At 44.4% G+C, this 71,058-nt stretch overlaps 3 protein-coding genes across 4 annotated transcripts; 1 reads left to right on the plus strand and 2 right to left on the minus strand.

The window, feature by feature from the left end:
• Positions 1 to 3,441: 3,441 nt before the first annotated feature.
• On the minus strand, positions 3,442 to 40,408 carry recql4 (RecQ helicase-like 4). The gene is made up of 24 exons (XM_063185725.1): positions 40,021 to 40,408; positions 39,855 to 39,888; positions 39,648 to 39,751; positions 39,396 to 39,545; positions 37,555 to 39,017; positions 36,085 to 36,184; positions 34,737 to 34,896; positions 25,689 to 25,820; positions 20,895 to 21,059; positions 19,732 to 19,824; positions 19,028 to 19,164; positions 18,096 to 18,179; positions 16,887 to 17,075; positions 15,505 to 15,687; positions 14,550 to 14,745; positions 12,351 to 12,628; positions 10,780 to 10,917; positions 9,365 to 9,827; positions 8,600 to 8,729; positions 8,029 to 8,189; positions 6,201 to 6,390; positions 5,753 to 5,921; positions 3,934 to 4,042; positions 3,442 to 3,692 (listed from the first exon to the last, which is right to left on the minus strand). Exons 1-24 carry the CDS (start codon positions 40,105 to 40,107, stop codon positions 3,571 to 3,573), a joined length of 5,037 nt encoding a protein of 1,678 aa, XP_063041795.1. The 5' UTR covers positions 40,108 to 40,408; the 3' UTR covers positions 3,442 to 3,570.
• Positions 40,409 to 40,729: 321 nt separating this feature from the next.
• hgh1 (HGH1 homolog (S. cerevisiae)) lies at positions 40,730 to 48,553 on the plus strand. 2 transcript variants are annotated; one of them, XM_063185728.1, is made up of 7 exons: positions 40,730 to 40,794; positions 41,418 to 42,009; positions 42,534 to 42,634; positions 43,186 to 43,284; positions 44,841 to 44,932; positions 46,311 to 46,433; positions 47,852 to 48,553. In XM_063185728.1, exons 2-7 carry the CDS (start codon positions 41,465 to 41,467, stop codon positions 48,050 to 48,052), a joined length of 1,161 nt encoding a protein of 386 aa, XP_063041798.1. In that variant the 5' UTR covers positions 40,730 to 40,794; positions 41,418 to 41,464; the 3' UTR covers positions 48,053 to 48,553. The 2 variants fall into 2 exon arrangements, with proteins under 2 accessions (XP_063041798.1, XP_063041797.1); XM_063185727.1 differs by having other exon boundaries at positions 40,730 to 40,789.
• Positions 48,554 to 48,807: 254 nt separating this feature from the next.
• Positions 48,808 to 60,349, minus strand: LOC134436478 (testis-specific serine/threonine-protein kinase 5-like). Its single transcript, XM_063185726.1, has 8 exons — positions 60,024 to 60,349; positions 59,563 to 59,670; positions 57,750 to 57,952; positions 56,226 to 56,281; positions 55,517 to 55,649; positions 54,487 to 54,602; positions 50,898 to 51,086; positions 48,808 to 49,561 (listed from the first exon to the last, which is right to left on the minus strand). Exons 1-8 carry the CDS (start codon positions 60,222 to 60,224, stop codon positions 48,978 to 48,980), a joined length of 1,590 nt encoding a protein of 529 aa, XP_063041796.1. The 5' UTR covers positions 60,225 to 60,349; the 3' UTR covers positions 48,808 to 48,977.
• Between the last annotated feature and the right edge of the window lie 10,709 nt (positions 60,350 to 71,058).

Here is a 71,058-nt window from a genome sequence, read left to right on the forward strand (position 1 = left end):
TACGCAAAGAAGAGAGGCCGTGATCTAAGCACAGCTCCGCAGCAGAGAGAATAAATACCCAGAGAACAGCAAGCAGAATGGGGAGACATTAGAAATACTTAACAAGACGCTTATAGACAAATAGGGCCAACTCCATTGCGGGTTTTCAATGATTTTCTAATTCCAGCTGGAGCAAATAGCCTTAGAGTTTACACTTATTTGGCTTTTAACTCTTTCCTAGGCACATACATGTATGGATGGACATACATAGGCTAATAACAATTTCTTCAATTTTGACATTTCAAAAATCTTGAATAATAATGGCCCCAAATTGTTTCAGTCTGACCTTTATTCGCCGCCAGCTTTGATTATTCATCAAGTAGGCAGTTGTCAGATATTTGTGTATCTTGCATCAAATGCATTTCTGTGTGTTGCTATTAAGGCCTATATTTGTTCAATCGTGTGCCTTTTGTCTACAACTAAGAGCAGGTCTACATTTTATTCATAGAACAAGTAGACAATAGTTGTAGGCTATGTGGGGTTTTTTTTCTATTGTGACCCCCACCCCCCCCCCCGGTAATTTGGTGTGTTGATGCAGCCACTACATGACGAGAGTTGGCTCATTTGTAAGAAATGGCTCTCACAAAAAAAAGGGGGTCTGCATTTGTGTGGTCTGTATGTGCCCTCTGTCGACTAAAAAAAGGTAGAAGTGCTCCCTCTATCGGTTCAGTTGGGTCCTAGCTGCCAAGTGCCTGGATAACAAAAAAAAAGTGGTGGATGGTGGTGCTTGTCATTTCAAGAAGCATGTTTACCGTCATTGGCGTGTCTGTTTCATTTTAATACAATTTAGTCAAGACACAACATTACAAACGCTATGGCTAGTAATAAACTTATATTTAGTACAGGTCAGGTGTAGCCTACTTGGTAGGATATAGGTCAGCTTCAATGGTTACAAAGTGAAATTCGTCAAATCGCTGTGGCGCGCGCGCGCTCTGTCAGTCTCCCGTACCATTACTGTACTCAGGGCTGCTGACAGCTTTGGCTGGGCCCAGGACAAAGACATGTGAAAGGCCCCCAAACCCAATCACTACAATGTAATGAGGATCCAATTTTGGGGCCCCTTTCTCCCTGGACCCTGGACAAGTGACCACCACTATCCCATGCGTTTTATCAGCTGACAGGTGAAATATGTTAATCACCACCGAGCATCTACAACACAGATATAGTCATGCTCAACTATACGTCATTGCATTTTATTGGTAAATGGGAAGCGCTTAGATATGCCTGCGCAAAAATCATCTGACGGTCACCAATGTTTTGATAACGTTCGATAACGTCTGGGTCGCAGATACGCAACAATAAAATCATGTCCCACGTTCCAAACAAAACTGCTCGGTTCCTTCACGAGAAACAGAACTTCTCAGCCCTGAAAGTCACGGCTTGTGGAAAATTTGGAAAGATGCGGAGGAGTCCATCCTCCAGTAGACGTGAGGTAAGCCGTGAAGCAGCAACTTCACTTCGAAACTGGTCATTGCAGCGTCTTCATTGTTGATTTATTTCACTGAATATTTTACACGCAACTGAATTTGACTGGGCGATTCTCTTATTAGGAAGGAGCTGTTGGTAATAATCCAAAGCGAGAGAGGGGTCGCTCTAGGATTAGACGCCGTCAGGTCAGTTTCCAAATAGGCCTAATTGTATTTTTTTAATTTGGCCTACTCAAAAAGCTGTTGGTAATAATCCAAAGCGAGAGAGGGGTCGCTCTAGGATTAGACGCCGTCAGGTCAGTTTCCAAATAGGCCTAATTGTATTTTTTTTAATTTGGCCTACTCAAAAACCTAAAAATATTGCAAATTATCCATAACAATCACTCGCATCTACATTCACGTGTTCTTCAGACCATTCACGTCACAGAAAACGCAAGACTGAGCAAGTTAAAACTCTATGGACCAGACATCCGGAGATCCAGGGAGGACGTTCTACTGGAGATGCCGGTTCAAGTGGTTCTCCTGTCGGCCTTGAGTTTACAAGACAGCAACGAAGCCACGACTGAGACGGCAAGAAGATATACCGTGGCATAAGCTTCTCAGCGCCGAGCAGGCCTACAACGGATTAGAGTTATTCTTCATTAAATTTTAATTGAATTCTAATTCTATTGAATTCTAATCAATCATGGTGTGCAAGTTCTGCTCACATTCAATACATCAGCGGTCAGCGAAGTTTATATAGAGCTCTAGGTCCTGTAAAGATGCACTGTGTAGGCCAGAGTAAGTATCGCAACCTACAGATTTCAGCACCACGCACGTGGACAGCTCCGGACACACCGATGAAGGTGTACGGCTGTACGCTCGCGCGTGAACAGCTCCCCAAGAGTAACTTGGTGTCGGAGTGGCGGTATGAAAAAGTGTGGAGGTGTGTCGGAATGGCGGTTGCCCCACATCGCAACTATGCTGCTCATTGAAACTGTGCCGTCTATTGCACCCATTTCGTCTTTTCATGAATATTTAGGCTACTGATGATGAGTCATGATGAACTAATATGTATTACTAATACGAGCAAAGTAGCTTACATAGTGTTTTTTATCAACACTTTTTAAAAAATTGTTTTTAAATATTATGTTTAATTGTTAATTACCATGTGTGCACTCATATATGTACGACAGTGAAGAGAGGTGCGAGGAGGACAGAGGGGGTGCATTAGTATCATTCACTATTAATAGCCCAGCATTTCTAGATGACCCTGTCTGCAGTAGATGATCAAACTAACAAACAAACAAACTTTGATAAGGTCAAAAGGACTGCATGCACAGATAGACACCCCCATTTTATGCTTAAAGGGACACTGTGCAGGAAATGTTCAAAAAGGTACTGCAACTATGCTGCTCATTGAAACCGGGCTGCCTATTGCCAAATTTGATCTTTACATGTAAGTTTACTAAGTCATAAACAAATGTTTCCTAGTATGATCCAAGTAGTCATTTTTGCAGCTAAAAATGGCTATTTTTGGAAATTCAAAATGGTGGACCATGGAGAAGATCCCCATTTTCATGTATGAAAAGTGCAATTTTTCCAGTCATAACGAATACTTACAGTTTGATGGTGGGGGTACGTATTCATGAAAAAGGTAACATTAGTGAATGGGCAGCATGAATTCTTCAAATAAACAACTTAAAATCTCACACAGTGTCCCTTTAAGCAAGCATAAAATGGGGGTGTCTATCTGCGCACACACACACAAAATGCATGAACAGCACCTTCAACATTGGAATGGACACATGTTGTGCTACGCTTTCAACTATTCCAATGAATCACAAATACCTGTACAAAGTCAACTGCAATTCGAAGAAACAAACAGTTCATACAAAAACATTTTTTTAATTATTTATTTTCAAAAAATAGAAAACGTAAAAAAGTCATTCTTTCCTATATAAAACAAACACATGTGCATGCGCGCGCGCACACACACACACACACACACACACACACACACACACACACACACACACACACACAGTCCAGTGAGAAGCTCACAAAATGCAAAAGGGTGACTCAAAAGTGCCACATGCAGCACAGCTCAGCTCATCCCATGTCATCACTTGGTCCTTATTATTTCTTGTGTGGCAAGACGGATGATTTCATTGAAATCGAACTGAATGTATTTCCTCCAGAAACGGCGGTCCCTGCCAAAGATCTGGGCAGGATAGCAGGGGCTCCCTTTAAAGTAGAAAGAATAAAAGGAGAAAAAGAAGAGGAATAAAAAAATATATATATTAAAAGCAATTAAATTAAAGATACCATCAAAAAACGGAGACGTCCCGTCTACAGAATTATGGCACATGGCAGTTACCGTAGTCAGGCAGTCAGGGGACGGAAAATATCACTTTTGAGAAACAAAACAGACACACCATATCAAAAAGTTTTTTTTTTTCTTCGATTTTCCACCAAAGGGGCTTACCAATTCCATGGAATATCCGTGCCACTGCCCGCCCGGAGAACTTCTCGTCACTGCGGCTGGCCAGGAACCCTCGGACGTCGGCACGGATCTGGCCCTCCCAATCCTTCATCTGACGACAGACACACACACACACGGAAAGATTAGTGCTCAATAATCATTCCCCCCTTTTTTGACATTCAAGATCCAAGATTTCTTATATGACAGCATCTCATTATAGTGCAGTATGAGAGAATGAAAAAAAACAATTCTCAAAAAATAAATGTGTGTATTAGAGAGAGAGAGAGAGAGAGAGAGAGAGAGAGAGAGAGAGAGAGAGAGTGTGTGTGTGTGTGTGTGTGTGTGTGTGTGTCAGACATGGAAAGAGATCAGTGCTCAATTTCCCTTTTTTGACATGTTTCATTTGCCACGTTTTCTCCGTCACATTGAGAAGCCTGTTTTTAATTAGCAAATTATAGCTTTCAAGGCCACCTTGCCATTCTCAGTCTTTCATCTGACGAAAGATGAAGAAAGATTAATACCGCTTTTCTGTTTTCTTTTGGCATCACATTTGCCACATTTTCCCCGTCATACTGGGCTTTCTGCGTTGAAGTAATTAATCACAGTTTTAAGACATTTATGGTCATTTTTGGTAAGACATGCTCACATTAAGGCATGCCACTTCCTCTCTCTCTCACTCACTCACAGACACACACACACTTAAATACCCAGTACTTCTATTTGGATCTGAACACATAGAAGTGATGGTAGATCCATCCAAACACTGTTGGAAATACTCTGCAGTTTGGCAGGTGTGACTGGTCACACACAGTTAGGCTACATCCATCCATCCATCCATCCATCAATGGATTCGAGAGAATCCAATACAGTTTTGAATTGTCTCAGCCTCATGTTCCCATGGCAATGGCATTTTGGGTACCCCAAAACAATATTTTTTAACAGATTCCAGTGTGGAAAAATCTGGCAACATTACCGTTGCCAAGCCGTCTGGACCAATAGAATGGATATAACAGTTACGTCAGAACCATTGGAGTACAACAAACAGCAGGCTCGCACACATCATTCATAACAACACCAGCGTCCACGGTGGACCATAGAGTAGCAGTTGGAGCAGTGCTGCAGTCACTACTAAGTTTATTTTACAATAATTAGTCACAACTAAGTTTATTTTACATTACATTACACTTAACAGACCTTTTTGTCCAAACTGACTTACAGTTGTTTAGGTACAGGATATTGGTTACAGGCCCTGGAGCAATTTGGGGTTACATGCCTTGCTCAAGGGGCACTTCAACCATGGATGGAAGTGCTGGTAAGGGTGGGATTGCCAGAGCTCTAACAATTGAGCCATGGCTGCCCCTGCATTAGTGAAGCGAAATCTACTGGTGTTACACCAACTATGAAAGCAGCAGAGACGCTATTCTATTTTAAACCCACATGTAACTAGACAACCAGTAGAAGAAGGGATGTATGCACATGTGCCATACTTCTTCCATTGTTCTGGTGTATCTGTTCGGATTGTCTTACAGCGCACATAGAGGTGTGGCATGTGCATTGCAAGGTTTTCAGCAAGCATTGCCTTGCCAGTGTGGACGCGATCTATTTTTTTGCCCGGTAAAAGAAAATCTTGTTGCCTTTCGTGTGGCTGTTGTGTGGATGTAGTCTTAGTCAGTCAGTAATTAATCAGGCCAGCACTCCTATCTGTGACATCTGACTCCAGATGGACAAACAACCCATTATGGCAGATTGAGCGGAACCTCAACAGACTATTTACGTTTGATTTGAAACACATGCACACACGCACACACGCGTGCACGCCAACCTTGAGTTTGATGAGCGAGTCCTCGTCTTCATCCTGGTCCTGTTGGTACTCCTTGCTGAGGTCCAGGTCCCTCCTCTTGTCAAAGTACTCGCTCAGTAGCTCCTTCAGCCGCAGGCTCCTCTCCTCATCCAGCTCCTCGAGACAGTAGCTGCAGCTCCGGTACGCAACACTAGGGGGACACAGAGAGCCTTGAGTTTAGACAATACAATACAAGACATATTTTCAGTGTCATAAAAAAGGCCTGGAGCTGGAGGAGCTGTTGCTTTATAAAGGATTTGAGTAATAAATAAATCATGAAGGACCTATAGAAGGCTGCTGCTATAAATATGTTATAACATGTTAATAACCTTAGAAAGGCTTTAAAGCAAAGTTTGCGCTAAGAGGCGCTGCTTATGAACATGTTATAACGCATCTAATGTTTATAAACACGTTATAACGTGTTACTAACCTGCGGAAGGCTTTGAAGCAGGCCTTGAGTTGGTAGAGCTGGGTCCTCTCCTGGGCCTGCACACGGCCGTGGAGGAAGGCACACACCCGGTCCATCTCGTCGGGCGTCAGGTCGCCATAGGAACGGAAGTAGAAGGACAGGTGGCTGAACTCCACGTGGACGCCGCTCCGGCCTGAACCACCGAAGAACCCTGGGGAAAAGCAAAGCAGCGGAAAAAAGGAAAAATATTACTGGTTATTACTAGCCTCGCGCGCTATCCTACGTACTTCCGCCAAGAGACATGGCTCCGCACTATGTCTGGTAACTGTTTTCTCTGGAGCGATGTTGACCGATAGGATTTGGCCGGTGTTCTGACAAACGGTCCTACATTGTAATTTTATCCTACGGTAGGATGTTCTGTCAAACATGTCTGTTAAACGGTCCTACATCGCCAAAGATAGACGTCAGACATTTTTGTTCAACAACTGTCAACAACAAATGTCCTTCCCGCTTCCTGCTATTGCATCAGATAAACAACCCCCAGACCATGAATACGAAATGAAATGGTAGTATTATGGGATGGTCAGGACCAGACTAGGTTAAAACATGCTTGCACTTACACCGCATTTCACATTATTACGCAAATGACATTTTTTGCCGTTTTCCTAAATAATCAATAGAAATGACAGTCGTCATTATTTTCAAGTAATCGGCCATTAGAGTACAATTCAAAAGTTTTTGAATGAACCTTCCAATGATAACGGTATTTTTTTAAATAACAAAAAACTTAAAATGCCCAAAATGCTCTGTTCCAAATTATTACGCAAAACAGTTTTGTAGTGTTGTAATACAAATTTCTTTCTTTTTTTTCCCATTTACATCAAAACAGTTGGCATTTGGTACCTTCTAAATTACATTTCGATGTTCAAAACTTGGTCATAAGCTGTAACTGGAATGCTGCGTTTAACATTGAAGTCAATGGCAGGGCATTGCATGGGAGTTATGGAAGCCTAGATATCCTTGATGCTTTGCTCTCAGCTGTTTTTGTTTGTTTGGTCTGGTGACCCTCACTTCACTCTTCAATATACCCGTAGATTTCCATGCCACGTGTAGGTGCTTTGGAGGTGATGACATTCTAACTCACCAGACATAGCATCCCATTCATTTTCAATGGGGTTTTATGTCTGGTGCGTTAGAATGTCATCACCTCAAAAGCACCTAAACGTGGCATGGAAATCTACGGGTATATTGAAGAGTGAAGTGTGGGTCACCAGACCAAACAAACAAAAACAGCTGAGAGCAAAGCATCAAGGATATCTGGGCTTCCATAACTCCCATGCAATGCCCTACCATTGACTTCAATGTTAATCGCAGCATTCCAGTTACTAAGACAAAGAGCTTATCACCAAGTATTGAACATTGAAATGTAATTTAGAAGGTACCAAATTCCAACTGTTTTGAGGTAAATGGGAAAAAAAGAAAGAAATTTGGATTACAACACTACAAAACTATTTTGCGTAATAATGTGGAACAGAGCATTTAAAGTTTTTTATTATTTAAAAAAATACCGTTAACATTGGAAGGTTCATTCAAAAACTTTTAAATTGTACTCTAATGGCTGATGACTTGAAAATTATGACGACTGTCATTTGTATTGATTATTTGGGGAAACAGCGAAAAATGTCATTTGCATAATAATGTGGAATGCGGTGTATATCGGTGAGTGTGCTGGTTTTGTTTGGGCAATGAAACACCCACACCCACACCCACACCCACCCACACACCCACACCCACACCCACACCCACCCACACACCCACACCCACATACACACAAACACACACACCCTACCTGAGCCCCACTGTAGTTGCCTGAGTCCCCTCTTGACCAGGTGCAGTTGCCATCCCATAGTGTCCGCCAGCTCCACCACGTCGAACTCCAGAGAGCTGCAGGACTCCACACGCTCCCCGGCCATCCTCTTACGCGCCAGGGCCACCGCCACAGGGGGACAGCTGCTCAACACACACACGCACAAGCACACACATGCACACAAACACACGGTCCATCAACAAACACCAAGGACAGTAGGAAAGACACACACACACGCATGCACGCGGGCGCGCGCACACACACACACACACACACACACACACACACACACACACACACACACACACACACACACACACACACACACACACACACACACACACACACACACACACACACACACACACACACACACACACACACACACACACACACACACACAACCATGTTCTTGACACACCATGCTCCAGGCTCTTCTATTAGATGATTTACCTCTTAACTTAACCTTAACTTATCCTGAACCAGCTTTGTAGTACAGTATATGCCCCATGGAAACTTAGACACGGCAACCCATACACACACGGCTAATTACATTTTGGTGAGCTTGCGCAGCTGTTGCGATCCTCCGTAGCACTGCAGGTCGCAGACGGAGAGGGTGGGGTGCAGTAGCTCCACCCACTGCTGAGGATGCAGCTCCAGGTAGCACAGCAATGTCTCCACACCTTAACACAAGCACAACACAAGTGTCAACACCTCAAATTCCCTCACTGTGTTGCATGGCCTTAAAGGGGCTCCAGGTAGGATTAAAAGTTTAATTAATCACTGTCCCGAGTCAGCCGATGGTTATGTGAATCATTAGTAAGTGAACGATGACTCTCGCGACCACTTCCACGGTCCAAATGCAACTTTTTGACAGAGCGGTCCGAACGTGTGTCGTGGGAAACACTTTTCATACGAAAAATGGCATTCCGTGATGAAAAACATTCTCACAGCGAGTTTATTTGAACAGCATTTTTTCATTACGGTGTAAATTTTGATACAGGCATGCCACAGGCACCGCAGAAACAACGTTATCCTACCTTGTGCCCCTTTAAAGGAAATACATGTCAGCAACACTGTTCTATGCTTCCAAATATGTGATTGCACAACATTCTGGATGCTCAGTCCTTCATCAAGTGCACAATATCCTTAAATGGCTGTCAAATTCTATGTTATTTTAACTATTTTGACAATTTTAATATTTTCATCAGTCTTCACAGGATGGCTTACAAGCTAAGGTTGGTGTGACGTAAAACTAACCAAAGTATTTTTTTTGGTCTCCAATACAGTACTAATAGTAGTGCCGCGGTCTACTCACCTTCTTCTGTGATGTCCAGGTTCTCCACTACGTCCTGCATTGGAATGGCCCTCTCATGGGTGTGACACACTCTCTGTGTGACTACAAAGTCTTTTTCCACCATCTCCTCCTCCTCCTCCTCCTCCTCCTCCTCCATGTCACCTCCAGGTGTCTTAACCATGCCCTCCCTGTCATCATCTGCTTGAGAGGAAGAGGTCTGTTGATGGGGTTGTGGGTTCTCGGTCGGATTTAGCGAGTGCTTCTGCTCCTCACTGCTGGTGATGGTGGTGGAGGTCTGCTCCTCACTGCTGGTGATGGTGGTGGAGGTGGAGGTCTGCTCAGGTGTCTCCATGGCATCCATCTTAACAGCTGTGCTTTGGTCTGACGTGGTCACCTCTGATGGCTGCTGCTGTGCTTGGCTGTCGTGAACGCCCTCACACGCATCCATCAGCTCCATCATCTCCTCGTCATCTACTTCCATAGCCTGTGCAAAACAAAAACAAAACGTGGATATTAAGATTCAAGATTTCTCGGGGGCGCCTGTGGCACAACGCATTTGGGCTTGCATACTCATGGGGACCCTGGTTCGAGTCCGGCCGGGGTTGTTATCCAGCCCTACCTCATGTCTCTCTTCTGCTCATTTCCTGTCTCCTCTCACACTGTCCTGTCATTATAAAGGCACACAAAAAAAGATTCAAGGTTTCTCAATTCTCAAGATCGACATTTCATGTAGAAGAATTTGTCCCAGGAAAGCTATTTAAGAAAGTGCACACGTTTCGGCTGATCCCATGCTCAGTGCATCCTTTTTGTTGGATGGGATATCTGAAATGTTTGCACTGTTGTGAAGAGCACGGCAGGTGATGCGAGACCATTAAAACCCCTCTTTTTTGTTCCATTTCTTGTCTATTTCCGCACTGCTGGGCGGTCATCCAAAGCTCATAGACCCGTGGTAACCATCGTTTGTTTTACACAGAATACGAGTCTCAGTGGCTGTTGAATAGAAAGGCACAAGCATAGGCCCCATCTTGATTTACACCCTAGTGGATAAGCTGCCTCATAACACAATAGACATAACAGAGATACACAACAATGACAGTACAGATATATAGCATACTTACACGTCATACATTCCTCCTTACATACACTACCTAGCAACATATAAAGCAGCAGCAATAGTTTTTCAAATGTTAAAAATGTCTCAAATGGTTGCAGTGATTCCCCAACTTCCGGAGAAAGGCACTTCTGAATTTGCTACACAATCCTACATGAACTATGACTGCACTAGGATGTTTTTTAAGGAGCATAACTTCCCAATATAATGTGTGGCAGCAGGGAAACTGAAAAGTACTTAGTGTGTCTTTAATAGGTTGAATTAGTAGCCAGACAATGAAATCTTCTTTCCTAGAGTGCTTGAAAACATATGGTGACCAACAGACCTTAGCCATTTCCTGGTGCTTCTCGTGAATCTGTCTGCACTTGCATGATGGGAAGACCTTCTGGACGAGCTTCTTGACGGTGATGTAGTCCACAGTGTCTGAGTAGATGTGTCTCCGCAACTCGTGCAGATCCCCGCCCTGTAGAAGGACGCGTAAACAACAAGCAATCCAGTGGTCAGGGGGCTATAAGAAGCTGGTTCAGTAGTAATCCCGGTTAAGTTAACCTTGTGGTAGAGGTGAACTATCGAATAGAAGAGCCTGGAGTCTTGATTTTCGTAACTAAATGGTGCCTGCAGGTATATCTATTAGCAGGTATTAGCACCACTTCCTGTCCATTAACTGAGTCTGGTTTATGAGTAGAGGTGCAAAACGCACACCAGAAAAAGAGGTGCTAGCAACCAGTAAAACACTTGCAGGAGGAGAGAAGTGCAGCACACTCCCTAGTTGTATAAACAAGTTTTCAATGTGACAACGTTTCGGCCTGTCAGCCTTCCTCAGGTCACGTGTGGAAGGCCGACAGGCTGAAACGTTGTCACATTAAAAACGTGTTTATAAAACTTGGGAGTGTGCGGCACTCCTCTCCTCCTGTAACTAAGCCTGGTTTATCACTTAACCTTGTTGTTGGTATACCCCCCTGGTGTTTTAAAATGTTGCAACAAACAAGAATTTGATTTACATATTTCACATGTTGAAAAAGGCAATATAATAATAGCACATGAGACGTGAAAATAACTGAGTCAATGAGACACCAGTTAAACACGAGTAGATTAAACAGCATCTATTTTGAATACTTTTTTAAAAAAAAACAACATGACATGAGTTGACATCAACACTTGAAAGCCTGTGTTGGTATAGGTAACCTCTTGAATTTTTTTGTTTGCACATAAACCCAGAAATGCAATTACAAGTGAAGAGCTCAGATGCAAAATCCTCTCTTTTGATGAGTTTACAAAAACAAGCAGTATTTCTATACATTTAGTAAACCTCAAAAAACAGTCCATCTAATTCTGTTTGGGTTTGATTTGCTGTACATGATAGTAACTTTTAATGGGCTTTTTGATTGTGATCCCTTGGTGAAAATGCCATTTAAAAATGAAATTGATTTGAAGGCAATACAAAGAGTTTTGGAATGGCTTTTTTTAAAGGGTTTTCCATCTGAACACCAAACAAACTAACCGCTTAGTGCAGAGCCTATGTTATAACCTTACTGTCACCAAAATTGTGAAGGCTATGTCTTAACTATGTTACGTAGCCTCTTACTGCAGCTGGGGTCGCCGGCGACCCTATTAACTTGCTGAAAAATGCTTTACTACATCATAACAACATTACTATGGCATTACAGAGAGCCATAGTGCTGCGCTAAGGGGTTAGGGCTCCCGGTACTGTCATAGCATGTTATGATGCAGTTGAGTATTTTCAGCAAATAGTGAATAGGTGTGAAATGCCTGGTGATTGGATACTCCAAAGAGTTCACCAAAGAGTATCCAATCACTGGGCATTTCACGTCCTAGCAAGGCTAGAACACTTGACATTGAGAAACAGTGTATGCTATGATTCCTTGGCACACCGACCTCGGGGTCCAGGAAGAGGTGGCAGTGCGCGGGCTCCCCGTCCCTGCCCGCTCGGCCGATCTCCTGCACATAGCTCTCGAAGCTCTTGGGCATGTTGTAGTGCACGATGCCCCGCACGTCCGACTTGTCTAGGCCCATACCGAACGCCACCGTGGCCACCACCACACGTAGCTCGCCGCACATGAAGTTGTTCTGCACGCGCCGACGCTCCGACGCCGACATGCCCGCGTGGTACGCCTCCGCAATCCATTTGAGGGGCTTGCGGATCTTCTTCCTGGCTGAGCACGGGAAGAACCAGAGGGAACATATATGATGCATCAGGGGTTCGCAAACTATTCCAAATTGGGGCCCACATGAAATTTTCATAAATCTTCCACCCTCCTCTGGCCCAATTAACTCAAATAAATTGCCAACAGCCACCCACCCACACACACACGCATACACAAGTTTTGATTTATAGAAAATGATTTTCAATGATCCCACTTGGAATACTTTCAAGGCCCACCAGGCCCACAGTTTGAGAATCACTGTGATGTACAGTATATCACGAAAGTGAATACACCCCTCACAGTTTTGCAGAGTTTTGAGTATATCTTTTCATAGGAAAGCATTACAGAAATGTAACTTTGACACAATGATTAGTGACCTTTTAGCAACATATTTAACCGCTTAAATTTCTTGTTCACTCAGAAAAAAACAAAATACAGCCATTAATGTTTGAACATGTACTCACAAAAGTGAGTACACCCCAGATTAAAATCCGGTAGAGAAGGGGCTATGTTGGCTCGAATCGTCTCGAAATGAAACGAAATGAAAAGGGATGACAAGGGAGGTCATCAGTGTGCGTTTCAACCTTTCTTTGCATTGAACTTTTAAATTTTGAGTCTGCATCTGGCTTAAATAGATTGGTGTGAGATTTGAATGCAATCCTATGGAGAATATCATGATCTGCTTCAGTAGTCACAGTGCATGTTGACATGCATGTTTCTTTTAGGTGTATTTCAGATTGCCAATGTTGACAGCATTCATGCATCCCCAAACCATGTCAGTCCCACTACCATGCTTGGCTTATGAGAGGATACACCTTTTTTGTAAAACTCACTTGTTTACCACCACACATGCTTGACACCATCTAAAGCAAATTTGTTTATCTTGGTCTCTTCAGACCACACGACATGGTTCCAGTGATCCATATCCTTGGTCTGTTCATCTCTCTTGAGACCAAGATAAACAAATTTGCTTTAGATGGTGTCAAGCATGTGTGGTGGTAAACAAGTGAGTTTTACAAAAAAGGTGTATCCTCTCATAAGCCAAGCATGGTAGTGGGACTGACATGGTTTGGGGATGCATGAATGCTGTCAACATTGGCAATCTGAAATACACCTAAAAGAAACATACATGTCAACATGCACTGTGACTACTGAAGCAGATCATGATATTCTCCATAGGATTGCATTCAAATCTCACACCAATCTATTTAAGCCAGATGCAGACTCAAAATGTAAAAGTTCAATGCAAAGAAAGGTTGAAACGCACACTGATGACCTCCCTTGTCATCCCTTTTCATTTCGAGACGATTCGAGCCAACACGGCCCCTTCTCTACCGGATTTTAATCTGGGGTGTACTCACTTTTGTGAGTACATGTTCAAACATTAATGACTGTATTTTGTTTTTTTCTGAGTGAACAAGAAATTTAAGCGGTTAAATATGTTGTTAAAAGGTCACTAATCATTGTGTCAAAGTGAAATTTCTGCAATGCTTTTCTGTGAAAAGATATACTCAAAAATCTGCAAAACTGTGAGGGGTGTATTCACTTTCGTGATATACTGTATGACGCAAAAGGGAAAAAAAGTCCACTTGGAGCAGGAATGTGTTGCTCCCTCTTGTTTTACTTAGACCATGTAAAAACGTGAAAATTAGAGTAGTTCTTCCCAGGTAATTTACTTGCTTATCTAGAAAGGTCCAGTACCTAGAATCCTGCTTCCCATCCAACCCATTAACAATATGAAGTTCAGAGCAGACATCAGAGCCAGAGGTGCATCCCGTATGCATCAACTGTTACAATTTATGTCACCCATGTATTGCTCAATGAACAAAAGATGATTGCTGGATTAATTAACTAATAGAGTACACACACGCACGCACACACACACGCCCACATACAGGGACACACACAAAGGAAGACCATGGCTTTGTACCCAGAGCTTTCTTCTTCTTGCCCACTGGGTTGTCGTCGTCCTCTTTGCGGGGCACGGCCGACTCCTTGACCGTCACCCCCTGCAGGCAGGTGCGCAGTAGTGCGGAGATGCGCGTGGTCTCCTCTCGCCTGGTGCAGTACACAATGATGGAGTCCAGAGCACCAAACCGCTCCCCCTTCAACAGACACACCAGGGCCTATGGAGAAGAGAAGAGAAGAGAAGAGAAGAGAAGAGAAGAGAAGAGAAGAGAAGAGAAGAGAAGAGAAGAGAAGAGAAGAGAAGAGAAGAGAAGAGAAGAGGAGAGAAGAGGAGAGAAGAGGAGAGAAGAGAAGAGGAGAGGAGAGGAGAGGAGAGGAGGAGGGTGGGTGGGAGTGAGGGTGAATGAGAGGAGAGGAGGAGGGAAGGATGGGGGACAATCCTTCATCAATCCTATGGCACATTTTTAGTCCCATATATGTCAACTAGCCGAGAGTATGAGGAGGTTTTATTATCCAAATGTTATCCATCCAAAAAATCAACATGTCTCATAATGTTAGTGTCATAACAACCACATTGCTGAAATTATCTTTTTGTGAGATGTGTGAGTATTGCAGCCAGGGCTCTAAATAAACTTTTAATAAGCCAAAATGGCTTGAAGTTGTTAATCTTACTAGCCAAACAAGCACTCACTATTGGGTCAAAGTGGCTGCCAAGCTTTCTTTTCTACAAGCCAAACTGAAATTTCACCAACATTTGGGCTTACATTGCCCATGGGGACCCCATTTCGAGTCCAGCCGGGGTCATTTCCCGGCCCTGCCCCATCTCTCTCTCCCAATCATTTCCTGTCTACTCTCACACTGTCCTGTAATAATAAAGGCCAAAAAGCCCCCAAAAAATACTTTTAAAAAAAAGAAATTTCACCACATCTGGCCAGTTGGTGGGTAATTCAGAGGCCTGGGGGTGCAGCGTAGCGTACCTGGTCCTTGTCCCGGTCCATGGAGACGGAGAGCTGGAGGTTGTGTGGCACGGCGGCCGAGCGCACGGCGATGCCCTCCTGGTCGCTGATGTTCAGGTGGTGGGCGATGTCCAGCGCGGTGGAGAGGGTGGCCGTGGCCGTCAGACCCAGCAGACAACGCACACCCAGACGGTCACGCAGCACCTACACGGAACAAAGACGATTGTCATGGTTAGAGAGAGAGAGAGAGAGAGAGAGAGAGAGAGAGAGAGAGAGAGAGAGAGAGAGAGAGACCGAGAGAGAGAGAGAGAGAGAGAGAGAGAGAGAGAGAGAGAGAGAGAGAGAGAGAGAGAGAGAGAGAGATTGTGTGCCAAAACAAATGAATGAGGTAGTCGAGACGGGAAAGGGAGACAGAGAGAGAGAGAGAGAGAGAGAGAGCAAGGCCAGGTCAGGCCAGACCAGCCCAGGGACAAAGACATTGTTTTTCTAAATTCCATTTTTGGCGTAATGGTCCAAAAATGCCACGTTAGAGGGGTGTGGTGCGCTCCCTCCTCCCTTTAATAGGTCTCCAACCTCAGCTAAAACAACACCACATAAGCAGCATGGTAAAAACTGGACTACAATTGAAGCCGGCGTCATACCTGTGACATAACAGTGTCATAATGGTGTCAAAACGGTGTCATCATGACACAGTCATCATAAACATGTCAATTTCAAAAGTTTTATGGTCATGAAAATTTGACATTGTTAGGGCTGTCTTTAACATAACCGAATTTCACTTAATGACAAAGGTCATAAAATGTTTATGACACTGACATGTTTATGATACATGTATGACTGCGTTATGACACTGTTATGGGTACTGTTATGTTAAGTATGACGCTGTTGTCAAATTAAGTGTTACCGAGGATTGTCATGGTTAAAAACAACGGTTGCCATTGGAGGTATTATAAAAAGGCTCCATACAGAAGATTTGTTATTTGAAAGTGCCTGAAAAATAAATATGTAGCTAAAGGATTTTTAAATATTTGCTGCGATACATCCGATTTATTGTTGTGAGAATGCTTGTCCCAATGTGCAACTCCCCTATGCAGAAAGTACAAAGGGGATATTGATGGAAATGCAAATCAAAACTACTATTTTATTTTGAAAACACATTGGTTCTGGCCTCTGGTGTGCACGTACACATATGCATATTTCAAAACTCTGGTTTTTAAAATATTACATTCAGGGAGCTAAAATGCGCCTGTCACCATGGAGGTTTTATTTGTATCCACAAGTCATATTCACACGTAAACGGATGATAGATAGATAGATAGATACATAGCATTTAAAAATATCTATCTATTTAAAAATATCCGCTCTTAAAATATCAGCACCTTAATGTCTTAATTCAGCCTCACCTTGCAGAGTCTGAGGTAGCAGGGTCTGAAGTTGTGGGACCACTCCGAGACGCAGTGGGCCTCGTCAATACAGGCGAAGGCCACCGGGGGGAGCTGGTCAGCAGGGGGCAGGCAGCCGGAGCCGGAGTGGCCCCCGCCCACCAGGGCCTCGGGGGACAGCAGCAGCACATGCACCTGGCCCGCCTTCACCTGAAACACACAGTTGCTCAGCTGTTCAGTCAACGCAAAACATACACAACACCTGGCCTGCCTTCACCTGAAACACACAGTTGCTCAGATGTTCAGTCAACACGGCTCTACCGTGACTGCAACGGTAGGGCACTGGGCTCCTACATCGGCGACCTGGGTTCAATTACGCCTCGAGTGCGCCCATCTCTCTCTCTCTCTCCCCACTTGTTTCCTGTCCAATTTCTCACTGTCCCATCATAAATAAACTAATTAAAAAAAGACCAAAAAATATTTTCTTTAGAAAGATATTCAGTCAACACAAAACAATACACCACATCTGAAACATGCAGTAGCTCAGATGTTTAGTCAGTAACAAAACAATACACAACACCTGTCTTGCCTTCACTTGCAACACACAGTCCGTCAAATGCTCAGACAAAAAACGTTTGGAGGTTGGGGTGCCCATCATATCCACAAAAACAATAATCCAGGTGCCAGGCAAAAAATGGTAGACGGCATTTCGATTCACAGACCAGTGCTCTTCCCCCATCCTCCTCCATGATTGAAAACGAAAGTGAAAGCCCATTGGGAAACTCCAACTCCCATTGTCATTGTGACACAGCACTCCACAGCACACAAGTGAACACTGCACACTGCACACAACAAAATTGCATTTATGCCTCACCCGTGCAAGGGGGCAGCCCTCAGTGGCACCCCATGGGGAGCAGTGCAGTGGGACGGTACCATGCTCAGGGTACCTCAGTCATGGAGGAGGATGGGGGAGAGCACTGGTTGATTACTCCCCCCACCAACCTGGCGGGTCGGGAGTCGAACCGGCAACCTCTGGGATGCAAGTCTGACGCCCTAACCGCTCACCCATGACTGCCCTTGAGGTAACACACTGATGATGGCTTGATAGCCGAAACGCGTTTGCTTTTGGACATGGTGGTAATTTATTAATAAATAATGAGACTTAGTTTGTGAGTGCGGATTTTTCTTCTTTCAGCTTTCTGATATTCGGAAGAGTGAAAGAGTACCCACCTTCTCTATAGCTGCCTCTCTCTGCTTCATGCTCATGTTGGAGTGAATGGCTGCAGCCTTAAGATTGGGAGGCAGACCTGAGAGCTGCAAAAATTGGGAAAACAAACATGTAAGCAAAATATTTAATATACTCCTTTGGTTATAATATACATGCATTCTGTTCAAAAGTCACCATGCAAATCAAATATCTCTGACAATCACACACACACAGACGCACAGATGGACGATTGGACCGTGCATAATCAAGTCTAATCATGGGGGTGGGAAATGAGACCGACAATGTACTTGGAATTTTAGATTTAGAAAAATGACAATAGCATTATATGGCTTTAAGGTGCACTATGTAGGATGGTGGCCAGAGAAGGTATTGCAACTAATATGCTGCTCATTAAATTCTGGAAAGAAACTGCTAAAACTATTACACAGTGCACCTTTACATTTAATTGAAATCCAATCATGAAAAGGGTGTGGGAGCATTATGGGGTTCGCATGAACACATTGGCCCAGGAACTTAAGCCTCACCCCTATACCCGATTATACTGCCTGGGCTAGGCCAGAACTGGGCCAAACCAAGAACTGTTGTCTGGGTAATGGTCCCTCCTTAACTGCCAGGGTTCACCAGCAAGCCCTGGTTCAACAGGCCATGGCTACCATTCTAATTGGCCGACAGTATAAACGCACCAGGACCTCTAGTCCTTGGCTTTAATTCCTGGGTTTAAGTTCCTGGGCCAATGACCCGCAGTATAAACAGGGCTAATGACTCAAGCATATCCAATGATCCATGAGGGAAACCGGAGGAGAGACCATATTAGATGTAGATTTTTAGATTTAAATGAATTTGTCATTATAAACGCATTACCGGTATATGGAGGTGGGTGGTGCATATCGGGGCTCTTGCCAAACAGACAGTATATGTAACGACACAAGCATACCTGATCGTCCATGAGGGAGACCAGAGGAGAGACCACCAGCGTGATACAATTGGACCTCTGGGCGTAGAGGTAAGCCGGGAGCTGGTAGCACAGGGACTTGCCCATCCCCGTGGAGAGCACCACCAGGGTGGACTGGCCTGAAACATTAGAGAAACATAAAGTGAATAAATCAACCATGAACACTAGGCCAGCTCATGACTGCACACACACCATGGACAAACTCCCTATACGTAAAGGTCCATTGCAGGAAAAGGGTAGCAATCAGAGGCAAGAACCTAAACCTATGTTTTTATGAGCAACTCTAGTATGTAAGAATCACGTATTAATCGCATATGAATCACGATTCCTGATTCTCCATACCATGACCACATTCCCCCTTACGTAAAAATAAAGCCCAGTTAGGGGGAACGGCTAGCAATCGAGATAGCGAAACTTGAGACAGAGCTAATACCTTTAGATGAGCAACACAGGGATTCATAATTCTCCTCACACCATGAACAAACTCCCAATGCACACTACGGAACAAATAAAGCCCCATTACAGGAAAAGAGTAGCAATGTGAGAGAGAGAGAGAGAGAGCGAGAGAGAGAGAGAGAGAGCGAGAGAGAGAGAGAGAGAGAGAGAGAGAGAGAGAGAACCAGAGAGAGAGAAAGAGAAAGAGAGAGACCCTAGAGTAGAAGTTGAGCCGGTAGTAATATGTTTACCAGATAGGATTCGCATTATGGCCACCTCCTGGCCCGGCCTGAAGGATTTGTATCCAAAGTCTCTTAGGGCCGAGAAGACTTCCTCTGGCGCAGCTGAGAAGAGGAGAGAAGAGAAAAGAAGAGAAGAGACGAGAAGCGAAGAGAAGAGAAGAGAAGAGAGAAGAGAACAGAGGAGAAGAGAAGAGACGGGAAGAGAAGAGAAGAGAAGAGAAGAGAAGAGAAGAGAAGAGAAGAGAAGAGAAGAGAAGAGACGGGAAGAGAAGAGAAGAGACGGGAAGAGAAGAGAAGAGAAGAGAAGAGAAGAGAAGAGAAGAGAAGAGAAGAGAAGAGAAGAGAAGAGAAGAGAAGAGAAGAGAAGAGAAGAGAAGAGAATGGATCTAGGTCTCAATATGAAACTTCAGAAGTCTACCAGAAGTCTACTGTGGAGATGGATCGACAGTCTCAATACACATTCACAAGTCTACTGTGGGGATGTGCTTACGCCATTTCATTACATTTATATTAGATAAACAGATGGGCTACATTAAATTTAAATTAATAAATAAAAAAATGCATATATTGCAGATATTACACAAACTAAATATCAAATTGCCGTCACATGTATTAATCCATTTAATCCATTTTAGCATAAAGCACCTGCAAAAAAGCCTGCTAAATGTCTCAGCCCTTTTTGGGAAAAGGTGCCCTCAGCCTAAAAAAACTAAATATTTCAGCCTCCGAAGCAATTAAAAACATGAAATGAGTTGTATCCTCATCTTCCATTGGAATGTGTTCATTCAGCTCTTACATACCCACATTTTTAATAAACAATCTAAAATCTCATGGGCCTGAATTCTGCGTCTATGTCGCTCCAGACGCCTAGGTCAATGCAGTGTATACAGTATATCAATGGGTTAAATAAAATAAGAAATTCCATGCAAAATTGTTGAAAAAGGTATATGCCTGATGAAGATCCAGGGTGATCGAAACGTTGCTTTTTAAATAATAAAGTGTATTTTTTGGAGCTTATCGGCAGTGTGCAGACCTACCTTTTTCAACTGTCTGACTTTTTTGTCTGGCAACTGCAACAAGTGTTTTTGAATGTGCACACCCTACCCAAAACTATTACATATTCAATGGCAAATCTCTTCACACAATAATGTCCTGATAAACCCGTGCCATACCTCTGACTTTGCCTTCGTCGTTGAGGCCGTAGAGGGGCTCCATTGGGGGTGGGGGCGGTGGCTTCTCGTAGTCCGGTCTGATGACGTTCAATAGGGTCTCTTCCTGCTTACCCTGGCCTTCGTCCCCATCCTCCTCTTCCTCCTTCACACTTGGTGCTGCTACCACTGTGGGTAAGGACACGTAACGGATACGTAACAACATTCGTTAAGAGATTCACATTCACCTTTCAGGCGTTTGGCAGAATTGGTCAGCCAATGATATAGAAAAGGGTAGACACGTTCAGCATAAAAAACATTAAAAAAATTCAAGGCTTGAAAAGCCCCCCCAAAAATGTTTTTAATACATTAAGTGAGTTGGGAGAGAGAGACGGAAAAGGGCCGGCAAAGGACCAGGCCGGGGAATCGAACCCCGGTCGGCCGCATAGCAGACGAGCGCCCTACCGTTAGCACCATGGTAGGGCCATTGACATTGTTTTTGAGTTCAAGCAACCAGTTTATTATTTATTATGCAGAAGAGTGCCTCGGCCTCTTCCATGTTTTTTTGTGCTCACCGACTTGTTCTTTGTCAAACAGAACCTTCAAATGACCACCTTTTTATACTATCTGACCGCCATAGCCCAACAGCCCTTTGGTTTCTGCTTTTGACAGACACTGTGTATTCAACTACACCGCATTCCACATTATTATGCAAATGACATTTTTCGCTGTTTCCCCAAATAATCAATACAAATGACAGTCGTCATAATTTTCAAGTCATCAGCCATTAGAGTACAATTTAAAAGTTTTTGAATGAACCTTCCAATGATAACGGTATTTTTTAAAATAATAAAAAACTTTAAATGCTCTGTTCCACATTATTACGCAAAATAGTTTTGTAGTGTTGTAATCCAAATTTCTTTCTTTTTTTCCCATTTACCTCAAAACAGTTGGAATTTGGTACCTTCTAAATTACATTTCAATGTTTAATACTTGGTGATAAGCTCTTTGTCTTAGTAACTGGAATGCTGCGATTAACATTGAAGTCAATGGTAGGGCATTGCATGGGAGTTATGGAAGCCCAGATATCCTTGATGCTTTGCTCTCAGCTGTTTTTGTTTGTTTGGTCTGGTGACCCACACTTCACTCTTCAATATACCCGTAGATTTCCATGCCACGTTTAGGTGCTTTTGAGGTGATGACATTCTAACGCACCAGACATAAAACCCCATTGAAAATGAATGGGATGCTATGTCTGGTGAGTTAGAATGTCATCACCTCCAAAGCACCTACACGTGGCATGGAAATCTACGGGTATATTGAAGAGTGAAGTGTGGGTCACCAGACCAAACAAACAAAAACAGCTGAGAGCAAAGCATCAAGGATATCTAGGCTTCCATAACTCCCATGCAATGCCCTGCCATTGACTTCAATGTTAAACGCATCATTCCAGTTACAGCTTATGACCAAGTTTTGAACATCGAAATGTAATTTAGAAGGTACCAAATGCCAACTGTTTTGATGTAAATGGGAAAAAAAGAAAGAAATTTGTATTACAACACTACAAAGCTGTTTTGCGTAATAATTTGGAACAGAGCATTTTGGGCATTTTAAGTTTTTTGTTATTTAAAAAAATACCGTTATCATTGGAAGGTTCATTCAAAAACTTTTGAATTGTACTCTAATGGCCGATTACTTGAAAATTATGACGACTGTCATTTCTATTGATTATTTAGGAAAACGGCAAAAAATGTCATTTGCGTAATAATGTGAAATGCGGTGTATATTCCATGACATCAACATTGGCCACGTTCACGCCGTTTATTCATTCACATCTTGGCCCCATCGTAACGGTGTAAACTAAGAATAATGGATGGTTCACGTGTGGGCGATATAGTTTTCAAGATCTTGTCAAGTCAACACTCGGGAGGCTAACAATGCACGTTTCGAATGACAGGCAGCCGCCGAGAGAAAGAGAAGGAGGGGGGGAATAATATGCTCTCTCTTCCTGCACTGCGTAGTTCATAAAAACTCTCCTTTTCCAAAACCACAGCATTTCCTCCAGACATCATAAGCCGCCGAGCCACACGAGCCATCCAGAAACCTCACTCGCTCGCACTCGGACACGCATTAACTTAACACATTGAAATCCTATATACAGATGGCCGCATTTGCATATATTGCGTTATGACATCCGGTCGGTCGGCGTGGAGCGTTATTTCGATCAGGGGCCCTCTGTGCAGTGTCAGTGTATGAAAGCAGCAACAGCGTTGGTGCGGATGGATGCTGCTTTGTGGTGGAGGTGGCGGGTGGGAGTTGGCCTTGTAGGCTACCCAGATACGGACTATTTGCATACATTGCGTTATAACATCCGGTGGACGTGAAGAGTTATTTCGAACAGGGGCCCTCTGTGCCTCGTCAGTGTGTGGCAGTAGCAGCATTGCTAGTGATGGAGAGATGGGGGGGCTGGGTGGAAGATCGCTGGTGGATGGGTTGAGATTGAGACTCCGACACGCATTCACTTAACACTCGAAATTCTACAGATGGCCCCATTTGCATAAAATGTGTTACAATTTCCGACGGCACGAAAAAAGTATTTCACCAACAACAACAGTGGTTGAGCTGCTTTGTGGTGGGTGAATGGTAGAGTTTGAAATGGGGGGGTGGGGGGTGGACGGGGTGCTCGCATGAGCACTTTGACCCTCTGGCACGGGGGCCGTACGACATGACATCATGGCCAGACAGCGGCAGGGCTGGTAAGCTCATCTAGCCCTCCGACCCAACCGCAGGTCCTAATGCGGTCTTGGCTTTGGCCCTAGAGGCTCTGGGCTCTCTCTCTCTGGTCTGGGTCCACCACGCGTTCTCTTTCCTTCTTTCTTTCTCTCTCTCTCGCTTTCTCTGTGGAATCGCTTCTGGTCTGGTCTGCTCTGCTCTGCGCAGGCTGGACATCGTCCGCATGTGGAGTTGAGATTTCCAAAATCACTGTGAAAATGAACCTCAGAGAGAGGAGAGAGAAGAGAGAGAGAGAGAGAGAGAGAGAGAGAGAGAGAGAGAGAGAAAGAGAGAGGAAAGAGAGGGAGGAGAGAGAGAGATCGAGCAGAGAGAGAGAGGAGAGAGTGCCCTCTGGGGATTGGTGGTCTGTACGCAGCGTCTGCAGCGGGATCGGGAGCAAGAGCAGTAAGGCAACCACTGCCCCCGACGCGTCAATCTGCGCTACCTGTAGATCTGCGCTACCCGTCAACCTGAGTTGCAAGTCATTACAAGGCACTACTTTCTGTGGGTTTGGATTTGGGCTACTGTACGTTAGCCCCCTTTTGGTAGCTCATCTCGACAGAACACCAGTGTCGCGTCAATATAAGTAACCCATCAAGCTGGAATCCTAAGCCATTACGGCAGACTAGCTACACAGCTACACTAGCTACCCTAATTATGTGTTAGTGATTTGGGCAATGTTAACAGCCTATCGGTAGCGCATCTTGATAAGGATAGATAGATAGCCTTTATTGTATTGAAAAGCAGCCCATTTTGACAGAATTCCCCTTCTATTTGACCAACGGCCAACATCACCACCAAAATTCCGCACCCCCCCTCCTCTCCTCTCCACTCCACTCCACTCCATTCCACTCCTCTAGTCCGTCGTACGTCAACTGATGCAAGGTCTCGGCCGAGACCTTAAATACCCAAAAAAGGTCTAAAGAGCTGGTCGGACTTATGTGGTTTGATCCTGCACTGATCAGGTCCCTTCACGTCATTCGCACAGACTTGTCTTTCACGTTCTCCACCACCCCTCACCCCCACCCCACACACAGACACACACGGACAAACACCCATGGACACACACACGCGCGTGCAGACACAAGCGCGCAGACACACGCGCTCAGACACACACGCGCTCAGACACACACGCGCTCAGACACACACGCGCACACACACACACATATACACACACACACATATACACACACACACAAATACACACGTACGCACGCAGACACACACACACACACACACACACACTCCTCTGTTTGAAGGGCCTTGACGTTTCCAGTCGGCTTGGCCTGCGTGTCGGCACGAGCCAAGGCAAGGCAGTCGGGCAAAAGCAGCCACCATCGACATCCATTATTTCAAACTCAGACCTATAAACTTTCCGGCGATAAACCGCCGCCAACGGACCAAGCGGCTGCCAAGACAGTTGGGGGGGGAGAGAGACTTTACCCGCCTCTCCGCGAAAGACAGACAGACAGCAGAGAGAAACCAGAAAGGTCAACACATATTGTAGGAGGAAAAGGGCCACAGGCATGATGTGGATCACATTAACCCAGCAGAATAGCAACAGCGAGCCGTTCGCTATATGCGTGTACATGTGTGTGTGTGTGTGTGTGTGTGTGTGTGTATGGGTGAGTTTGAAAGGGGGTCATAGACCACCACACCACAGAAGCTAACTTTTTAGAACATACCATAGAAGACAGAATTAATCAATGTTAAAAAAAGTCTGTGTGTGTACATGTAGTGTGTGTGTACATGTAGTGTGTGTGTACATGTAGTGTGTGTGTACATGTAGTGTGTGTGTGTGTGTGTGTGTGTGTGTGTGTGTGTGTGTGTGTGTGTGTGTGTGTGTGTGTGTGTGTGTGTGTGTGTGTGCATATATGCATGCACGTGTGGGTCTGGGTGACGTAGGGTGGTTTGGGCTGGAGACAGAGTTCAACCACAAATGTACACTCTTCAGAACAAGCCCACGAGACAAAAACCAGATAGCCGTTTCTCTTTCTCTGTATTGGGCCAATACGCTGAGGTCACCGGCGTTTAACTGTCACTCACCTATGGGCTCGGAGCGAAGAGTGCCCGTTGCCCGGGCAACCTCCTCCAGGGTGGGCAACTCGAATGGCTCCTCTTCTTCCTCTGGAGGGGCACCGGCACTGGCACTGGCACCGACCACCCCAGGAGCTGGAACTGAGAGGAGAGGAGAGGAGAGGAGAGGAGTGGAGTGGAGTGGAGTGGAGAGGAGAGGAGAGGAGACATGACCAAGAAGACAACAGGGTTAGTCAGCAGCATTTGTAGCAGTGATGGGACACGCTCAACTTCTAAAATAAAATAAAGAACTTTGGGTGCGTGTAAAAAAGGACTGCACACTTAAAAAAACTGCATCATTTAGTCAGCCTCAATGGCATTACGCTTTAATTCAATTATGAAAAAAAAACGACACTGCTCCTCCGGAGTGGCATTTGTGATCCTCATTGCCATCCACCGCAGCAGCCGCAGCTGAGGGGAAAGTAGAGGAGAGGAGAGGAGAGGAGAGGAGAGGAGAGGAGAGGAGAGGAGAGGAGAGGAGAGGAGAGGAGAGGAGAGGAGAGGAGAGGAGAGGGGGACACATGACCAAGGAGATCATCACCATGGCCAAGGAGACAGCAGGGTTAGTCAGCATCATCAGAATTACACTTTAACTCAATAACAACTCCTCCGCAGTGCCACAATCACCAGCACCACCAGCCACCGCTGCCATCCACCGCAGGAGCCAGAGCTGGGGACAGGGGAGGGGAGAGGGGACATCACCATCGCCAAGGAGACAGCAGAGTTAGTCAGCGTCATTGTCATTACAAGGGGGGCCAAGGGAGAGGAGAGAAGCAGGCACTCCAGCCCCCGACACATTGCCTTACATTTTAACCCCAATAAGAATTCATTTATTCAATAACAGTGGCCACCGCTGCCAGAACTAGGACAGGGTAGAGAGAGGAGATCAACATCACTAAGGAGACAAAAGGGAGGCTCAGCATTATTAGGGTCACACATGGACCGAGAGAAAAGTGGCAGGCACTGCACTGCCCTACAAAGGCAAAGTGCAGTAACTACGCCGACACTGACACTGAGAAAAATGTTTTCAAAGCATTGGATGCTGCAGTTCTTTCATTCGCACAGGACACCAAGTCCCACCCACCGGCCCTCAAACATTAGTGTGACTTGTTGGCTCATGATGGCAGAGGCAACAGAAGGGTCAAGATCATACAGTATAGTGTTTCAATGGGCGCAAGAGAGGCAACATTGCAAAATGGCAACGTACTTAAAGGGTTGAGAACACTGTATTCAACATTAAGTAGAAGAGGCATTGGACTTTTTAGTGGTCAATAGACTGACAGGACCAGGGCCCTCTAAGATCAGTCATTTGGGAGAGGGGACATCATTGTAGCCAAGGAGACAGCAGAGCTAGTCAGCATTGTTGGCCTTAAAAGGGGCCAAGAAAGAGGAGAGAAGTAGACACTAGTAGCCCCTGACACATTGCCTTAGCCTGATAAACCAGACTAAATGTGAGATTAATTTAGACGCAATTTAGTCTGGCCCCGATGAATGACACATTCGGAAGATTGTTGATGGGAACAACCCGTTGTTTTTCAAACTGTGTCAGTGCCTATTGGTCAACGCTTTGTCGTCACTCCCTGAAAACCCCGTCCGATTTGCAGCCAAAGATTCAAAACAAATCAAAACAACTCCCCTGCATTGTAATTGGTTTGCCAGATTCTGGGCATTGGGGCATCATCCGAGGCTAGACCCACTCGCAGGCACAAATAATTTTGGCCGCTGGCAGGTGGGGATAGTTTACTTGGCCAACATTGCCTTACACTTAAATTCAATAACGGAAAAGACACTGGGTTTTCCCTCTTGGTCCAGGACGGGTTCGATGGGGAATCACCAAGGAGATAGCAGGGTCAGCAGCATCATTACGTTGTGTTACACAATAAGAGGCAACTGGCAGGGCCCATCCCCAGACATACAGCACTGTACTTAAAATTATTAATAGAAAAAGCATCAGGTTTGTTTTCTTTTTTAAGCAAAGACACTGGAATCCTTTCACCCTTGCATGGGTGAAGCATAAATGCAAATTCGTTGTGTGCAGTGTGCAGTGAACACTTGTGTGCTGCTGTGTCACAATGACAATGGGAGTTGGAGTTTCCCAGTTGGGCTTTCACTTCACTTTCACTTGCCAAGGACAGGCAAGCCTTCTCTTGGTCTGGGTGGAGTCCGGTGGAGCGGAGAGAGGGAAATCACCCGGGCAACAGCGGTGTCAGCATCAGAGAGTCATTAGCCCTTCAAAGGCACGAGAGTCGTGTACTATGGTGACGCACCATCACAACATGGTAGAGTACTTTATAGGTCGAGGTACATTGTATTCCACTAATCGGAAGAGACAATGGAATGTTTTTTGTGGTCCAGTGACGACCAGAACTTTTCAAACTGGTCTTTCTGGTTTTAGGAGGCAAGACGGGGAATCACCACGACAACAGTTGGGTCAGCACCATCATTAGGCACTATAATTCCAGATTCATTGCCACAACATGGCGCTGCACTTAACAGAGGAGGACATTGTATTTTACTAATAAGAAGAGACACTGGAAATGTTTTTGTGGTCCACAGACTACCACCAGACCCTTTCAGACTGGTCTTACAGGTTTTGGGACACGAGACGGAAAATCACGAAGACAACAGTTGGGTCAGCATCATTAGCGTTATAACAAGGAGTGGGAGGTACGGTACGCTGAAGGCTCTACCACTGCGTCCCGATGCATTGCAGCATAATTTACTTTAATCTAATAAATTCTAATATATTTTCTAGGTGAGGTTTTGTCGGGAGAAGAATGGGGATACCCCACAGCAGAGTCAGCATTTGTCAGCAAATTTCAGTTTTCCACGATTTTAATGTGCAACTAAAAACAACCATTCAGATACAATTTAAAGTAAAAAGGGTCTCCAACGCACCATCACAGCATGGCAATGTTCTTAACCCATTTTGTCCTATGCCCTTTTTGTGAAAGGGTGCCCTCTACCTATATTAAATCCTACATATCTCAGCCTCCGAAGCACATACAAAGTTGCATTTAAAAGCTAGGACCCTGGTTTTGCCTTAGAATGTGTTCATTCAGCTCTAACTTACCCACCTTTTTAATAAAACAGCTCAAATCTCAAGAATCTGAATGCAGCGTATATGCGTCTCCAGGACACAATGGGTTAAAAGGGCTGAGGATGTTTCAGGTCAGCAATCAAACTGGAACTGGAATTTTCTTGTGGTCCAGAGACAACCAGGCCCTTTCAAACTGGGTCTTACTGGTTTTGGGAGGCAAGATGGGGAATCACCACGACAACAGTTGGGTCAGCATCATTAGCATCCCATTGGACAAGAGGGACGAAGGCAGCAGGCAGCAGGCACCATCCTCCTCAGTCCTCACTCACTGCCAAAACTTTGCATTATAGTGAAGGGGCGAGGACGTTACATTTCACTAATCATAAAGGGACAGAGAAATGCATTAGTGGGCCAAAGACAGCCAAACACTTTCAAACTGGTCTGTCTGGATTCACTGGGAGGCATAACGGGGAATCACTGCAGTCAACTGCAGGGTCAGTGTTATTAGTTACAGTGGACAAGAGAGGAGAGACACTCCTCTCGACCCACAGCCACAACATGGCACTCCACGTAAAGTGACAAGGACAACAACGTATTTCACTAATCAGGGGTGTATTTCTTGAAAGCTTAGTTACCAACTATGTTAGCTTCTTTGTTTTTTGCAATGCAATTTTCCATTGGCAACTACCCAAGTTGCTAACTGGTTAACAACTATCGGTTCTAGAAATACAACCCAGAAGAGGCGTTGGCATTTTTGTGGTCCAGGAAGAGACATGGCAGCAAGGCCCTCTCAGACTGATGTGATTGGTTTGGAGAGGAGATGTGGGGAACAGCAGAGGAGGCAGCATCATCATTGTCACATTGGACAAGAGGCGCAGTAATATAAATTGCCAACATGCAATTGGGTTTTCCCCAGCACTTTACAGTTAAGGCAGCCACATTGGCAACAAACACCTAGCACACTGACTAGGTTCTCTAAAAAAATAAAGATTTTGTTTTCTGTTAATTGTGGTAAAGATTATATTTCATTTGAAATTGCACAACATGGCCTGTTCAATCATGGTGATTAGGTTACACATTTACTAACAAACTTTCTGCGGGAAGCACTGCCTGGCATTACACTTACTGAATGATGTCGCTGTATTGCACCAAATAAGAAGAGACACTGGCACGCATTCATGGGCCAAGAACACCCAGGGATTTTCAGACTGGTCTGACTGGTTTTGGAGGTAGCAAGATGGTGTGTCATCAAAGCAACATCATGGTCAGCATCAATGGCATCACTGGCGAGAGGCTGGCACTACCCACATTACCCGCTGCCACAACATGGCAGTCTACTGTAAGGAGGGGCGAGGGCACTGTACCTCACTAATGAGAAGAGACGTTGTACTTCACTAATATCAAGAGACACTGGAATTCATTCGTCGGGCAGGATCAGCCAGATTGGTCTGACTCGTTTGGTTTGGTCTGCACTGTTTAAAACATTATTAACTTGTCATGCATGCATAAGCACAGTCATACATATTGTAAGCAAATTGAATGTCGTAAGAATTGAAACTGGAGACCTTGGCCAAAGTACCGCAATGGTTTGGAACCATCACCATAGTTTGAATGAGTGACATCAAGGCCATGAAATATCTGTGCAATCTACACTAGGCCTAGCTATTATGTCCAAAAATAGGACCTAGTTTGCTTTTAGGAACAAGACTTAATTCGTATGGTTAAATATGGACCGATGATTATGATGGAAGGTGGTCTTGGGAACAGAGGGTTGATTCTTGTACCAAAAATGTGGAGCGGAGGAGTGAAAGTCTATCTCTCCCTCTGGCACCTTCAACCATGGCTAACCCCACATTCGCTCCAGGCGGAGAGTGTCCAGGTACCAAATTCACAGTCAGTTGCTCTGGAAAGAGCATCAGTTAAACTAAACGTAATATGATATAATGTGATATGACAACAAGTGACAACATCAAACCCCATCCCTGCGGGCCGTTTTATTCTCTAATAGGATTTATAACTTTCAAATAAAGAAGACTAAGATTTTACGTTGAATGGGACCATATTTGACAGAGTTGTGGCCAGCGATTTTAAGGTTTGAATATCAGCTGCTATGCAGCAAAGCTTTGGTACCGTCTTCCAGATGATGTTAAAAAAAATGCTCCTACTGTGTATCATTTCAAATTCAGACTCGAGTCAAAATTGTCCTCAGATGCCATTTCTTAGTGATCTAAATTATTTACTTTTGATTAAGTTTTTTAAATTTTGTTTATATTTATTTAATTAAGTTTTCAATTAAGTTTTTAACCTTTTCCCCATTTTCATGTGGAGGCCTTCATTTTTATTTTATGTCCCGTGTTCTTATGCTTTTATTTTTGTGAAGAACATTGAATTGCCTTTGTATATGAACATGTACTATGTACTTAAATTTTCCTTGCTCATCTTTACCCAACCTTGCTAAAAAGCAATCTACAAGTCCTTATCTTTTTACAAATCCAATCAGTAGTCTTTGAATAGTTCTAGTTGCAGACAAACAGCAAAACGAGAATCCCAAAAACAACACCCCTTTCCCCTCTGTATAAATATAAATATTCATCAATGTATCAAACTGGTCTTGGGACCAGAGTGCGCACAAGAAGTTTGATGCTCGTAGGAAGAAGGAAAAAGTATGAGATGTATAAAACAAGGAAGAATTGGAATGGATTGATAGTAAGTGGAGCTATTGTCTCCTGAACTTTCATCAATGGCTAACCTCAGACTGCTCCATGATGGGAGTATTCCAAGAACCTCATTCAATAGTAAACCAGGTTACATTGGCCTTGAGGTAGTGGTAAATCATCTAGTAGAAGAGCCTGGAATCCATATTTTTCTGACTGAAGGACGTCTGCAGGTAGCCTGGGCGAATAGCCGACTGTTGACTCCGTCAATCAGTCTGGCAAAAGCCATGAGGAATCCGTCTCCGTGGACGATGGGAGATCTTGGGTCTGATCTTACTCTATCATTTAAATTAATTGAAGTTCCAAACTCAAATTAAAACCCATATTGTGCTTTATTAGCATGCCTGTTACGTTATAGCGTCGCAAAAGCATACAAATAACAAAACGAAAGTGTGAATATCGTTACCTTAACCAATCAGGGGTGCGTTTCCCCAATGTTAGCATTGAACTACAGATGTACTTTGTAGTTATCTACTTACTTCAAGGCGAAATCCGTGCATTTCTCGAAACCTTACTATTCCCACAGTAAGCCCAAAGTAGTGTGGCTACTTTCCTGAGTCCACACCGCTACTTACTTTCTTGGCATTGCAGTGCGTGACCAAAGAAGCAACAAGAGATAAGCATGATTGCCGAGTCATGATTCAGCTGTTTCCTCCTAAATTCAGTGCGTGAAGTAGAAAGCAATAGTGTACAACCACCACCAGCACATTTGATTGGATGTCACGACACCGTGACTCCGCTGTTTCCTCCACAACACACCTTGTAATTTCTTTGTGAAAAAACACGGCCGTGGCATTACAATCTGACACCGTCCGCACCAATAATGCAGTATTATCTGCATGCCGATTGGATTTCGTTTCATTCCGAGGTGTAATTTGTAAAATATTTGGACAATAAAGTTGTGGTTACTCCCAGAAAATCGTCTGTTGAAGTGTCATATCCCAAAGAAATTTTCACGCGGATTTCATTACATAGCCTAGTGGTATTCACGCTTGCATCCCAATGGGAAAACAGAAGCCACGCCGGTTCGAATCCACATGGTTGCAGTGCCACAATTTTGGAAATATCTGGCAGAAATAGATAATTCATGTTGTGCATTACCAACACACACGTGCAGCCAAGGGAAAATGTGTTACACTGTAGGGTCCAAAACACGATTTCACGAGATGTTGTCAACATGCTGCACACTGGTTTCGAACCCGCGTGGCTCGCGTCTTCCCATTGATAGGCAAGCGTAAATACCCCTAGGCTATGAAATGAAATTCGCACCAAAAAAAATTAAGTACTTGACACGTAAGCCAGTGCATTTCCGGGAGTAACCAATACTTTCTTATCTAAATATTTCACAAATTACACATCGAAATGAGACGCAATTCAATCGGTATACAGCTAAAAGTATATTATTAGTGTGGGATTCATCAGATTCCAAGGATATGACGTTTTTTTTTTCACGAACAAATGACATGACGTGAATTTGTGTTCTGAACACTCTCGCAGCTGTATCATCACTTTGTGTGCATGTCGATTGATTTTCATCGCTTTTGCACCACAGGATTAAAAGATATTGACACATTTGTGGTCAAATATGTACTACAAGTTTAGCTAATGGGTGGAGTCACACTCTGAAGTAGACTAGCGCTGTGTGTTACTTGGGGTGGCTGAGGTGATGTCTGGACTCAATGGATCTACTCCAGCTGTACTTCAACTTCACTGTCGAGATACGGATAGGAGGCGCCTCACTTTCAAAGTCACCACTACTTCAGAGTGCACATTACTCCAAGCAGTAGTTACTTCGTGTGCTAACGTTCGAGACACAGGAGTTAGCAACTTTTATAGTATCTACTCTGCAAAGTTGCTAACCGACTAGCTACTTCGCCTTTGAGAAATCTACCCCAGTAACGGAGCTCGCAGGTGAGTTCTACGTCACCACTCTAAACTGTTTGCTGATTGGCGAAACACTGAGAGAACCGAGCTCGAGGCTTTTGCCAGACGATGTGCGGAGCCAAAATCTTTGGGTGGAGTACAGAGGATGGCGTCGCGAGGCTAGTCTGCAGGTACATGTATATCTAAGTATTAGCAGGTTTACCACTTCCTGTAGGTTAACTTAGCCAGGTTTATCACTTAAAGGGGTCCTATTATGCTTTTTCATGTCCACTACCCATTTATTGGGTTACACAGCATCTGTTGTATGTAAAAGCTTGGTGAAAGCTGCATTTCACAAATTGGCCTCTTGGGGGAGAATTTCTCTGCCGCAGGAACGCTATTTCTCAACTGTCAGAGAACGCGTGGTTGGGTTTTCAACATTCTATAGCTTTTGTTTCCGGTACGGGTCTACGTCATGCTGTACCTAACATTGCTGCTTATGGGATGGAGTGTTGACGATGTCACAGACCATTTATTAATTGCAGAGACAGTAGACCTAATGCGCATTTGTTCATCGCAGCCACATAGCCTAGGCCTATCTGAATTTGTACACTCAGTGTACAAAATAGTGTACAAGAATAGTGTAGCCTACAAGGATAGTGTAGGATTTCGCCATCCACAAATTTATTCCATTACGCATGTTTTTTTTTTTTTTTTTCAACAACGTGGGACTTATGATGCGTCCTTTTCAGATTAATTGTGGACATTGGGTGAACTATTTGGCTGTCAACTTTAGACATAGGCTACAGGGTTGGATTCCAGGTCAAAAACAGCTGTGCTGCTGACGTAATATTAGTAATAGAATGCTTGATGAAACGCTCCATGCTGCGTCGAGATTTCAGAATGTTGAAGGGTCTAACATTCTGCACTTCCACGCGTTTCAAACAGGCGGCGTAGGGTGCATGTACACAATGATAAAAAATGATGGACATGAAAACAAGTGATCATTCAAAATTAACTCCACTAACCACAGTAAAGCAAAATATTAACAATGAAAGTTATTCTAAATAGCATAATAGGGCACCTTTAACCATGTGCTTGGAATACTACCCTGGAGGACAGTCTCTGTACAATATGCATAGTCATGTATTCAGGAAAGAGCAACAAAATGTCAAACAAAAGTTAGAAAAAACAACATTAAGCCCCACTCCTTTATGTTGTTTTATTCTGTTTTTATATTCTTTCTAATTATTTTTTATAATGAAAATGTCATAGAAATCTAATCTGTAATCTTTGTGTGCTGCTGGTAGCAGACAATCAGAAAAACATAGAATCACGTAATCATCATACGCCTTTTCCATTCTAGAGAGTGAGGGGTACCAATACTGTAACAGTCCTCACCTTTTCCCTTGCAGTCCATGGCCCAGTGGCCAGTGCCACCACACTTGTAGCACGTGTCTCCTTGACGATTGAAGCCACCAAAGCGTCCCCCACGGCCTCGGCCTCGACCTCCGTAGCCCCCAAATCGTTCGCCCTTCAGCTGGAACTTCTGCATGTACATCTGAAATGACACCAACATCAATTATGGGTAAGTCATCATGGGTAAGCGGTTGGGCAGTCATGGGTGAGCGGTTAGGGCGTCAGACTTTACCAGTTTGACTCCCGACACGCCAGGTTGATGGGGGGAGTAATCAACCAGTGCTCTCCCCCATCCTCCTCCATGACTGAGGTACCCTGAGCATGGTACAGTCCCACCACACTGCTCCCTAGGGGCGCCATTGAGGGCTGCCCCTTTGCACGGGTGAGGCATAAATGCAATTTTTTTGTGTGCTGTGGAGTGCTTTGTCACAATGACAATGGGACTTGGAGTTTCCGGGCTTTATATATATATATATTTTTTTTTTTTAATTATTATTATTATTATTATTATTATTATTATTATTATTATTATTATAATTTTTTAAATATATATATATATATTATGGCAGTCATGTCACCTCTGCATGTTACCTTACATTACATTACCGTACATCTAAAATGACACCAACCACTTCAATGGCAATCATTGCTTATTGTAGGATTATTCTGTCAAACTATTGTACAATTTAAATGAAATACAATTTAAAAATCCGTTAAATTTATCTTTTTACCCCAGCCTACTGCCTACTTTTCTTCTCTGCTCTCTGCTGCATATTTTCCTACATTTACTGTGCTTTTCATGCTTTACTATTTATTAATTCAGGAGTCATTTTCATCATCTCATGGTACTTCACTTTTTCTAAGTGCCTGTAAAGCACTTTCAGCCAACTTTTGTGCCGTTTTTTAAAATGTGCTATAAAAATAAAAAAGAAGAATGAATGAATGAGGTTCAACTTCTGAAAAGGTTTCAAGTCCTCCTCCTACACACCGCTCCCCAATGTGCCGTTGTCATGGTCTGCTCCCCACTCACTCTAGCTTGAATTTCATTGTGTGCTGCCGTGGTGTGCCATATGATCACAACGACCGATTAAAATGACTTATTGACCCAGCACACAGACAGTGTGCATGCCGAGAGGACAATGGCCTGCTTGTCGCCGCTTTCTCGGATCTGAGGTACAGTCGAAACTTAATCCACCTGCCTTTTTTTTAAATTTATAATACAAACATGATTTACTAATTTTGTAAGTGTTGTTTCTGAAACCATATCAAAGAATTTTTATGACCTCAATTTTGGAACTCTCATTTTACACCATATTTCTGCATTCCTTACCTGTTTCCGAAGTGCAGCGCCCCGCAAGGCAAACCCTTTGACGTGAGATTTCTTCTTTAGGTTGATCTTGACAAAGTTTGAGTCCGAATTCTTGATCCCTCTGGTAGCAGAAAAGGATGAAAGACAGCAGGGAAGTAAAGAAAGGAAGTCACAAAGATGTTTACGGTCAGCAAAACCGCATCTGTCTCACCATAACAATGTATCTCTTTGATATTTACAGGAATAGCGGTCATGACTTGGCACGGACGCGGGGCACTAAATAATATGAAATGATGGAGCAGGAGTGGATAGACGGAGGAGAGACTCAACAGGCGTGTATAACTGAGCCATCCGTGACCGAAACTCACCACCCTCCCTCACACACACACCATTATTTACCTGCTTAGTACTGAGCAGCCAGGCCAAGCCATGCGCTCATCATCACACAGAGTTTGCATATCGGTCAGTGACGTTTCAGCAGGAGCACACAGTTGAGGGAACTCATGGCACAACAAAAGGCATAGGCAGTACGCAAGACAAAAAAGGTTGGGAAACACAAGACTACAGAGTGGAATGAGACAATAATGCTTTTAGAGTGCATAACCCATCATATTTCTTTCTGAACCACTTATGGCATACTTGACTACATAAACGTTAATGCAGTTATGTTTTGTTTTTTGTTGAATCACTGATGAGAGAATTTAATCTTCGGATTCAGTTTGATTGCAATTGAAGTTCTTAAGCCAACACTCAATAGTTTTGGTTTTTTTTAAACTTAAAAATAATATTTCCAAAATTGCTGCAGTGGTTCCTCAATTTGTAACCACGGTGACAGTCACTTCTGAATTAGCTCTGCCACCCACCATGTGCTTCTTTAAACATTGCAGTAAGTGCATTTGGAGGGTAGCGCTAGGCCTTCTCTCTGCAGTTTGGACAGGACTTGAACTGTGCGTCAGGACTTAACCGTGTGTGAGAGAGAGAGAGAGAGAGAGAGAGAGAGAGAGAGAGAGAGAGAGAGAGAGAGAGAGAGAGAGAGAGAGAGAGAGAGAGAGAGAGAGAGCGTATGTGTATGTGAACTGCTGTAAGGCTGATTGCTTTTCTCAAGTGCGTGCTATAGGCTTACTGCAATTTTCAATAATGTGCATTTATTATGTAAGCTGACAGACACTTAATTTCCTTCTGGATTAATAAAAGTACTCTACTCTACTCTACTCTACTCCTCTAGGTAGCAATTCTGCCCTTACAGACTGTCAAAAGAATGATGCCGGACACAACAAACCCCAATTTTGCCCAAAATCTATTGAGGTCATTTAGGGGCCGTTAGTGTATGTGTAAACATACGTAGGAACAGAGGTGGAGAAAACAAACACACAGGGGGCCAGGGAGAATACACCATTCGCTAGTCATTTGTGCTGCTTTTAGGTTGTTCACATAAAAAGACAGACAGACAGACACATAGGGGCCATGGCTGTGCTGCGCATTGCAACCCACCTGGGCCGCACCGTGTTCTTCACCCTGGTGGAGGCCGCAGCCCTGGCCTCCTGCTCATCCTCCAGCTCCCCCATTAGGTTCTCCTTCGGGACCCTCTGGGGCTTCTGCTTTTCTCCTCTCTTCTTCTCCTCCTCCTCCTGTTCGGGGTCGCTGCCGTGTCCGTCTCCTCCGTTTCCTCCTTTGGCTCTTGCCGCTTTCCGCCCACGTGGTGCTCGAGCTGCTTTTTTTCCGGGGCCGTCTGCGCCGCCGTGCTCCTCTCCTCCCTCCTCCTCCTCTTTTTTTGTGGCTCTTCTCCTCCTCTTCTTGGCTGCTCCCTGCTGCTTTTCTTCGCCGTCGTTGCCGGCGGCCGTTGCTGGTGTCCGATTCCCACCTTCCTCCTCCTCAAAGTCGTACTCGTCCCTCGGCCTCTTTTGGGCCCTTTTGCGCCCCCCTTTCGAGCCCTTCGGTTGGCTTCCTTCTTCCCCCATCTCTCCTGTCCGCCCTTCCTCCTCCATCCCCTCGCCATCTTCTCGGCCTTTCCTGGCTCTCGCCCCACGGCGCTTCTTGGCGGTGCTGACGCCGCCACTGGCCTGCTCTTCCATTTTGACCCGCTCCTCCTCCTCCCCCTCCTCCTGCACTTGTGCTCCGAGCCCGGGGCGGCCAGGTCTGGTTTCCCCATCGCCGGGCCCTAATGAGGAGCCGCCGCTGTGGCCCGCGTCCCAGAGCGAAGCAGCTCCCTCGGCCCGAGACGTTACGCCACCCCTCTTCTCCTGGTTCTTCTGCGGCCTGTCGTCTGGAGGCCTCGCACGGCCCTGAGCGTTCCTGGCAACAGCAGCAGCCACCGCCACCGCCGAGCCTCCCCTGGGACCAGGGGGCTTATCCTCCTCCATGACACGGGCCGCTGTGGGCTGGGTCTGACTGGTGGTGGCATCTGCAGCAGAGCTCATGCTGCTGATGCTGCTGTTGTTGATGCCAAGAGGAGAAGAGTGGACGCCACCGCCATTCACCTTGCCAGGATCCACCGCAGAGTTTCCCGCCACAGGCTTCTCGCTGTCATCCACCTCATCGAACACCTGACATCGCTGCAGCCAGCCCTGGTCCACGGAGGACAGGCGCTGGGTCACGGACTGCCGCAGCTGCTGCGCCCTCTGTGCCAGGCTGGCTGGAGGCGTGCCCGGCGTCGTGACGGGGCGCCACGCTTTGGACGGTGTGGGTTTGAACGGCTCAAAAGGCTGCAGGTCGTCCAAGTCGCCGCCGCGGTCCACCTGGTCCGACTTGGCGCTGGTTGTCTGCACCGCGTTGGCGCTGTTGGGGTTCGGGCATGTGTTGGCTGGCTTTGGGGAATGGGGGAACGGGGGTTCAGGCTCGGTACCGAGTGGCGCTGGGGAGGAACCGGACTCCTCCTGGCTGCAGCCGCTGTCCTTCCAAGTCTTCAGGGGTGTCCTCCGAGGAGTGGAGGACTTTTTCAGGCTCATCGGCCTCTCCTGGAAAAAAATGCAAATTAAGAAAGGAATATGGATGAATGAGCATGAATGAATGTGTTTCTGGCTGCGCATGTATTTTCCAAATCACAAACCACCACGGCACATGTCCCGAAGTCTTGGGTCTGCAAGACATCCTGAAACACTTCATTAAATGTGTGCAATGGCCTCATTTTTATGCATTTCATAAATGTCATTTAATTTAATACCAGTTCATAAAAATACAATAATAATACAATAATAATGTAACGCCACCATCAAAATGTATATTAAAATGGCATATTTCTGCCCAAATGCCCTTTTTCAGCATCAGCATTTGAAACAAATCCTGTTGTTTGACTATTTCACAACCACTTCACTATGTTGAAACACTGTACTCACCTTGAATGAAGAGCCAAGATTTGACTTCAGCTTCATGCCAAAGTATTGTGCAGAGGCCTGCAAAGATTCTTTCTCCTTTGGGGTGAGTTTTGGAGGGGCCACAGGCATATTTTTGCGGCTCAGGTGGGCCCCCCAGCAGTCTGGCTCCTTCTGAAAATATAAAACAACCACTTCACCATTGTGACTCCAACACAAAGCCAGGAAAAACCTTTGTTTATATAAAGTCAAGACGTCTCAGGTATCTGAACTAACCTTGGCAGCTGGGTTAGTCTCTGGAGTTTGTGTGGGCGCTTCATGGTGACTGTTATTGTTGTTTTCTTTGGCTTGCCTCAAGGACCGATATTCCTTGTAGAGTTCTATGGCACAAATGTAAGGTTAGCAAAGCTGTCTTATTATTGTGCGGTGTATTCGTAAGTTTAAAAAGACAAAGAAAAAAATAGTTAGGTTAGGATTGCATACTTCTAGTGTCTTCAGATGCGTTGTCAATGTCCTCCTAAAAAGGGAAAAATACAGTTTGAAGGCAACCGACATACAGGCTCGTAGGCTATTCAGAAATGCACTGGCATGTTGGACAGTGTATGTATTTAGCAGACAGAGCATGCATGTCATTCCTTTATCAAGTTACCTTGCTGGGTTTGCGCTTGTGTTCCTGAAAAAAGTTCCGTTCCCAGTTTTTAAGACGATCTTTGATGTCGTTGTATCTGTCCGACATTATGAAATCAACACGATATTCTCTGCATAACAACACTAAAATCTGATAGCCAACCTTCGAGGTGACATCGAGGGATGTTTCGTATGTTCCTTTGTCGTTGCTACAATAGTGTCATGTGTTGCCTTCTTGCTACTTTGTATGTCCGACAAAGCCGTCAGATGGCAAATCCCAGTAAGTCAAGATTCGCGTTCAACCCTTAGGTGCATTTAAAAGCAAGTTTAAAGCAGTCTTTGCTGTATTTTGTATCGTGTGTGGCGGCTGTCATTCCGTGAAGCATGAAATAAAAAACGCTTTTGCAACTTTAGCGCGCAGGAAGTGTCATAATACAAATAACCAATCATATGAAGTATGGTGAAGAGTCTGTCCAATGAGGCATCAGTATATTGTGATACCCACCCACTCACAACTCGTTCCCTAAACCGGTTACCAAAATCACAATGTTTCAACACATGTGTTTAGCAATATATGAAATAGCTATCAAAATAGTTAAAAATAAAATGTCTTAAACAACTGTTTTGATTTGTTTTGGATTTTTTCCCCTTACGAATGACAACACACAATGCGGAAATCGTTCTGGACGCTGTCATTCCATTGGTCAAAGTGTATGTCAATCAAAACATACGGAACTACGTCACAACATTGCCCACGCTGCATCTTTTTCACAACGTGAGGAGACAGCACGGTACGGTAAGTTGCATGATTACGTTTTGTGGTTGTCTAAATGAATATTTTTAGTTTAATATGCTGTTTAGTATGGTCAGAGCGTATCGATTTGTTGTTATATGAAAATATGATGTTTGGATTACTGGAAAAGCAGTCTTTTCCCAGTTGTTCGAGCTAAGTGTAGCCTACACATGTATCAGTGAAGTGAAGACCCTAAGACAAACATGCACTTTCTTGATGTATGGTGAAGTTCTTACTAAATCATAGTTGAAGAGACTGAACAAACAGAGTGATATACCGTATGGTAATCATACACAATATATGCTAATTAGGTAATACCACTGGTCACAAATGGAGTGTTTACAGTTCTGTGCTATGCCCTGTCAAGGTGTGTCGGACAACAACAATCATTCCTTGCCCCTGCTGTTGCCACCTGTCCAGGTTTTCCCCGATTGTCCAGGATTTTAATGGTCTGTCCAGGAAAAAAATATATGTACTACTTTCCTGGACAATGAATGAAGGATAGTACCATTGTGTATAAGCAAAGGGGGTGATTGAGTTTGAAATGTCCAGGATTTTTTTCTGACACAGGTGACAACCCTACCAATAAATAATACGTGTGATTTTGTTTTTCCTACTGTGAAAAGGTTTGCTTGAAGTCGTCCCAACAGAAAACACATAATTTGGGCTCAAGATGCTGAATGACAGCGAGGCCAAGGAGCTGTTGACGTTTTTGACGTTGGAGACGAGACCCGACGTGAAAAGCCAGGCCACCGAGTACATCTTGGGTCTCACAGCATCAAGAGACGGCTGCAGATATCTCAGAACCAAAACGGACTTTCTCAAAGCACTCCTCACACTCACAGCGGACAAATCAGTGGCTATAGTAAAGGACTGCTATCACGCTCTCGTTAACCTCTCCGCAGACGAGACACTGCACCAGGCCTTGGTCAAAGATGCAGACATTTTACCAACACTTCTCCGCAATTTGCTGGATCCAGAGTACATGTTTTCAGACCGTATTTGCACCATCCTCAGCAACCTATCACGACACGAGAGGACGTGCAAAGACCTGTTCGAGGTTCTACAGGCGCAGGAGGGTGTCGGCTTGGCCAAAATAGTGGAGATCTTTTGCACAGAGGGCTACAACAAGGCAGCCCCCCTGCATTACTTGGGGCTTCTACTGTCAAATCTCACACAGTTGCCTGAGACGAGACAGTTCATCCTGGACAAAGAGAGGTTTGTTTTTTGTGTGTGCATTGAACTGCTGCTCAACTGTTGAATGTGGTAATTAATCAGTTGTCAGCTGTCAAATTCATTGCAGAGCACTTTGATAAATGGCATCGTTTTCCAATTTATGCATTTGTTTTCATGGTTTGATTACTCTTGTGACAGTTATAGAGCAAGGCCTATCAATTGAGAAAGGAAGACTCAGAGCAATCAACATCGACAGACAATACCTGCTTATGACAGAGTTATGTAGTGTTCTGTATCATACTGAAAATGGGACATTTCAGGTCTGAAGAAATAGCCTTGTTTGACTTTATTCATTTTAAGGGACGAATGCCCATCAGTGGGTCTGAGGGAGCTGTCCTGTACGGTATTGCCAAGTAAAAAGATATTGCAGGGAAAGTTCACAAATGCTCATTAGGCATTAGTCAAATAGACATTGTGTGTGTGTGTGTGTGTGTGTGTGTGTGTGTGTGTGTGTGTGTGTGTGTGTGTGTGTGTGTGTGTGTGTGTGTGTGTGTTGCTTTCCACAGGTGCGTAGTTCAGAGACTCCTTCCGTACACACAGTATGAAGAGTCAGTCTTGCGGAGGGGTGGAGTGGTGGGCACTCTCAGGAACTGCTGCTTCGATTATGGTACGTAATCAACAGAAACATTTTATTTTCTCATAGCACAGTTCATTCAACAGCTGGAGGGGCTTCAGCAGTTTCAAGTGCTTGGACAGCTTGTAACTGTCAGTAAAATTGTGAAAGGTGTTATTAATCCTGGGTTCCAGAAAGTTATAACACTGCTAAGTCCTATTTACTGATTAGCTTATCTACCAGCACTGAGCCCTTGGACAACATTTGTGGCAGGGTTTTTGCTTTCTCAGTGTGGGTTGAATGATGGTCAAAATTTGTTTAAATGTGATTAATTGTATGATGTCTCAGTCTTTATAATATGCTCAACCACTGGCGTAAGTACTTCAGGCCCCCATGCAAGCTACCAAGAATGGGCCCCCGAACGTAAAAAGAGGGCCTAATATCATGTGGAGGGGGCACGTTTCTTCAAGTCAAGGGCCCATGTGGGCCCCCCTGCCTCGCGGGGACTGCGGGGGTATACTTAACGCCCCTGTGCTCAACATTTTTATTTGAGTTCCAGCATATAATGGATGTTCGTTCCCTCCCTTTGATTGTGTTATATACAGTACACCACGAGTGGTTGCTAAGCGACGCGGTGGACATCTTGCCCTTCCTGCTACTGCCATTGGCCGGGCCCGAGGAGCTATCTGAGGAGGAGAACGAAGGTACTGCAGACCAGAGCAACATGACGAGCATGACAGTTATGACGGCGGAAAAATTGTAACCACATTGCCAGAAATACTGATGTCAGCGTCGCTCACACCAGACGGCCAAGTAACTGTCTTTGACGTTTTATATCTGTTGGTAGGCCATATTTCAAAACCCGATTGTAGACTACTACTTGTGCGAAAATGGAATTGTATTCAGTGTCCGCTGAATTGGAAGAACATTTGGCAAACCCAAAAAGAAATCCTTTAAAAGAAGACAAAAACGTGCTGTGATGGAGACAAAAAAGATTACTGCTGGATTTGTTTAAGATCAGTGCCTGTTGACAGATTTCAGTAAAATTAAGCACTGCAGACAGTGGAATCAAGCCATTTTCTGAAGTATTGCACACACCTATTTTTATTGCTTCCCTTTTACCATCAAACATAAGTCTAGGAGATCCAGCTCATGACAGAAATGGTATCCTGTCAAGTCATTTGTGTGTTCAGTTGAAACTGACCACTGCAGACAGTGGAAACAATGCATTGGATGAAGTAATTCACACACCTCTTGCTATAGCCACTTTTTACACAATGGAACAGAATAAGACAGTTTTTCTTCTCATTTTGATGGCAAAGGGCATTCCGTCAATTCATCTGTGTGCTCACTAGGGGGCAGTGTTTGTTTTCGTCACCACTGGGCATATTGGGCCTTGAAGTGGTGAGCAAAGTGAGCCAGAGTGTTAAAATACAGATACAAATGTAATATCAGAATATTTTGCAGCTGAATGGAAAGAGAGAGAGCAAGAGAAGTTGAAAGAGAGAGGGAGGGAGAGTGGTCTGAGTGCTGCGTAGGACGTCATCATCAAGGGGCTGGGAAGTTGTGAATTTGTGCCGTGTCCAGCTGTGGACGGCTGCTCAGCTCAAAGCAGCCTGCCTGCCTTGCCTTGCCTTGCGGTCTTATAAAGCAGTTTGAAATTCTTCATTCGTGTTGGGTTTTACGGCCGTGTGGAACATGCCTACGGCCACCGCACTTTATAATTAGCAGTCTGAGTGTCTGGAGCAAGCCCCAGGCTAATAAAGAGATGCTAAGGTCTCGGAGGGACGCTTAATGGTGGGACCGCGATGGTGCTTAAGGACTCTGTTGCCAGTGGGGATTCGTTCGGAACCCCTAAAAATGACCCAATTATCAGTGTTCTGCTTACTCTTCTCTTTTTGTCCACTTTCTCTCTCCCCCTCTTTTAATATCCCCCACTCACTCACTCACTCACTCACTCAGTCTAAACGTCTTTCATTCCTTCTCACTCACTGACTTTCTCCACCCCACACACACACACACACACACACACACTCGCTCTCTAGCTCTCGCTTTCTCTGATACACACACCCTCGTGCGTGATACACACACACACACACGTGCTCTCTCTCTCATAGACAGACACACACACACACACACACACACACACACACACACACACACACACACACACACACACACACACAATACAATCATCTCTTACATGTTTCATCTGTCTGAATTGTTGCCATGGCGTGTGTGTGTGTGTGTGTGTGTGCAGGATTGCCAGTGGACCTACAGTACCTGCCCGAGGACAAGAAGAGAGAGGAGGATCCCGACATCAGGAAGATGCTCATCGAGACCCTGCTGCTCGTGAGTCAAGTCCTAACTCCCTAAAACCACAACTGGGAAAGCCACTTGTAGGGGGTGCTGTGTATCAGCGTGCTAACTAAGGCACCCGGCCACAAAATAGGCTGGCATGAGATACCCTTGGGCAGCCCAATACGGTCAGGTCCGGTCTGGGTTGTATCCAGTGTTGCCAGATTGGACAGTTTTCCGCCCAATTGGGCTGCATAGGATGACCATCTACAAAAAGGGGAATTTTTGAGTGCTTTTCTGGAGATTTATGGTCATATAAATCAACAGAATTAAGTTCAATTGGGTGGGATTTAATGCTTTCAGGTGGGTTTTGAGTATTTTTGAGGCTGGAAATTATCAGTCACATCTGGCAAACCTGGTTGTGTCCCGACCCTTCCCCGTCTCTCTCTCCAGGTGTCTTTCTGTCATAATCGCCGCTGTCCTATCCTTAGTAAAGGCATAGAAATATGAAGAAAGAAAAGAAAAGCTAGCTCAAATCATCAGCAAAAAACAAATACAGACAGGATGCTTTTCTTGATCATGCTGTTACTAACTACATCAGTAACTTAGTTGGTTGCAAGGCAATTGTCCACTGGCAACCAACTAAATTGGTAAGTTTGTTTTTAATAAATGACTTTCTAGAAATAGGGTCCAGCAAGTCTTGGAGGATACCACCACATTATCAAAAATTCAGAACAATACGTTGATGCATTGGCAAGTCCTGTCAAAAACATGACATGACCTTCTTGGTGGAGGCAACAGCCCCAAAACTCTGTCTCATGCTTGGCATAGACCGTGGCCGCCACTCTACAAAACACTAGACCATCTCCCGCTGTTAACGTCAGCGCAATACGAAAGCCATCGTCTTTTACTGCCCACTGACCTTATAAAAATATCAGTTTGTAGGTGTGTCTGCATTGAAACGACTTTGAATGATGTTTTCCCAATTCTTCTGCTGCTTCTTCTTTTTCTGTCTCCTCGTCTTTTTTCCAGCTATGTTCATGTTTTATGCATGCAGATGTGTGCAATATGTTGGATCCGAGAGCACTTGAGAACTTGTGAACTTGAACACTTGCAAACAGTTGATTTGTCACTGTTTTAAATTATTCCTTTTTATCACAGACTACTGCAATTTTTAATTTTATAGTTTGTACTGCCTCTTGCCTCTTCAGGATGACCTTGAAAAAGATGTTTAATCTCAATGGGCCAATATTTCTTTTCCTGCTTTAAAAAAAAGGTTAAATAACAAAAACTGCCTTATATCTTTTTTGTATGTATGCAGATGTGCTGTGATGTGTATGATGTATTGGCAGCTAGACAACTTCATTTCCTTCGGGATCAGTAACGTCACTCCTCTCCTCTCCTCTCCTTCTGTCTTCCTCTTGTTCTTCAGCTGTCGGCTACTAAGCCTGGGAGAAAGGTCCTGAAAGATAAGAACGTCTACCCCATCATGAGGGAGTTTCACAAGTGGGAGAAGGAACCTGACGTGGTGGCTGCCTGCGAGAAACTAGTCCAGGTATGAAATGAACGGACCTGGCCTGGGGCCTCATGTATAAAACTTACTTACGCCACCACGCTAAGCCCCACACATTTGGGCTTGCATGCCCACCCACGGGTACCCCGTTTCGAGTCCGGCCGGGGTCATTTCCCGATCCTGTCCTGTCTCTCTGTCCCATTCGCTTCCTGTCACCATCTTTGACTGTCCTGTCAAATAAAGGCATAAAAGCCCCAAAAAATCAATAAACAAAACAAAACAACTTGCTTATGCACAAAAAACCTCTGTAAGAAACTTTTCACAAATTTTCACATGAAAATAGACAAGATACCAGATAAATGGTGCTGCATGTAGATCAGTCAGTCTCGCCCGTTTCACCCCTGTAATTTTTTTTATCGCTTAAAGTTTTATGGACGTGGCAGCCCTCATTCATTTGAACACAATTTTCTTTTATTAACTTAATTTTTATTTTATTTTTTTGCACACTGCAAGTATCACTATCCCACCTCAAGGGCAGAGGGGGACACGCCTAAAGCGTGTGACTTTTCATGTCAGCTGTTGTGCTTGGTAGCACACCAGACACCAAACAAGCAAATGGGTTCACAAAAAAACATCATGTACAGATTTACGATCTTGGTGTACCAAAAAGAAAAGAAAAAGAAGAAAGTATGACCGACAGAAAGAAAGGGGGGAAAGAAAGCAAAAACAAAAAAAGAAATAGATGCTCTCTAAATTTGTGGAAAAAGTCTGGTCCTTTCCCTGTGCTGTGGCGTGGTGGCAGTCGTGTAAGTGTGGGGGGAACTGTGTGACTGGCGTGTGTGGCGGAGGAAGGGGGAGTGGAAAAGACGTGACACCGTCCCACATTAAGCACTGATCTCCGCCATAACATCTGGGAGATCCCTTTTGAACTGCCGTCCAGCAGTGTAAAGGCTCGCTCGCCCAAACCTCACCCAGCCATTTAAATGGAGGCCCATAAAACAGTAAATCTGCGCGCTTGAATTTGAATCTTAATATTTATCTAGGGCTAATAGCATTTTTAATATGCTGAAATATTGTGAATAACAGGCCCATAACTTGCATTATATTACTGGAATACTCACTTGCTTTTCCATGTCGTTGGAGTTTTTGGTAATTTGCTCGGGGCGAGAGAGGGAGAGAAATCGTTCCAACCGCTCTGCTTCGCTATATTGACTGGACGCCCATCAAAGTACAGTGGCTTTATTGTAAATATTATACTGTAAGTTAATCCGCTGTCCCACACTCCTAAATTACACCCAATTAAAATTGTTTTGCTTGTTTTTCCTTTTTCTTCTTTCAGTTGATTCTGGATCCATAGCTTTTCGTGAAGCACAGTGTATACAGTGCAGAAGCATTACTGTAGTTGGCATTTGCGTGACGGTAGTGAGGTTTTTTTTCTCTTTTTTTTGTGTTTGCCACAGGTGCTTATTGGAGACGAGCCAGAGGGTGGGATGGAGAACTTGATGGAGGTGGATATCCCAGAGGACGTGCAGCAGAAACTCAAAGACCTGGACGCCAAGGAACAAGAGCAGCTGGAGAAGGAACAGCAAGAGCTGAGAAAAGCAGAGGAGGAGGAGAAGAACCACCAGCACCAGCAGCCTTCTGAAGACCCACAGAGGTGATCAACATGACCATCTAGTGCTAGTCCATCAACAACAACAACAACAAAACAAAGTATGTCTTTGTTTGTCTTTTCAAATCAGACTGCTATCAATCTATGATGACATTTGTGAGGATCTGCAGAGGTGATCAAAATGACCCTCTACCATCAACGACAATGACGGCAAAAACAAAAACAAAAATCTTTTGTTTGTCTTTTCAAATCAGACTGCCCCTCTATCCATCAACAACAAGGAAAAAATGTTTTCTTCATTTGTCTTTTCAAATCAGACTGCTATAATCGATGATGGTGACATTTGTGTGTCAAACTACTGTATGGAGTAGATTGCAGTAAACATCACACACCCTTTGCAGGCCTGCAGAGGTGATGGAAATGTCTAAAATATTGTAAGTGATGATGTTTTTAAGAATGACTGTGGAGTGATGACATATCATGGACACTTTCATGGACACTTTTTAATCTTGGCGGGAAGTTAAAAGTAAAATATGCTATTGGCACCAAATTTCTTGTTATGAGATTTCTTGTCTCGAGTCACCTTCATGTGTATGGGTTTCAAGCAAGCATTCCTTTCTCTTTGCAACCCCTCTGCAGTACCTCTGTGACCCTGTGGGTCCCAAACCACTGCACTATGCTGTTTGCTTTTACCAAAACCATGTCTAACCTATGATGATGAGAATCTCTTGCTTATCGAAGCATTAAGTGATCACAGCTAATAAAATCTGATGGTCAAGTAGCCAAAGAGGAAGTGGTCTCATCTCTTAGCCAAATATTGCTTTATTGACATGAAACTTTTTCAGGGTGCTTATGTCCATCCCTCTGACCCAAGTTCATTCTGTTGGCCATGATGAGTTTGCTTTTAATGCTGCTTGCAGGCAGCTACAGTATACACGTATTTATTTAGGCTTTAGAATCTTCTTTAAAGTGCTCTAGAATCTGGTAATGGGGATTTTCATAGATGTCCTCCCCGGCCGCTTGCTCTCCTGTGCAGGTAGCTTGGGGGGGAGCCTGTTGGGCGGCGTCATGCAGCGCTCGCGGAGCTCCTGGTGGTGGGACGACACCACGGCACTCGACTTGCGGAAGTTGGGGAGGTTGTGGAAGGGCTTGGGGGACATGGGAGGCCGGGGCCGGCTGACAAACAGCTTGCGTGGGTTACTGCTGCCACCGGCCCGGTCGATGGTGGGCCTCATCAGCAGACGATAGGGCGACTCCAGGAGGGTGCCCATCGTGGGCGTGGGCGTAGGGGCCGGCGGCACCTCCTCTCCCCTTCCGCTCTCTCCAGCTCCTCCTCCCTTGGTCGAGATGCAGCGGTTACGGGCACCCGCGCTGCAGGCCCCTGCACGGCGGCCCCCCAGGATCCGCTGAGGAGAAGGCGCCCCCCTGTCCGCCAGCATGGGTGTGCTCCGCGTGAAAGGCGTGGTGCTGTTGGCGGAGATGGTGACGGCGGAGTTGGGGGGTATCGGCATGGCGCGGCCTGACTGACAGGGCCGGCTTGTCTTGGCAGCGGTAGAGCCTGGGAAAAGAAAAGAAACACACACACATGCTCATGCTCACATGCATGCCGTTTTTCCAGTGCAGTTTTTGGCAGGCTGGCGCACACACTGTCAACACCACAGCGCCTTTCTCGCCTCACATTGCATGTGACAGGTTTGAAGGAGTGGATACGAGGTGCCTAATGCAACCTAGTGTGGGCTATGGCTTTATTTTTATGTTTGCTTTTTTATTTTTAGTCAAGTTTTTTATTCCAGAATACCATAGAATAGAATGAATGGAATAGAATGATTTTGTTGTCTCTCAATCAATTATCAATTATGAAGCTTAGCTGACTTCTAAAGGTGCCAATATTTACATAAAACGTTAACTAGCATACTGCACAACCCTCAGCCATAGCTGTCAATCAGTCATTAAATAGTTGACTGTTTACTATATTTACATTTCTACTGGCTGTTCATATGGAACAGTGCGTGCTAAAGTTAAAATCTTCTTTGGCCAGGAATGCTAGAGTGTATTTTTAGACATCATCATTGCTAACCAGTCAGCAACTTACTTGGTTGCCTACGGGAAATTGCATTGCAACATACCCTAGGAGTGCATGATAAACATTTCTACTGCACGCCTAGCAGCCAATCAAAAAGCGGCATTCCGTTCCAGATGCATGAATGCCTTTTGGGAGGAGACCTTATCAATCAAACAAATCAAATATCGATTAGGCCTATAACACATTATCATCAGAGAGAGAGAGGTTCCATTGGCCCATTGTTTCCGGGTTCTATTATTGCAAGGGGGGGGGGGGGAATCCCCCTTTAGGCAGACCTAAGGAGGACTGTTCTATTCAATGCTAGGAGTATTATGACACGCCCCTTTAGGCAGACCGGAACCTGGTCATGTTAGGTGCCCATAGCAACCTATTATGTTGGCATATCTCTATATACTTATAGAATGTCTGTTAAATAGAATCTCTGTTATCATACTCAGTGGCATAGAGGTGCACAGATAGGGATGAGGAGGTGGCGCTAAAGTACCTGTACCTTTGGCCTACTGGACTACAAAACGCCCCATTGATGAAGTCCTTGTTTTTTTTAGTAGTTTGTGTCACAATGTACTGTGTACCATGTTAACATGATAATCTACAAATGCGATCAAAAGCATGTGACAATAATGACCGATATAATACAGCCTCTAGTAAAGCAGCCAGAAGTTCCATGTGTCCCCAAACACCTTCAGCACCGCCCCCCAAACTCTGTCTGTGCACGCCTCTGCTCAGATGTCATTCAATGTGCTTGAATGGGAAAAAAATGATTGTATTATCTAAAGAAATAAAAAATAAAAAATAAGATCATAGACCTCACCATTCCACAACCTGAAGTTGTTTGGTGGCGGTGTCCTCCGGGCGCCGGTGATGTCACTGCGGGTGGCCCGCAGGCGGGTCAGGGTGTCAGCTGTGGAGGGGGACATCCAGGGGTGGCGGCAGATCTGGTCCAGGGGCAGGCGGGAGGAGGGCTCCCACTGCATCAGGGCCAGAATCAGGTCCTGACACGCTACATGGGCCACAGACGTGCAATGGGAAGTAGAGGGGTCAGTAATGTTGTTAAAAACCTTGTCAAAGGTGCATTACAAGAAACATGTATGCCTCTGGTAGGCCTACAGATCGACACAGCGCGACTCGGCCACCACTTTTTGCGTCACGATTGAACTGTGTTGTGCCTATTCGAAAAGCAAAAAGTGGCAGCCCAGTCGCACTGTGTCGAGGTGTAGGCCTACCAGAAAACCGGCAGTGGAAAAGAGGCATTAGACGTCACGTCTTACGTCTTCATTTTGGTACAGGGTATTTACTGAATGTTGTGACGTAGGCCGCCGCTATTGTTGTATCAAATTGTGTGAATATTCCTCACATGTAAGTGTGCTTATTGAGATAGGGGCATTGAAAGTGAGTGAAGTTGGACAGAGTCATTGAGGGGTCTGGGGTAGGTACACATGGCATCATATTGTCTTTTTCATGCTGCTGGTGTGTGAGGGCTTTTATCATTGATTACATCATGAAGAATAGCAAATATGTCACCATCTCTCATTGAACTCCATTGATTTTGATTGTGTTGCTTTCCATGATTACAATGACCCTAAACATACACATAAGGCCAAAGTTGATTTTCTGGAGAGGTGTGAGTGAATCAGGGATTAAGTATGACACCCGATCTGCGTATTTGAAGTGTTTTGAAGTGACTTATCTGCTCATTTTCACATTATGTTCGATAGGCGACAAAACTTTTGTCTTGTCAAAATCTGCCCTGTCTGTGTTCATTAAAGGGTCAATCTTTCTTTGGTGCATGAAATTTATTTTTGTACATACATTTTCATTCGAGAGGGTTGTAGCTTTCATATGAGTGACTTCTGAAGCCAAGTGATTAATTGAAAGTCAGGTTATTAGCTGTTATTCCAAACAGATGGGTAGGCGACAACTCTTTTGGAGGCGAGTGTATACTGTACCATGTCATATACCCTAGATCAGTGGTTCTTAACCTGGGGTGCGGGCACCCCCGGGGGGTGCGCCTGAGATTTCAGGGGGTGCGCTGGATTTTGATTATGTTAAGGTTGTGACCAAAGGTTTGGTTGGGAACATTATATTTAGTCCAATTTAAGACAAAGTTAAAACATGTTTGGTACCCATTTAAAAGTCATTAAGGTATTGATTAGTCCCAAGCAAGAATTATTGCAATTAATCACTTAAAATCATTTTTAGTGTGTATACACATGTAGAAGGTTGGGTTGGGGGTGCGCGACTTCTCTTCGGCACAGGTAAGGGGGTGCGTTAAGAAAAAAGGTTAAGAACCACTGCCCTAGATAACAGTCAGATTCAGTTGCATCCCCTTGGGCAGCCAATTATGTGTGTAAATGAATAGCAAAGAGCAATGAAATGCAAAAAGCAATGGTCATCAATTTTTCTATTCAGCACTGATTTTTTTAGATGTAGTACAGTATCAAAGGCATGGTGAGGTGCTGCTTGAAAAAAAAAAGACCATCCATGTAAAATGCACCACTTAGATTTATCCCCATGCAAGAAGATGTTATGGGAAAGCGCTTGAAGGCCCAACTACACTTAAACAAAAAGCAGAGAAAGCAGGGTCACGTTCGCCAAGAGGTCAGGTGAGCCACCGCGAACAGCAGTTAGTTATGCGATACACATCGCTTAGAACTAGCAATGTTGCATAACCACAATCGAGACTGCGTGTGACAGGTGTTGGATGAGTTACAACGCAATTGCTCTTTTTCTTGGTCTCCAAAACGGCTCCCGATGCGCGGTCCAAAACTCTTAAGTTTTAGAAAATGAATGTATCTGGCAGCCGCCGAGAAGCCACAAAGCTTGAAACAAGTTTTAAATTATTGACAAGGGCAAAGGCCAGAGTTTATTGGCTCAGCGCGCCGCATCAGGAATTACCCATAAGACTTAGCAGCAGCAGCAGCAACAGCGTACGTTGTCCACTGCCAAAATATTTGGCGGCAATAGAATAACACACAACAGCGTTCCACCACCACACTGTAGATTCTTCAAGGTATATCTGCCAACAGTAGGCCTACTCTAAGGGGGCAGCAGCAATGGCTATCGTGTTACTACTAAGTCCTACAGAATGTATACAGCATTGAAGCGGAGGGGGAAAAAAGATACAATGCTCTGTGGCCCAGTTAAAGCTGCAGCTCAGCAATTTAGGAATGAGAGACGAAACACACTTAGCACAGCCAATAATGGCCTAGGAAAGCATTAACACCTCTTTATATAGAGGGGAGACAACCACACGCTAATGTATTAGACTTTAACACCCTAATGTATTAGTAGGTATATATAGTAATAATAACAAGAGCTGTCCCTTCCTCTTTGCCTAACGAAATCCACAGCAAAGCCATTAATGAAATGCAACACTGCTGGATGGTTTCATGTTAGCTGTGAATTAAACGCAGACCGGTTTTATAGATTGTTTCCAAATTAGCCTAATAACAGAGACGGCAGCAATCATCAAAAATGGTGAGGAGTCTGGGGACCACTCAATTGAGGACAGGGGTTACATGTTTCAGTACAGGAAAGCTGTTTTTGTAGAGGCGAGGTCACTGGCTTTTTTGCAAAGATGTACGCTACATTAGAGTGTACTGTAGGCCTAAATCAGCATTACTCAGGGGTCCAGAACTACACTGGGGCCCACAAACAGACTGATAAGGGATAGCTCCCAAAAAATATTTTATTTTGGGGGCGGCCGACAATTTCACCCACAAAAGTGATGGGGATAAACACATTGATGGGAATGTCAGTGAGGATTCGCACAGTCTCAAACCCAACTCTGTACCCCCCTTTGCGTCCAGGGCTCTAAATTAACTTTTTTTTTCCATCACCAGCCAATATACATAGTAGATGTTCAGCTTACTAACCAAACACACACTCACCATGAGTCAAAGTGGCTAGTAAGCTTTATTTTCTACCAGCCAAACAGAAATTTCACCAGCATTTGGACAGTTGACAGGTGTTAATTTAGAGCCCTGTCTGTGTCGCCTAGTGATGCAAAGGGCTGCTGTTTCACAAGCATGTTTCACAAGCATGTTTCAGTGACGCTTAAGTTTAGCGAAAAAGTTTAGGTCTAACCTTTGGCATCATCTTTTGAGGCCTGGTCATAAGTATACCTTAGTCCTCACATATTGATGACTCATAGGCGGTGACTGGGAATGTGTAGAGCTGAGTAGAGGTATGAGTGAGTTTCATTATGTCTGTGAGTTATTATCTGTGGTCAGGGCCGCTAATAAGTCATCTGAAGGGCCTCCTCAGCCATACAACCATACAATGTAATGGTGAGGACCCAATTATGGCCCCCATCTGACCCCTTTGTCCACTCCTGTCAGCTTCCCTCTCTGTGCTGACTGTGTGCTGATGTGTGTATTATGTCTGGTGTGGTAGCCTACCTGAGGTGACTGGGGTGTGGAAGGGCAACTCCTTCCTCAGCAGCTGGACCAGTTTCCTGGGGTGCTTCTCTCCGTACGGCAGCTTCCCTGTCACCATGGCATACAGAATCACACCTCTGAAGGAAGAAACAAAAGTATGGCAACATTTAATGTCACGTGGGCTAGCTGCAGATGGGGTCGCCGGCGGGCCTATTCACTATTTGCTGAAAATGCTCAACTACATCATAACAACATAGCTATGACATTACAGAGAGCCTTTGGTAACATATTAAGACATTGCCATTACAATTTTTGTGTCAGTAAGGTTATAACATAGGCTCTGTACTAAGGTATTAATGTTCCTGACGTGTTGTGTCATTCTCAAAATGTGACACCCTCAAGTAGACTACGTCAAAAATTGGTAACTAAACTGATATACATGATTTCCGTGATTAATCATGCGTTCCTGGTTTTCCATTCAGAAAATGCATGTGTTACACCGCTGTCAGCCAAGAAAACTGTGTGACAGCATGGTGTAGCAACAATACCCAATATGCACAGTATTTCCCTTCATCCTTGGGCTTTGTTAATCAGAGACCTGATTGATGCAAAGGGGAATGACGCAATGGACTTGTTGTCACCAAGGTCACTGCTTGTTCTGCTATTATATAATTTGCATTTAGAAGTTTTACCATAGTGATAATTCAACACGCATTCATTTTCGAACCCTCCCCTAGTTCTACATCTAGACACTCCACTTCACTGATCATTTTAAATTCCCTCTCGCCCCCCTCAGATTACTCTGTATCTAAGGTCACTTAGCCAAACTCAGTCCAGATGTTGGAAAATTGTCTGAATTTATCGAAACTGAATGGAAAGGGCTTCGCGTTCAAACACTAAGTGACTGTCAGAGAGAGAGAGAGAAGGACGGAGAGAGATAGGGAAAGAGAGAGAGAGATAGGGAGGGAGAGAGAGAGAGAAAGACGGAGAGAGATAGCTAGGGAAAGAGAGAGATAGGGAGAGAGAGAGAGCTGCTCTGCTCGGTTCTCACAGGCTCCAGAGGTCGGCCATCTCTCCGTTGTACTTGTGGGAGAGGAGGATCTCGGGAGCGGTGTAGGCCACGGAGCCACAGAAGGTGCTCATCAAGGCATTCTTGTCCCTGTAGCTGTTCGCAAAGCCAAAGTCTGCCAAGAGACAACATTTGAAGGTCGTTATCACAGCTCGAATTACGGAGATTACAAAAGCAAGACCACAAAATTCCAAATCTGCCAAGAAAGAGACAAAAAAAAAACAGAATGAAGGCTGTTATCGGAGTTTGAATTACAGGGGCGACAGTGATATGAAAGCAAGACCATGAAGCCGAAGTCTGCCAAAAGACAACATAGAATATTGATATTGTGGCTCGAGTTACAGAGGATACGGTGATCCCAAACCCAAGACCAAGCACTACATGTTCGCAAAGCTATCTGCTGAGAGACAAAACTGAATAATATCGTAGTTTTGTAGGAGACACGAGATCCCAAAGCACTATTTACATAGTTGAACATAATTCAGACTCTGATTGTTGTAAGTTAACAGTTGTCACTATAGCTCACATCATTCACTGTCTGTGTACCCATGGCTATCTGTCTATATGTGCTTTGCTATTGTGTTTCTCTGTCCATCTCATGTCTTTGATGTAGGGGATATGCCAAAAAACAAAAGCAACCATACTGTACATTTCAGCAGCATTTGTTTAATTAATTATTTTATTTTTTTACCTGTCAGTTTCACATAGCCTCCCTCATCCAAAAGGATATTTTCACATTTCAAATCCCTGTAGAGCAAAAGTAGATTAGTTTTGTTTTGTTTTTTTTGTTTTTTTACAAAATATTCCTGAAGACATTGCCTGTCCTATCACCAAAACTTGCACCTGCAGTATAAACAAACAGCTCCAACCATAGCTTGCTTTAAAAAATAAAGAAAGAAAAAAAGCTTTATTTTCATCTGCCTTTGATTAACTTGTAGGGATGTGCTGTAATCTATACCATTTATCCACATTTCTTTAGATAATACTAGCCTATATGGTCTTTCTCCTTCTTCTCTCTCTTCCTCAAGGACTTTGAATGACGGCTGTGTATGACAATGTGAAATACAAATACTATTGCTATTGCCAACCCTAACGAACCAAACAGGTTGAAAAGGCCCCGGGCTGAGCCAAGGTGTGGTAAGCTTCAGCAGTCAACCACCAGTAGCCTTGTGTATATGTGTGAGCTGTTTGTTACATGCTAATTAAAATGTTATTACAATGTTATTATATCAATAATGTGGTAATAGCATGGCAATAACATTTCTACGGGCCCTCCCCTGAGTGTGCCTGTATGAGATGTTAGTTCAGTATACCATTTTGACTTGTTACTTCCGTGTCCCTGTGTGAAATGTTAGTTGAGTGTACCTGTGCACAATGTGTTTGTTGTGGCATTGCTTAGTTTGGTGTACCAGTGTGCGTTGTTAGTGCAGAGTACTTGTGCACTATGTGGCAGTGCTTGTTAGTTCAGTGTGCGTGTGCACTATGTGGTGGCATGGAAGTGTTTGTTAGTTCAGTGTACCTGTGCACTATGTGATTAGCGTGGGTTAGTTTGGTGTTCCTGTGTGCGTTGTTAGTGCAGTATACTTGTGCATGATGAGGCAGGTGAGTATACGTACTGTGCCTGTGCACTGTGTTTTTGACATGGTAGTGCTTGTTAGTTCTCTATACCTGAGCACTGTATGGTTGGTGTGGTGAGTGGTTTACATGTGCACTATGTGGTGCTATGGTGCTTGTTAGTTGAGTGTACCTGTGCACTATGTGGTTGGCATAGCAGGTGAGTATTGTACCTGTGCACTATGTGGTTGGCATGGCAGGTGAGTATATAATATTTGTGCACTATGTGGTTGGCATGGCAGTGCGTATTAGTTGAGTGTACCTGTTCACTATGTGGTTTGGCGTGGCAGTGCGTGTTAGTTGAGTGTACCTGTTCACTATGTGGTTTGGCGTGGCAGTGCGTGTTAGTTGAGTTTACCTGTGCACTATGTGGTTGGCGTGGCAGGTAAGTATTGTACTCTGCTAGCTTTACAAAAAAACCTAACTAACCCTTTTTTGCATCAACACTGTTGTTCCTGTGCACTTTGTATACGCTAGTAATGTTGGCTATGATTATATCCTAGTTTGTAAGTCGCTTTGGTTATAAAGCGTCTGCCAAATGCAATGTAATGTAATGTAATGTGTACTATGTGGTTTGGCATGGCAGGTGAGTATACTGTACCTGTGCACTATGTGGTTGGCATGGCAGTGCTTGACGGCGCTGACCATCTGCCTGAAGATGCGGCGGGCCTCGTCCTCGCTCAGCCCCAGCGTGCCCTTGTTCTGCGACACGGCGTTGATGTGCTCCAACAGGTCCCCGCGCAGAGCCAGCTCCAGCACCAGGTACACACGCTTCAGAGTGTGGAACATGTCATAGAGCTGGATCTGAGAGGAGAGGAGAGGAGAGGAGAGCAGAGGAGAGGAGAGGAGAGCAGAGGAGAGCAGAGGAGAGGAGAGGAGAGGAGAGGAGAGGAGAGCAGAGGAGAGGAGAGGAGAGCAGAGGAGAAAAGGAAGGGTGGGGGTGAGGAGAGAGGAGAGGAACATGGTATACAACAGGAGCTGAGAGGAGAGGAGAGGAGAGGAGAAAAGGAAGGGTGGGGGTGAGGAGAGAGGAGAGGAACATGGTATACAACTGGAGCTGTGTGGAGAGGAGAGGAGAGGAGAGGAGAGGAAAAAAGGAAGGGGGAGGTGAGGAGAGGAACATGGTATACAACTGTTGCTGTGTGTAGAGGAGAGGAGAGGGAAGGGGAGGGGAGGGGAGGAAAGGAGAGGAATATGTAATACAGCTGGAGCTATGTGGAGAGAGAGGAACATGTCATGTCAACAACTGGATCTGTGTGGAGAAGAGGAAAGAGGAAGAGAGAGGAAAGGTGAGGAGAGTAAAGGGTAAGAGATAGGACAGAGGAGATTATAGTAAAAGTAAAGAGAGTGGACAGAGGAGAGTAACATGTCATACATAACTCGATCTGGAGGAGAGCAGAGGAGAGGAAAATGTCATTCAGCTGGTCCTGGGTTTGTGTGGAGGAGAGGAGAGGAGAAAAAGGAGAGGAGTGTGGAGGAAAGGAACATGTCACACAGCTGGATCTGTGTGGAGGAGAAGAGAGGAAAAGAGGACAAGAGGAACATGTCACACAGCTGGATCAATGAAGGAGAAGAGAGAATGTGTATATGTGTGAAGTGGAGAGAGAGAGAGAGGGAGAGAGGGAGCAGACAGGGCCCAGTGGTGTGCAAATGAAATCGCTACTGTTTCCTAAAGTCGGGGTACTGTACTGTGTATTGTTCGATGGGGAGGATGATGAAGTTCAGGGAGCAGCTGCCGTAAGTCTAAGTGGGTCTCTCCCCAAGCTTGGCTTGCTGAAATGGCTGACTGGACAGACGGCTGGCTGGCTGGCGGGACGGCTGGACGGCGCTTCATCCCAGTCCAAGTCCAGCTATGACAGCTGGCTCGCACAAGGACACGAGTCAGCCGCTGCTACTACTTTAAGTCTCTGGTGGTGTCACGGTAGAGCGCAGACTAACAGAGATTTCACATAGCAGTACAAAACATGACACCCAGCTGGGGCAGGCGCCATTCAGTTTTCATGGAGTCCGATGTAGAGAGTTGCTGATGTAAAAAAATAACAATCATTTGGAAAAGACTCCAAATGTTCTTAATCTGTCAATTTCCAACCAAAACATTTCATTCTGATGTTGCACTGAAAATCATCAGACAGGTACACCAGAAATTAAGTGAAATCCCCTCCGTTAAGTAGACTGACTTCTGTTAAGGACTCAGGCCCAACATCATACTGTAGTCAGTGTCATAAGACCTATTCTGGCCTGAGGAGAAGGGATTGTCATGGGGTCGCCACATAGGCTACAAAAAAAATATTAAGAGGTGGGAGGGGTAAGAGCGAGGTCAACGGTCAGTCTGTGTGGTGTGGTGTGGTGGGTGGGGGGTGCTGGGGGAGGACAACCCCCTTTTTGGGGGAGTGGGAGTGTGTGGTCAATCTTACCACACTTGGGTGCTTGTATGTGGCATTCAGGGCATGGATCTCCCTGTGCAGAAACTTCTTTGAGTACTCAGGTGGAGCATGGTGGAGAGAGATGACCTTGATAGCAACCTGCACAATTTTAAAAAATGACATTGATGTATTGATTGATTGGTGTTGTACATTCACTCATTAATTGTTCTTACAGACCATACAGACCATCAGAGAGAGAAAAGAAGCAGACAGGACATGCACAAATGGATATGAAACAAGTCTAGCCTACTGTACATCATACATACTGCATGGATAAGATGAATCATTATTACAATTATAAGAACCCACAGTTTTGTCAGATTGCATTCAAAACGCCATAGCTATTTGTTTATCTTCAATCAGGTGGATGTACACGTTGTTTTCCTTTTAAGATGAAAGGAAAACACGTATTCGATCTACAAGTTTGTCTCAAATATGAAATTGTGTTTTACCATGTTGTGTTTTTTGTTCATCAGATCGTTGGCCAATTTCTGGTTTTGGCAGATTTTGCCTGGAGTTGCATATCCCATGTAAACTTTGGAGAACGCGCCTGTTCCGATTCTCTTGGATGAGAGGAGGTACCCATTTTCCCTGCACTCGTGCGCCTTCTCTTGCAAGGACGTTTTTATCTCCCTCACCTTTGCACTCTTCATGTCTCTACATACTTTCGCTCATACTGGTAAAGTAATTGCCATTCTTCCCACTTTATTTATTTTTTTTACCGTCATTTTTCACTCATCAATAATGGAGACGGAGCCTAGTCTACTCCAGAGAATTGAACAAACGACTACAGCATTCGACATCGTTTGTTGTAGAACAGTGAGATCATGACGTTGATTATTCTAGTTCTACATACATTCAGAACCTGACATGATATGATAGAATGTTGAACGTGGACTTTTTTTTAACATGAAAGAGATTTTTTGGCGCACTGCGTCTTACGGATAGGTCATTAGACATGTTAATTACGCATATGTTACCCACCGACAAAATAAACGTAGACTGCGCGAATTAATAATTAATCACTGACAAGACTTTAAAAAAATAAATATTAGTTGTGAACTCGTGCTTTGTCACCTCCTACTGGACAGTGGCTGAAAAGGTCTTGGTCTGCAATGTCATGATGCAGGTCATTTGTACGGAGAGGAAATTGCTGGGCTGTGATATATGGTGGTTATTAGATTTAATTACAGCTGCAAGTCTTCCAGGACATCTTAAATTTCCCCATTAGATCTCAAATCTATATGATGTATAAGGCAGAGCTTCCGTGTGTGGTCACGGAATATCACAGTAAAAACAACCCATGTGCCACTCCAACCAGCCTTTTTGCGTGATAAGGAAACATGGAGCGGTGGTTTGTGGTGAAGCTGTTACTCTCTGCGTACTAAAAGGGATGTGTGGGCGGTAGAAGGTGAGGGTAGGAGTTTCGCGGCATGCCATCACTCTCCCTGCCTCGCTATTTTCCTTGGCCTAGACGCGGGGGCGCAAATGGCAATTTGTGTTAGTGCACGGCGGTCAGCGTCCACGTTGGAGCACTTTAAACGGGAAACTGACAGGTATACTTAATCTTGGAGCCCTCGAATAAAGCCGTGGAGGTCCCGCGGGATCACATTTTCCGTGATCAGAGAGAGCACAGCCACATTTACCTGTGTCGAGATGTTTCAACGGGCGGTGGCTGGCGCAAGTATTCTGTTTTGATTATTTCATTTGAATAAAAAGTGGTCTGGAAGAATAAGAACCGTAACCAGCCAGCCTACACCTCCCAATTATCGAACAGCTGCACAGAGGCGGTTGAAGGTGGGGGTGGGTGGCAGCAGGCCACAGTCCCTCTGGTGTGTGTGTGTGTGTGTGTGTGTGTGTGTGTGTGTGTGTGTGTGTGTGTGTGTGTGTGATTTCATGATTTAAGTGATTGAGAATTTACCTTTGGGCGTCTATCAGGCCAGTAAGCAGACCAAGCCGTGCTCATGCTCACCGGAGAGGCAGCATGGATGTTAAGGAGGGAGGGAGGGAAGGTGTAGGCAGCGTTCCCAGCTTCAGTCCCACGTCGCACAGCTTCCACCTCCACCTCCACCTCTCTCACTCCAGCTGCAATTAGGGCTCTTCCTGTGGATGAGAGATGGGGCTGCTTACCTTGGCCATCCGCTCACATTCGGTGAGACATTCGGCGAGTCTCTCTCTCTCTCTCTCTCTCTCTCTCTCTCTCTCTCTCTCTCTCTCTCTCTCTCTCTCTCTCTCTCTCTTCATATCTCTCTCTTCTATCATTCTTTCTCTCTACACCCCCCTCTCTTTCTCTTTCCCCACTTCTCTTTTTTCTCTGTCTCTGTTTCTCTCCCTCTGTCTTTCTCTCTCTCTGAGTTACGCTCCAAACATCTCAGCGGAGAGAAAAAGTGAGAAAGTGAAAAGGAAGGAAGACAGGCAGATTTTTAACACACATCACATCACATCCCCGGCCCGTCGTCAAACCACATTACTCTTTAGCTCCCCGAGAGGAAATGGAGTGAAGTGAAGAGGCCGCAGCGTTCTCTCTCTCTCGCTCTCTCTCTCTCTCTCTCTCTCTCTCTCTCTCTCTCTCTCTCTCTCTCTCTCTCTCTCTCTCTCTCTCTCTCTCTCTCTCTCTCTCTCTTCCAGAGTCTACGTATATGATCCAGATCTGGTGTCCTGTCGATATGACCTACCCGTTGAGCTGAGTTACTGAGCTAGTGTTTCTCAAAGGGGACGTTGGGGGGCTCTAGGAGGGCGTTGAGAAGGGTACAACTGATAGGACCATTGGGGAGCATTAGTCCGTTTGAATTTTTAATATTAAGGAGGGCGTTGTCAGGCTTATGATAAGGTCAAGGGGGCGTTGGGAGGCTTGTGATGAGGCCAAGGGGGCGTCTGCTCAAAAAAGGCTGAGAAGCACTGTACTAAGCCATTATTACAACACACTTCAGCAGCACTTGGGCTTTGTTAACAGCCTATAGATCATCTCGACGAAGCGGTAACCCATCTCGACAGAACACCAGGTCTCACCACTGAAGCCGCCAAGGCAGGGCAGGGCAGGGCAGGGCAGTGGCCTGTACAGACTGGACAATAGGGAGGAAATACTTACTTCTTCTTTTCCCTCCGTCTCTCTGTCTCCCGCTCAAGTAAAGCAAATTCCACCACCTCATCCAAAGGTCTCAGGCTGATGGCAGTGTGCGATGAAAGGAGGAGAATAGGGCGTCTCACTCTATGATCGGACTATGACTTGAGGTGTGCAGCAGCATACACACGCAAGCTCACCTCGGGTTGTCTGGATGCTCCAACAACTACCAATCGAAAGAAAAACAATTGAGGGAAACTTTAATGATGTGAAGTGATATCTTCGACTCGCTCACATGAGGACTCCCGGGCTTGAGGTGGGTTTAGTTCTGACTATCATAGGTGATGGACCATATACTTTCTCTCTCTCTCTCTCTCTCTCTCTCTCTCTCTCTCTCTCTCTCTCTCTCTCTCTCTCTCTCTCTCTCTCTCTCTCTCTCTCTCTCTCTCTCTCTCCAACTCTCTAGAGCTACAACCTCTCAACAGCATCAAGACTCACAGACTGAATCCTAAACTTTTGTTGACCTCTGCCCCCAAGACAAGGTGCTCTAGCTGGAGACCTCAGAGGTGCTACCATGGAATCTTTGACGGTCATCCATTTTGGCTGAGCACTGCTTTTATTAGAAAAGAAATCAGCAAGTCATTCCAAAACAGCAACTTTAAAAAAATATATATAAACTCAAGTAGGCGTTTCGAAAGTCCTTCCCAAGACACGTGCAATCACACTGTCTTGGCAAGGACCAGTTGATTTGTTGGCTGATGGTCAGGTGGGTGGTCAGTTAGTCAAACCGTGCCAGAGAGTAGAAGGTTGTCATCAGACCATACCATTGATGGCTGCCAGAAAGAAAGAAAGAAAAAAAAATACTGAGAATTGTTATGGTCTCCACCTTTTCAAATGTGTTGGCTGTAAAAGTAGGGAAAGCTTTTTCATATTAGACTCAGGGCCGGCACATAGGCAGACCAGGCGGTTGCCTAGGGCACCAAATGTCTTGGGGGCGCCAAGTCCCACAGAATGAAAACATTAAGCGAAATAAAGCATTAAGTTTTATATTGACAATTATTATTAATTATTAATGATTACATATGTAGTTAGTAGATCAACTGTGCTCGATCAGATTGACGGCACTATGTTTACACATGCCAATTTCTAATTCCACCAAAAGCAAACAGGGGTGCTCGCCTAGGGCACCAAATTGACTAGAACCGGCCCTGACACTATACACTGACAAGCCCAAAAGCCCCAAAGCACGGACTTGCGTTTGCACACAAATCTTCCAGCAGGTGGTAGCTAATGAAACTGACTGATATAATGTTTTGGATGACGAAGAGAGCACTTAAATCAACATTCAAAATAATGCCATGCCCTTGTCAGACTGATCGAATTGACATATTATTAGGGCTACTATATCTAAAAATAAAGCTGCTGCGTTTTGTAAGGGGAGAGAAATTATATATTTATATAGGCTATATACAAAACTTTGAAGCTGACATTTTAGTGGGAAGACGACAAGGTCTTGCAAATGTCAACCATTAAGCCCGAACCAATTTGCACGCAGCTGCAGCGCGCGGTAAGAACTCTTCTGACACGTCCACTACTGAGTCACTGGCAATTTCGGACGGCTAGAGAACCTTGGTTTTCATTAAGGTCTTTACTGCAGAGGATGGAACAGAGAGAGAGAGAGAGAGAGAGAGAGAGAGAGAGAGAGAGAGAGAGAGAGAGAGCAAGCTGAAGGAAGAGAATGAGAGAGAGAGAGAGAGAGAGAGAGAGAGAGAGATGGGGGAAAATGAGCATGACAGGATGAGAGGGAAGAGGGAAAGTGAGTGTGTGTGTGTGTGTGTGTGTGTGTGTGTGTGTGTGTGTGTGTGTGTGTGTGTGTGTGTGTGTGTGTGTGTGTGTGTGTGTGTGTGTGTGTGTGTGTGTGAAAGAGAGAGAGAGATAGAGAGAGAGACAGACAGACAGAGAGAGAGAGAGAGAAAGACAGAGAGAGACAGAAAGAGGACAAATGAGAGAGGTGGCGGAAGAGGGAGAGAAAGGAAGTGAGAAAGAGAAGTGTGTGTATGTGTGTGAGAGAGGAGGAGAGAGAGAGAGAGAGAGGGGGAGAGGAAAATAAGAGAGCGAGAGAGAAAGGAAGTGAGAAAGAGAGATGAGAAAAGTGTGTGTATTTGTGAACGTGTGTGTGAGAGAGACAGAGAGAGAGAGAGAAAGGAAGTGAGAAAGAGAGATGAGAAAAGTGTGTGTATTTGTGAATGTGTTTGTGAGAGAGAGAGTGAGCCTGAACAGGTGGTAAGAGAATTAACCAGGAGGCCGTCGTCGGAAACCAGATGGACACACGCCACTGCAAACAACCTCCTGCTCGCTGCGCTGTGCGGCAGGCAGGCAGGCCAGGCAGGACAGCGCAGCGCAAACCAGGAAGAACAACAAATTACCTGGAAAGAAAGAAAGAGGAGAGGAGAGGAAAAGGAGAGGAGAGGAAGTGTTAACTTGCACCTTTACCTACATAAATACAGCCATTGCTTTCCCTCCCCAAATCGCTGGACTAACAAGGAAACAGGGGGGGCTATTTGCTTTCCTCCAAAATCTCTGGCCTAACAAGGAAACGGGGAGGAAGGTGGGTGGCGGAGTGAGTGGCGGGGGCAATGAGGGGGTGGTTGAATCACCAAGATAGCTCTGATTTCACTTGATAGGAAACAACCCTCGCTTGCTCAAAAACCGCTCATCAAAGGTCAGGGACGAACACTGCCAAACCTCAGAGGTGGAGAAGTCAGCTGGAGGTCAACCATAACCACCACGCTCTGACACACACTACTACTGCACACACACACACACACTCCTACTTCGTGCACACACACACACACACACACACACACACACACATATACGCACACACACACACACACACACACACACACACAGACACACATATATATACGCACACACACACACATATAAACACACACACACTCCTACTCTGTGCACACAAGCACACCCACACCCATACACATACACCACAAACACACACATACACACACACACTACTACTACTGCTACTACTATTACACAAACACACACACACTCATACACACACACACACACACACACAAACACACACACACTCATACACACACACACACAGATGAGCAGCTAAAAATACAGTGTGGTGCTCTGGCATGGTTAGTGGTTCCACAGGCTGTGCCCTGCCTGCCTGCTTGCCTGGCCGGCCTCCCTACACCAGGGATCACGGGCGGTCCCCAGAGCAGTGACCCAATTTGCTCCCCCAGAGGAACTCTCCCAAATATTTACATAGAAAAGATAAATAGAGACCCAGCAGGCAACACCAAACCCAGAAGCTGACAAAAAACCACAAGGTGGTGGACAGCAGAAAACTTGAAGCTAAATGATATGATATGAGGAGAGCTCTAAATTAACACCAGCCAATCGGCCAAATGCTGGTGAAATTTCAGTTTGGCTGGTAGAAAAGACCTAGCCTGGTCCTGGCCATCCCATAATACTACCATTTCCATTTGGTCCTGACCATCCCATAATACTACCATTTCCATTTCCTATTCCTGGTCTGGACTTTCTTTGATCTGACGTGATTGCAGGAAGCAGGAAGGACATTTTCGGAAAAATCAGGATTTAACTTATAAGTTGTTGAACAAACATGTCTGACATCTATCTATGGCGATGTAGGACCGTTTAAATGACATGTCTGAAAGAACATCCTACCGTAGGATAAAATTACAATTTAGAACCGTTTGTCAGAACACTGGCGAAAATCCTACCGGTCAACATCGCTCCACAGAAGACAGGTACCAGACGTAGTGCGGAGCCAAGTGTCTTGGCGGAAGTACGTAGGATGGCGCGCGAGGCTAGAAAAGACCAACTTACTAGCCACTTTGACCCATTAGTGAGCGTATGTTTGGCTTGTAAAAGTAGCATCTACTAGCCATTTTGGCTGTTGATGAAAAAAGTTAATTTAGAGCCCTGAAAAAGATTCCACAAGCAAGACCATCTCAGAAGCTGCCCCAAATCAACCTTTCTTAAAAACACAGGGAGGTGGATCCTACCTGGAAATCAAGTCAAACAATTATGATGAACGGAATACCATGGATATATAACCATGAATATTACGTATACGACAATAATGAAGAAGAATAGAAGTTAAATTGAAACTTGACCCTGCCTTGGCCAAACGGTTGGGCACTCGTCTACCATGCGGCTGACCTGGGTTCAATTCCCGGCCCTTCCCCGTCTCTCTCTCTCCCCAATCGCTTCCTGTCACCACCTTCACTGTCCTATCATAAACTGAAAATTAAAAAAAAGACAAAAAAAATGAAATAAAAAAAAAGAAGTTTTAAATTGAAACTCAACTAATCCAGAATAGTCTAGTCGTGATTTCATGAAGCCAGAAATGTTGAGTACCCTAAAGTTTTATTACAGAAATGTCATCTATAGGCCAAATGAAGGAGATTTAGCTTGGTTGCCCAAAGTTGCACTTTGGGCAATTTGCATAATTTGCATAAATATATCGTTTAGATAAGACTACTACAGGTGAGTAGGCAAAAAAACTTAAATCATAGATAACACTTGAAACTTTCTCAGTTCATTATTTATGATGAGAGAGAAAAAAAATGTATGGATGTTTTTTGTATTTTGATGTTAAGTATTGCAAATGAGGGCATGAATTTATCCAATTATGATTATTTTGCATACACACGAATCAGCTTTGCATGGTTAAAACCAGACTAAAAATAATTTTTCTGTGGGTTAAATATGTATATTTCAGGGTGAGTTAGTGGACACCTTGAGGGAAAAAAAAAAAAAAAAAAAAAAAAAAGAAGTAAAAAAAAACATTGAAAAAAAAAAAAAAAAAAAAAAAAAAAAAAAAAAAAAAAAAAAAAAAAAAAATAACAAAAAAAAAAAAAAAAAAAAAATAACAAAAACAAAAAAAAAACGAAAGAAAAATAAAAAAAAAAAAAAAAAAAAAATATAATAAAAAAAAAAAAAAAAAATGAAAAAAAAAGAAAAAAAAAAAAAAAAATAAAAAAAAAAAAAATAAAAAAAAAAAAAAAAAAAAAAAAAAACCTGGTCAAGAAGATGTTTTGACCTGGATAGATTAAGGAATTGCCCCATACAATATTATATACGGTGTACATAGCCTACTGCATAGTTTGTATACAGCATGAAGATATGCAGTGTAGAATAACTATTTACAGCATGCTTGTGTATACAAACACAAAATAACTATACAAGAGTAATTTTACTGGTCTGAGGAAGGGCTTTAAGGCCTTAAATATCATGTATGCATATTCCAACAACTATCAGCTTTATTATAAGAAAATGGACACTGGGAACAACAGCTCAACCATACTGAAGTGGTAGGCCACATAAACTGACGGAGAAGGACATAATGCAAAGATGTCATCGAATAGAGTTGATTGCTACAGAGCCCCAAACTTCATGTGACCTTCAGATTAGCCCAAATACAGTGTGCAGAGTGCTTCATGGAATGGGTTTCCATGGCCAAAAAGCTACACCCAAGTCATGCATCAAGTGCTAAGCGAAGCCCCAGATGCAATGGTGTAAAGCACACTGCCACTGGACTCTAGATTGTTGGAGACTTCTGGGGTTCTTTGGAGTGATACACAGGCTTTTCCATCTGGCAATCTGATGGACAAGTCTGGGTTTTGGAGGATGCCAGGAGAAGGGTCAGTTTTGTACTGCATTGTGCCAAGTCACATACAAGTGACATTTGGTGCATGACAAATTATGATGTGTTTTGGAGTTGGCGTTGGCCCCTTTGTTCTGGTGAGATTAACTTTGAATGTCCAGTCCAGTCTTGCATTTTAAATGTCTGTATGAGCACTGTCTATGTCCATACTGTCTTAAGTCCATGTATAAGTACTGTCTATGTCTATACTGTCTATGTCCTTACCTAGATTAGTCTATGTCTGTATGGGAAAGCAAGAAATGTAATTTCAATTTTTTTCCTTTGTTTTTTATATGACCAGTGCATGTAAAGAAATTGACAATAAAACCTACTTGACTTGACTTGACTTGAGTTTGAATGCTTCAGGATACCAAGACATTTTGAACAATGCCATGCTCCCAACCTTAGGAACAGTTTGGAGAAGGCCCCTTCCTCTTACAACATGACTATGTACCTTGTACCTTGTTTATGCATTGGTGCACACAGACCTGAATGACAGAGTATGGTGGGTGTGGATAAACTTGACTGGTACAGAGCACAGAGTCCTAACCTGAGCCTGATAGAACACGTTTGGTATGAATTATTGAGAGCCAATCCATTAATTATTGTATACCATTGTGTAAGCAAGCGCACACATGTAAACACATTTAGAACCACATAGCCTTCACCATCTCCATATTCTGTTTTGAGACACTCTTCAGCCTCATTATCTTCTTGGTAATCATCCTTATGAACTGTGAATGGTTTATTTTTGTTGTGTAGTAAGATAAGGTCCCCCCAAAACTTTTTAAATGGTGTGGTGAGGGATGCAAATTATTGATTCATGTTATCACGATTGATAGATTATGCATAGAGTAAGCTGCGGCTGTTTAGCATGAAACACCTAATTCATCCATCTACGGTACATGTCAAAACTGCCTCTTTGACCCAGGGGTCCTCAAAAGCTTTTCACTAACTCACCTTGATATTACAACATATTTTACCCACAGAAAAATAATTTGGTGTCTGTTTTACCATGCAAAGCTGATTTCTGTGTGTATGCTAAATTAAGTGCTAAATTGATGACTCATGCCCTCATTTGCATATCTTAACATCAAAATACAAAAAACATCCAATACATTTTTTTCTTCTCTCATCATCAGTAATGAACTGAGAAAGTTTCAAGGTGATATCTATGATTTAAGTTTTTTTGCCTATTCACCTATAGTAGTCTTACCTTAACGATATATTTATGCTAATTATGCAAATTGCCCAAAGTGCAACTTTGGGCAACCAAGCTAAATCTCCTTCATTTGACCTATAGATGACATTTCTGCAATAAAACTTTAGGGTACTCAACATTTCTGGGTTCAGTATAGGGGCCTATGGGGATCACGACTGGACTAGAAGCTGGCTGCGCTCATCTGAAAAAATGCCATCTCCATCTCTGCCATCTCCGGTTATGATAATCTAATATTATATGATGATATCCATGGCAAGGATATAGTATAGTAACAATGTACAAGATGATGATGACTATGATGATAATAATGGTGATGGAAGATGATGGAGGTGGTATGAAGAAAATGATGATGGTTACAATAATGTTGACCCAAAAATACTCCACCAGACCAGTCCACCAGTCCAGGAGTTCCATCTAGTTTGTTTTTAAACGCTCCCTCTGAGCACAATTTCCTTTCTTTTTGTTTCTCCTTCCATTCTATCCCATTATTACGATTTTATTTATTTTTCTGTGTGCTTGTCTGTTCTTGGAAAAATGAATTTCCAACCAAAAAAAAGTTGAGCAGGCCTGATGGGGAGACCGCGCCGTGCACTGTGTAACGGGTGATATACTTCTGAATTCCCATTCACCTTCTCCATGAGTTTTTGACCTAAATTTGACACGTTTCATATCATAAAAACTCCAGTGCCTATAAATCAGGGTAACACCAGTGTTTGGGCCTCGAGATCGGGGGAGTGGAGCTCCTGTTTCTCCCCACGAGTCGGCGGCAGCAGCGACGGCGGTGGTAGTGGTGGTGGTGGTGGTGGTGTCAGCTGCAGCGGCGGTGCTCGGGCCCTTGCCAAATGGCTCCGGATCCACGATTACCATCGAGGTGGACTCCTTTGTCAAGATGAGCTAAATTCAAACGCTAACCCCGAGGGGTGCTGTGCAGCTAGTGTGCTCACCTCGATGGCTGACTCATACTGACGCGACACTGGTGTTCTGTCGAGATGAGCTGCTTCATCAACATGAGCTACCAATAGACTATTAACAATGCCCAAATCCAAAAACTAACACATTGGGGTGCTGTGTAGCTACTGTGCTGTGATGGTGTAGTAGCTGACCTTGATGGGTTGCTCATATTGGCACAACACTGGTGTTCTATCGAGATGGGCTGCTTCATCGAGATGAGGTACCAATAGGCTGTTGACATTAGCCTGATTATCATCGACTTTCAAATCTCTTCGAGAATTGGTCTGACCAAGAGCATAACAATTAACATTTCCCACATGGCATGGTTGACAAGCCTCCCTTGGTTTGCTAATGCTTCCCGACAAAGTGGGAGGAGTTCCCGATTTTTTGGGAGCTCAGAAAGTAGGCTTGCATTGCTCTTGACCTGACTAGTAGCAACGCTGAAGGTGTTACGTCACTTGGAGGGCACGGCCTGGCTAGTTGACATGGCCCAAAGCCTAAACCCTATGGCCGCTGGGCAAGTTCTGTGTTGCATTGGCTTGG

This window comes from Engraulis encrasicolus, chromosome 20, assembly GCF_034702125.1.
Source record: "Engraulis encrasicolus isolate BLACKSEA-1 chromosome 20, IST_EnEncr_1.0, whole genome shotgun sequence".
NCBI classification, from domain to species: Eukaryota; Metazoa; Chordata; class Actinopteri; order Clupeiformes; family Engraulidae; genus Engraulis; species Engraulis encrasicolus.

Excerpts from the sequence above, each read along its gene's own strand:
- hgh1 (XM_063185728.1), top strand. The coding sequence starts at position 41,465 with ATGCTGAATGACAGCGAGGCCAAGGAGCTGTTGACGTTTTTGACGTTG. Across the intron at positions 42,635-43,185 it reads GAACTGCTGCTTCGATTATG|TACACCACGAGTGGTTGCTA; the intron begins GTACGTAATCAA and ends TGTTATATACAG. Across the intron at positions 43,285-44,840 it reads ATCTGAGGAGGAGAACGAAG|GATTGCCAGTGGACCTACAG; the intron begins GTACTGCAGACC and ends GTGTGTGTGCAG.
- recql4 (XM_063185725.1), bottom strand. The coding sequence starts at position 40,107 with ATGTCGGACAGATACAACGACATCAAAGATCGTCTTAAAAACTGGGAA. Across the intron at positions 5,922-6,200 it reads TGCTTCAAAGCCTTCCGCAG|TGTTGCGTACCGGAGCTGCA; the intron begins GTTAGTAACACG and ends GTGTCCCCCTAG. Across the intron at positions 4,043-5,752 it reads ACTCGCTCATCAAACTCAAG|ATGAAGGATTGGGAGGGCCA; the intron begins GTTGGCGTGCAC and ends GTCTGTCGTCAG.
- LOC134436478 (XM_063185726.1), bottom strand. The coding sequence starts at position 60,224 with ATGAAGAGTGCAAAGGTGAGGGAGATAAAAACGTCCTTGCAAGAGAAG. Across the intron at positions 55,650-56,225 it reads AGGCTATGTGAAACTGACAG|ACTTTGGCTTTGCGAACAGC; the intron begins GTAAAAAAATAA and ends GTCTCTTGGCAG. Across the intron at positions 54,603-55,516 it reads ATGGCCGACCTCTGGAGCCT|AGGTGTGATTCTGTATGCCA; the intron begins GTGAGAACCGAG and ends TTCTTCCTTCAG.